This window comes from Plecotus auritus (genome assembly GCF_963455305.1).
Source record: "Plecotus auritus genome assembly, chromosome: X".
Lineage (NCBI taxonomy): Eukaryota > Metazoa > Chordata > Mammalia > Chiroptera > Vespertilionidae > Plecotus > Plecotus auritus.
The window spans coordinates 129,972,104-130,044,192 of NC_137784.1; the positions used below are offsets into that span (position 1 = coordinate 129,972,104).

General features: G+C 43.5%; 1 protein-coding gene and 1 pseudogene across 2 annotated transcripts; one reads left to right on the plus strand and one right to left on the minus strand.

Annotated features, from left to right (window-relative positions):
* The first annotated feature begins 15,472 nt into the window (after nucleotides 1–15,472).
* On the plus strand, nucleotides 15,473–16,382 carry LOC308240278 (melanoma-associated antigen 10-like; annotated as a pseudogene). The gene has a single exon. The product of its transcript is annotated as a melanoma-associated antigen 10-like (transcript).
* Nucleotides 16,383–27,555: 11,173 nt separating this feature from the next.
* Nucleotides 27,556–47,268, minus strand: GABRE (gamma-aminobutyric acid type A receptor subunit epsilon). Its single transcript, XM_080652768.1, has 9 exons — nucleotides 47,137–47,268; nucleotides 42,846–43,066; nucleotides 42,340–42,407; nucleotides 36,705–36,925; nucleotides 35,896–35,978; nucleotides 34,397–34,534; nucleotides 30,014–30,166; nucleotides 29,698–29,897; nucleotides 27,556–29,430 (listed from the first exon to the last, which is right to left on the minus strand). The coding sequence occupies exons 1-9, from the start codon at nucleotides 47,190–47,192 to the stop codon at nucleotides 29,080–29,082; spliced, it is 1,491 nt and encodes a 496-aa protein (XP_080508894.1). The 5' UTR covers nucleotides 47,193–47,268; the 3' UTR covers nucleotides 27,556–29,079.
* Between the last annotated feature and the right edge of the window lie 24,821 nt (nucleotides 47,269–72,089).

Below are 72,089 nucleotides of genomic sequence, written 5' to 3' on the forward strand. Positions count from 1 at the left end.
AAGGGAGAGGTCATGGACAAATTTGGTAAAGTTCTCATTACCTAAAGATTTTGAACCACAAGATCACCTATAGAGGTAGTATGGATGAAAAAGAGAAGGTTAAGGATGGATTCCTGGGACACTTCAACATTTGGAGATCAGGAAGAGGAAGAAGCTTCAGGAATGAGATTCAGAGGGAGCAGCTAAAGTGGAGCAAAAACTGGGTGAGTGTAATTCTAGGTCTAGTCCATAGAAAAGAGTATTTTAAGAATAAAGGAGTGATTAAATGAGTGTCATGAACTTCACAAAAATGTGTCTTTGATGATTTGATAAGAACCATTTAAGTGAACTGATGGGTCATAAGCTGACAGGATTGAGGAGATAATGTGAAACAAAGAAGAGGAGCTAGAGAGTCAAATCTTTGCAGGTGTTTGGTTCTGTATGGGTTAAGAGAAAGGTGGTAGTTGGAGGAATATGAAGCTCAAAATTTTTGGATTTTTTAAAAATATATTTTTTATTTCAGAGAGGAAAGGAGAGGGAGAGAGAAAAAAAAATCAATGATGAGAGAGAATCATTCATCAGCTGCCTTCTGCATCCCCCCTACTGGGGATCAAGCCCACATCCAGGACATGTGTCCTGACTGGGAATCAAACTGTGACCTCCTGGTTCATAGGTCAACATTCAATCACTAAGCCACACTGGCCAGGCAAGATTTAGGTATTTTAAAGATGAGAGATATATGGCATGCTTGCATGTTGATGGAGATGATTTAATAGAGAAGAACAACTTCATGATGCAGATAGAGGAAATTACTAGAGTAGTGTCCTTGAATAGGTGAAAGGGCACCAGGTGAAGGAAACAATGAGTTTATGGACATGTGTGTAAGTAGGTTAATGGATGCGTGTGCAAAGGAGGGGAAGCAAGGCATTGTTTTGAAAAAGATTCATATTTTGGGAGGTGCTCCATATTGAAGTCTTGAGTAAGTATCTGGAAGCCAGGGGATACAATAAAGGTCAAGGTTACAGATGCACTTGAAGGTTACTGGTGAAACCTCTGCTGAGTAAAGGGAAGGAACTTATGCAAAGTTCTACTCAGGCCTGTCTGATTCCAGAGCTTGTGCTCTTTCTCTGTAATGTTCCATCTCTGGGTAGAGGTTGGCTTGTGGATTTCAGTGCCCAACAAACATTATTTCTATACGAATGTTTATAACTACTGGCCATTTGGCCTTGACATAGAGCTGAAATGTGTGTTTGCAGAGGTGGGAGGCTGGCTAGGTGACCTCTGGCCTTTCCCCTGTCGAAGCTCCCTGGCCTGAAAGGTCAGAGCTTGATGCATGTTTTAGCCTCATAAATTGTCCATAAACTCTAATGGCAAGCTACAGATTTGTCACTCCTTAATCTGGCTGTGGCAATAGCTGGCTGACTTCCAGCTCTGGGGAGCAAAGCAGTTAATAACTTTCCCTTTTGTGCAAGAAGAAAAAATAGAAAATTACATTCTTTTCAGATTTCACTTTTGAATGTGCTGGTGCCTCTGTCAAGAGCTCCCTCTTGCAAGCCAAAAAGCAACATGACCCCCAGGGAGCCTGCTTTCTAATAGGCAATATCTCGGTCATCCACAGACAGAGATCAGAGTACAGTGATCAGAGCTTTGTCACATCAGCTCATGGTGTGCTCCTCTTGACAGTAGAGATCTGCTTTATCATTCTGCAAGTTTGGAACTGAGACTCAGAAAAGCTGGGAGTTTACTTAAATCATCTAACTCATTTGGTAGGAGGCAGAGCTGGGCCTCAAAAATGAGATCAATTTCACAGTCCTAAACCTTTTTTAGTATCCCATTTGGCCCTGGGTGTGAGTCAGGACTGGGGAGCTGCCAACCAAAATGGGGAAAAAACTCAACTAAGCAATAAAAGAACAAAATAATAAGTGATAATTATAATGATATAATAATAATCACCTATTCATCGACTCCTCTAGAAATCAGAGAAGGAAGTTATAGATGCAGGGAAATCCCAGTTACACTCATACTTCATACCCTGTGGTCAAGGCCAGATTGAGTAGGCTGGATCCCACTAAATGTCACATTTTCCAGGCCAGCACTTCTTCTCTTCACCTTTTCCTGACCTTTAAGCAGCAGCAGGAAATCCATTCTCCTCCTTTCTTCTGCTTTTCTTCCTGCTCCAAGTCCCTGCCCAATCCACTTCATGGCTGACCTCATCCTGCCTACAGAATCACATTGTACTTCTGCTCAGTGGGGTCAGCCATTGATTTAAACACAGCATATCAAATGTATAACCATAGCCAGCATATAGGTCCTTTCCTCAAGGTTGTGATATTCTTGTGCTTGCCACCAGAAATAAAGCAGAACAGATACAACGGGAACTGGTAGCCATTTTGAACAGTGCTTCCAGAAGCATCTTCCAAGCCAATTGGCTCATGCTCATCTTTGGTCAAATAGGCAAGAGGTGCAGAGGGAAAAGAGCATGCAACTGACTAGTGACTCAGCCCTGAATGTCTGTGTGGGCTCACTAGGGCACATACCCTCTCTGGGCCTTAGTGTCTCCATCTGAGACAAAGGAGTTGAATCAAATGGCCACGGAGGCCTTTAATTTTTATTTTCTAGGATTCATTCACACACTATATCTTTCTCTATTACTCTCTCTGTTTATCTCTCCATTGCTCTTTTGCACGTGCTCTCTCTCTCTCTCTCTCTCACACACACACACACAATCCTTACTCTCTGTCATTTGCGTTGTCTGCCAAACTCCCTATGGCTTACTGTAAAAGTATAACTGGTTTTGTAAAAAGTATTATACACTGTATCCAGCCAGTGCTTGCTCCATAGGACTCCCTTATAGTGGCAATGGCTTATTCCAACAATGCAGAATCATGGCCTTTGTCAGCATTTCTTTTCAGTCACGACCACTAGAACCAGTTAACAAAGTACAAGAGGAACCATATTACTTATTTAAGAAAAATGGGCCTGTTAACATGAGGACCTGTGTAGGGCACTGGTAGGTCAATGAACTTTGATTTGGACTTGGGGTTGGTGTTCAGAACCAGGGCAGAGAATTCAGCAGCCTCACATTCTCATAAAAATGTGTGAGAGGAAAGAATGGAGTTATGCTCTGGCCATCAAGAGTCAGAGCCCATTTTCAAGCACATGATGAGTAGGAAACCTGGGACTAGCTCTTCAGGCATCCAGTCTCAAGTCTAATTAATCCCCATTGCCTTATTCATCTTCCTCAATGAGGGACCCTGTGATACTGGGAGAAAAATTGAATTTCTGTTTTTGTTAACTTCTAATTGACATTTCTCATTTCATTACATTTTGTAGGCAATGAACCATAACAACATTAGTAATACGTTAATCTTTGTCTCCATGAGAAATCACAGATATTTTTATATCACATTATCATTGTATCTACCTCTGGATAGCCTTTGTAGCTGACCTTACTTTGGAATTCCAGTAGTTTTTACACTCACCACTAAGTATTTTATTCTATACATCAATAAGGAAGCATTTATGTTAGTATATCATACAAATTTTCATATAATTTGTCCCCTTTGTAATGTTATGCATTTTAATGCATTTAAAGTATTATTATGACAAGGGTTCAACACCACAACAAAGGTTAACACAGCTGTCTAAGGCAAACTGGGGTCTGTAATGTATGAAGTTTAGAGCCTGATGCAGCTTGTATTCTCACTAGATTCTACTACAGAAACCTACTCTCTCCCCATGTAGGACACCAGCCTGGAAGATACCTATTCATTATCCAACATCAAGTCAGCTTGTTTTCACAAGGGCTGATCTGAGGTCTTATTTTGATCTCACTGTAGTTTGTTTGCCCCCAATATCCACTATTCAATCTAGGCTCTTCTAAAATGCCTGCATCTCATGAACTCTTCCCTCTCCTTCCCTCATTTTCCTTTGCCCTGGGTTTATTATTACCTTCTCTCACACCTGTTTCCCATGGCTGCACTTTTATATCCCTTTTCCCTTTCTCCAAGTCTCACAGCATACTAGTAACCCAAGATGGTCCACAATGCCACACATGCTCTGCCTCTTTTGACAGGACTCCAGGAGTGCTCAAATGGAGCAAGTTGGCTTGGGGCTCCAAGAAGGTGCTAGGGTTGTTGTTGCTGTTACTACTGCTGATAGGGTGGGGCAGCAATGATGATGGCAAGTGGGGAAATAGAAGCAGGCAGGCTCTGAATCAGGGCTTTTTATTCCATGACTTTCCTACCTACTCTAATCCCTCTAGTCAGACCACATCTGTTCAGAATTTTGGCTCCCTGAATAGTCCCTTGAATCCAGGGTTGTTATGGGCATTGAATGAGACACTTCCTATTGGGAGTCCATGGTGGATGTGCCCAGAAGGCAGCATTGGAGTGAGGCAGGCAGGTGGGTTGGCTGCGTTGGAAGGCTACCTGATGTGGAATCACTTACCAATCATATGACCTTGGACAAGTTGCTTAAACTCTCTGCCTCAGTTTCCTTTTTTGTAAAATAGAGGTAATAACACCACCACTCACCTCATGTGATTATTGTGAGGATAAAATGAATTAATTTCCTTAAAGTACGTAGTATGGTGTAGATACATGATAAGATCAATGATAGTATTATTGTCTTTGCTAAGCAGGTCGTGTTTGTGAGAAGTGAACAAAAAGGAATTCTGGGTGTAAGATGCTTCTGGATTGTAAGAAGCACAGGTTGACATCTGCTACCTCTGCCCCTTCCCAAAGTGGTTGCATTGGAATAGAAGGGAGATGACTGTCCAACCTACTCTGATATCCTCACTCAGCCTATGTCTGTTTGGATTCTATGTTTTCTTTAAATTTTATTTTATTGTTTCAAGTCTTACAAATAGTAGTACATATGTCTCCTTCCCCCCCCATTGACCTTCCCCCATCCTCCACTACCCCCCCACACACATGCCATCACCACCCTCATTGTCTTGCATCCATTGGTTATGCTTATATGCATGCATGCAAGTCCTATAATACCGCCCTCCTAGGGATGTCACAGGAATTGAATGAGACATTGCCTATACAAAGGTGGGAACTCCTTGAAAGATGGAGCTGTGCTTCAGACTCTCAGGAATTCACCTTTGAAAATAGATTTTTATGGAGTCTAGATTCATCTGTCCGCAGCTGCTATCTAGTTTCTGAAAAGCCTAATAGATCAGAGTCATTGAGCCTGGATTCTATGGCTCCCCGCCTCCCCAGTAGCCAGCCATATGAGCACCCTGATTCCCTATACAACCCACCCCACTCTTGTTAGAGCCAAACCTCCTGCTCTTGGTTCTAATTCCAATCTGCCTCCTTGTTTTTGTTCCACCATTTCCTGTGCCTTGATCCATAGCTCCCTCCCCTCCACAAAGTCCAGTCATCCCCACCCTCTAAGGTCCAGTGGTAGTCCCATCTTCTCCAGGAAATCTGTGCTGACTAGAGCAATAGATTCTCAGACATCAGAGCTCCAGCTGCCCACTCATTATTCAGCCTTCATTGACTACGCCTCCTTTGGCTTCCTGCAGCACTTAAGACTCATGCCAGACAATTTAGCACTTAATTATAGACTGTCATCAATCGTGCCTCAATTTTTCCCTGTGCATTACAGACTTATCTCCAACTCTATCAACAGCTTTAAGAGGACAGAGAGAAGTAAGACCAATATTTCTTCCTGACACTGATGCAGAAAGATAACTGTTGTGGCATCTATAGAGTTGAAAATGATACATAATTATTATCCTAGATATTCTTTCTGTTCCCAAATCTGGTTGGGAGCCTCCTCTTATGGCACCGGGCAGTGGAAATGAACAATTTGCCCAGCTTGCCAAGGAAAGGTTTTGTGTGCCAAGATACTCAGCAACTCCACCTCCAGGACATCCCCATCCCATATGACCCTGTACCCTGTAGCTGTGGCCAGAGTATTTAAACATTTGAATTCTCCTCCTAAGGGCCTGCTTACTCAGGCTAGTGCCACTTAACACTAAGACCAGTGGTGGAGCCAAGTGTCCTGGGTGCATGGTTGTTACACATGGGAACATGACTCTTCAGGTTGTCTGCAGAAAGGTTTGCTGTGATAGGGCAGTACTTGTTCCAATCTGCCTGGGGCAGACTATTGTGATCTGAAAGAAAGTCTGCCTGGTGGGCTCTTTACACATACAAATTTGGGCACAGACTGTCTCTATGTTACTCATACACGGTGCTTGTTCTACAGTGATACCTCAGCATGCTTTCCCAAACTACCTTGACTGAGCCAGTGATCTGAGGCAACAAAGAAAGGCAAGGGCAGTAGCCAGACAGTTTTTCATGTACTTATTCAAACACATTTATTGAACAGTTATTATGTATCATGTCTGTGTTGAATTCTGGGGTCACAAAGAGAACAAAGAGAGAATCCTTGTGTTCCAGAAGCTCATGGTGTGATGGTAAAGGCAATTTATACAGCCAACTAAATTTTGTGGTGGGGGAGCCACAGAAGCTGTGGGGGCTTCTACAACCAATCCAGTTTCACAAATTAAAACAAAACTCAGTCTTCCCAAGTTCCATACTGATGGTGTCCTCTCCCAACTACCTATCCATTGCCCCACCTAAACTATACTCCTTCCTCCACTGCAGCTGCCAGGGTAGCTCTATACTAAGAGAAATTAATGGGACAGACAGGTAGAGAGGAAAATTCTTGTAAGAGGATGGAGGATGGGGATATTGTGGGTCATAATGTTGCTAAGAGAGTCCCACTGGCTGTATCACTTAAGCTCCAAAGCAAGAATTGAGGGAAGTCCCTAGACCCTGGGAGGTACTTACACAATGGGAGCTATAATTATTATTCTAGTGTGTTTCTTGACTTTATATAGTTTCCACTGATACTACATGGGGCAAATATGTCCAATGGAAAGAAGCCTGCACTTGGGGTCAGGGATTTGCCTTCTAATTCTGGATGAGCCGTTTACTAGCTTTGTAACCTTGGGTAATTTACATGACCTCTTTGCCTCAGTTTCCTCATCTGTCAAATGAGGTTAATGGTATTTTAGTCCAAATAAAATGATTTTTTTGTTTTATTTTTTTTATCTTTCCAGCCTGCCCCTGCCCCTCAGCCCTGGCCTTCACCCCCCTCATTGTCTGTGTCCATTGGTTATGCTTATATGTATGCAAGCCCTTCAATTGATCTCTTATCCCCCAGCCTCCTCCCATCCTCCCTTGCCTTCCCTCTGAGGTTTGACGGTCTGTTCAATGGAGATTATATGTTTTAAAATTCCTTCATGAAGGCTGACATACTAGTACTATGTCATCCACAACTGGTGACTGGTTATTGTTATTAAGAACCATGATCCTCTGCTTCAGCAATAGCAACAGAAGCAGCAGTCAGTAGCATGATTGTACCAATTTATTTCCCCCCCTGTTTCTGGCATTTCGCTTTCTCAGCTAGCTGAGTCCTTGAGCAGGTGGGCAGCAGAGAACCTGACAGTATGAACTGAAATGTCCTCAGGTAAATCCAGGCAGCTTCCTAGCAAAGAATTGACTGTTGCTGCCAGATGGCTTCTAGGATAGAGGTAGGGGAGAAGGCTGAGTTCATGTACTCAGATTACTGCCTCCCTCTGAGGAAGTTAACTTGCTCATTTCATCTGATTGGTGTATTAAAGCAGTAATCACGTCCATGCAGTCTTTTTTTTTTTTTTCTGGGAATTAATGACTGGGGAAACAGTATAGTCCTTTTTGCAGCCATTAGTGCTGGGCTATTACTAATTCCAAGAAGGACCACATTAATGCTCTAATGGGAGTGTGGGGCCAATGTTTTTTTTAGATTGGCTGATTGCCTGTGGGGATGCACTTGGCGCTCTGAGCCTTAATGTCGTCCCCATTAGCAATTCATCTGCCTATACCATTTTATATCTGTCCCATGCTTGTACTAATAATGTTTGTATGTTTGGGAAGATTTTAAACAATGATATGGCCAATGTAATTGTCAGCCACCAAATTAAAGAGTACCTTGCAAGTGGAAGGCACTTAGCTTGGATATAAAACATCATTTGCGAGAGAATGGATGATGGTTTTAGTTGCCTTTGGTTACCTCTCTCCAACCTAAGAGGGTGGGAGTCACCACGTCTGGGTTTTGGTCTCTCTCTCTCTCTCTCTCTTTCTCTCTCTCAAAACAAAACAAAACAAAACATTGAACAGTAGATATATTCTCTCAACAAGTTTTTAAGTGCACAACACCATATTGTTGACTAGGTACTTTGTCATATAGCAAATCTCTAGAAATTATCTTGTAGAACTGTAATTTTAACAATATATATTTTATTTATTTTAGAGAGAGAGGAAGGGAGAGGGAGATAGAGAAACATTAATATGAGAGACATTGATTGGTTGCTTCCTTTATGTACCCCGACTGGGGATCGATAGAATTCACAATCTGGGTATGTGTCATGACCTGGAATCAAACTGGCAACCTTTCAGTGCACAGGACAACCAACGCTCAACCAACTGAGGCACACCAGCCAGGGAAGAACTGTAACTTTATACTCATTGAGCAACAACCCCCCATTTTCCCCTAACACCAATCCTGGCAACCACCATTTGACTTTCCTCTTTTATGAATTTGACTATTTTAGATTCCTCATATAAGTGGAATCATGTTGTATTTGTCCTTCTGTAACTAGCTTATTTTACTTAGCATAATGTCCTAAAGGTTCATCCATGTTGTTACAAATGACAGAATTTCCTTATTTTTTTAAGGCTGGAAAACATATATACATATACATATTTTCTTCTATTAATTCATCTGTTGATGGACATTGGCATTATTTCCATATATGGCTATTGTGAATAGTGCTTCTAAAAGTATTGAAGTGCAGGCATCTCTTTGAGTTCCTAATTTCAATTCTTTTGGATAATGCCAAGAAGTGGGATTGCTAGTTCACACAGTACTACTATCACAGATGTATGCATATTTCCAAACTCATCAAGATGTGTATATTAAATGTGTACAATTTTTATGTATCAATTATATCTCAATAAAGTTTTTAAAAAAGACTTTTCCTTCTCAACTTTGCTGCAGCCATAAAAATCTGCCAACCTTACCTGTCCCCAGAGGCTGCTTTGCCTTACTCCCCCACGCAGGGCCATCAAAGTACCTCCTGGCATTGTTGTTAGCCTCAAGAGCACATGAAACTCGTGGAGGAGGAAGGAAGGAGCCAGAGGCAATTATTTCCATTGTACAGATAAAGAAATAGAGTTTAAGTGACTGATGCATGGTCACCTTGCAAGTCAGTGGCAGAACTAAAATGAATATTAGTTTCTGTCTTAAAGCTCAGAGCCATTTCCTCTCTCTAGTTACACTAGGGAGGTCTATTAGTCTTCTGAAGAAGTGCTACTCAAAGTACTCATTGGTTATAAAATGAGAAGCTTGCTGCAGGATGTAAATCAATGCACTGCTTCATTCATTGAGAAAATCTTGCTAGGAAATAAAATGTCAGTTGTATGAAACAGTGTGTTTAGTTTACATTCTGGCACAGCTTCCATCAAGGATGGGTCTGGGGACCACACTTTGAGTAGTACTGGCCTAGATTATCAGAACTTACAGTTCTGCAGATGGAAGAGACCATTTCTGTCTTAATAAGCATAATAATTAGCCACCATTAATGTATCTGAGCTTTCTTGGTGTCAGATATTGCACCAAGCTATAAACTTTCTCTATAATTTTATAAGGTTGGCACTATTGTCATCACCTTTTTATACATGAGGAAACCGAAGTATGGAAAAGTTAGCTTTTCTATGTTATACATTTTATCAGTGGTGGAGCTGAGTTTCTAAGTCAGTCCACTTGACTTAAGAGAATACACTATTTGCCACATTGTTTCATATCTCCCATGTCACTGTGGTATTCCAAGAGTGAAGTTTAGAAATACTATACATTCTTTGTGGGGATACAAAATGATACACACAGCCACTTGGGAAAATAGTTTGGCAAGTTTTTACCAAAAATTAAATATGTGACTACCATATGATCCATACATTCCTGGACATTTTCCCAGAGAAATTAACACACACACACACACACACACACACACACACACACACACACACCTTATTTTCATCCAGAGCCTGTACATGAACATTCAGAACAGTTTCATTACAAACTATCAAAATTCACAATTAAAAAAAAAATACCAGAAACAATTCAGATGTCCTTCAATAAGGCAATGGTCAAACAAACTGTGGTACCTATATACCATGAAATACTATTCAGCAACAAAACGACATGAACTATTAATATATACAACAATGACCTGGATGAATCTGTAGAAAATAATGTTCAGTAGAAAAAAGCCAATCCCAAATACTTACATACTGTACAAGTCAATTTATATAATATTCTTGAAGTGACAACAGTATATAAATGGAGAACAGATGAATGGTTACCAGGGGTTAAGCGGGGGTAGAGAAAGGAGGAAAGAGGAAGTGTCCCTAAATGGGACACTGAAAGATCCTTGAAATGATGAAATTGTTCTATATCTCCAATATGTCCATATCAACATACCAGTTGTGATATTACACTACTACAGTTTTATAGTATTATTACCATTAAGGGGAGCTGGCTAAAGGGCACAAGGCTCTCTTTGCATTATATCTTACCACTGCATGTGAGTCCTTATTCCAAAATTAAAAGTTTAATAATAAAACAATTAAAACCCTCCCTGGTCGAGTGGCTCAGTTAGTTGGAGCATTGTTGCATAAACCAAAAAGTTATGGGTTCAATTCCCAGTCAGGACACATACCTAGGTTGCTGGGTCTATACACACAATCAGAGCACATACTAGTACTTAAGGCGACGAATTGATGTTTCTTTCTCACATTGATGTTTCTCTCTCTCTCTCTCTCTCTCTCTCTCTCTCTCTCTCTCTCTCTCTTTCTCTCTTTCTCTCTCCCCCTTCCTCTCCCAAAATCAATAAAAATATTATCCTTGGGTGAGGATTAAACATTTTTAAAAATTAAAATCTGAAACAATATATCCATGCCTATGTTCCTTGCAATGCTATTTACAATAGCCAAGATTTGGAAGCAGTCCAAGTGCCCACCATTATATGGATTGATTCAGAAAGTGTGGCACATTTACACAATGGAATACTACTCAGCCATAAAAAATAAAAAAATCTTACCTTTGTGGCAGGATGGATGGATCTAGAAGGTATTAAACTAAGTGAAATAAGCCAGAGAAATACAACTACCATATGCTTTCACTTATGAAATCTAATTAACAAAATATACAAAAACAAAATAGAAACAGACTGATAGATACAGAGAACAGACTGACAGCTCTCAGAGTGGAGGGAGTTTCAGGTGCTGAGTAGTGATTAAGGACAAAAAAATTCATATAGCCACAGACAACAATATGGTGATTACCAGAGGTAAAGGGGGGAGGAGACATGTAGAAGAGGGTAAAGGGGTGATGAACAGTTACTAAAGGTGAATGCACAATACAGTACAATATACAAATGATGTGTTGCAGAGGAGTACACTTGAAATCTATTTAATTTTATTAACCAATGTTGTCCCAATAAATTTAATAAAAATTGTCTGCAAATTATGCTTACACTGGAAGTGAACCACTTATCAATTTTATTTTAATCATCAATATTGGTGTACCCTGTAGGTGTAAAATTTGGCTTCCACACTGTCAGCATTTCTTGGGGGCCAGACTTCAGAGACTTCATGGATAGTTCTGAGGTCTTTGGCCTTGCTCTGAAGTTACTGGCTGCCCAAGTTATCACTCAAGGTGGTGAATTTTTCTACATTGTCTTGGTCTTTTTCTGGAACATTTTTATTCAGTTCCTCATTTAGCCTATGATAATGGCCACATATTGCTGGCTTTATAGCTTTTGTAGGTTTTCTTGAAGGAGTAGGAATTTTGGGGAAGGCTCCTTTCCTTGAACTCCCTTAAAGACATCTTTTCACCCCCGTGGATGTCTTTAGTACTTGGAAGGACAAGGGAGTGAGCGCAGAAGGACATTGGTTTGTGGGGAAATGGCTGGGATGTAAGGGAAAAGTCTTCATGAGGAAAAGTATGGGTTGAGGATGGAATCTGCCAGGCAAGACCTGGGAGTCTTGGGGAGATGCCTCTGAAGAAGAGGAGGAGAAGTTTGGGTGTGGTCCTTTCATCCTGGACACTGGACCTGTGTTAATGGCGCTTCTTCCTTTTACCTTCTTTTGGTGAATGGGGTTGGTTGTTCCATAACTGCGCTAGGAGTTTGTGGTTTCCTGGTCATCTTCACCATGTCAAAACTTCCCAAGGCCCTACCTCAGGCCTCCTGAACATATGCTTTTCTCTAGGACAATGAAGGGCCACACCCCCTAGGCTTTAATTAATCAGGAAGTTTCTCCTCCAGCTAAAGGTAGCTCTGGGAGAGAAACTTAGACATCATAAAGCACCATCCTGGCACTTCCATGGGGAGGGGTGAGGAGGCCAAGATGCTTTGGTAAGAGAAAGGGGGCGTTTCTTTAGCACTCCTAAGCCTTCTCAAACTTATGGACCCCATGTTCAATCTTGATGGGTCACATGGTAGGGAGATGATGCTTCCTCCAAATGTTTCCCTAGGCCACCCATTTCAGTGGTTCATTGTTCTTTCTCATCCTTCACCATTAGCTAGTTTTCATAAGATTTACCTAAAATCTTTTCAAAGTAATGTGGCTGTCTCTGTGGAGATGTGAATCATCCTGCTTCCCAGTACAGGTTGCTCTTATACACCTTGAAAACCATTCACTTCTTGGCTACTATCAGAGAAAATTTCCATCTCACCCCCCTTTTTCCACTGTCCATGTGGCTCTCCCCAGCTTTCTGTTTTCAAGGTTGAAATCATTGCCTTTAGGCTGTCTTTAATGAATAGAGTTGCTCAACTAGTTATCTACGCTTTGTTTAAAATCTTGGGGGTGATCAGAGTAGGTATATTATCTAGATTTGGGGTTTAACAGTATAAGGTGAATGATGCAGGAATTTAAATTCCCAAAGTTGAGCCCTAACCGGTTTGGCTCAGTGGATAGAGCATTGGCCTGAGAACTGAAGAGTCCCAGGTTCGATTCTGGTCAAGGGCATGTACCTTGGGTGTGGGCACATCCCCAGTAGGGGGTGTGCAGGAGGCAGCTGATTGGTGTTTCTCTCTCATCGATGTTTCTAACTCTCTATCCTTCTCCTTTCTTCTCTGTAAAAAATCAATAAAATACATTAAAAAATAATAAATAAATTCCTGAAGTTGGGCTTCCTGTTTGTATGTTGAAAACTGCACCTTCCCCCACCCCACCTCCTCATGGAACTTGGGTAGTCAGACCCTTGGTCTGAGGATTGCAGACTCAGGTTCATAGAGGACAGGAGGCCCAGGCCCTGTCAAAGTATGGATCAGAGGCAGGGCTAAAGGACCCTATGGAATCTATCTTAGCCCCTGCCTTCAGGCTTTGGAATTGCTGGGCTTGGCACCAGATGTGATGTACACTGACTTCCTGTAGAGGACTCAGGGCAATGAGGCCTTGATCTGAGGAGTCTGGCCTTGGGTCAACAAAGGGAGGATCCAAGGACCTTCCAGGGCTCAAGGTGAGGAACATGAGGGGATGGAGGGACCCTGGACCTTAGAACAGAATCATCTCACCCAGGGCGATTTCTGCATCCAGGTCTCAGAGACTCCGGGGCTTTGGTCTAGGCAACGGAACCTCAGATATGCAGAGGACCGGCCCAAGTCCTGCCAGAGTCAAGGTGAGGACCCCGAGGAAACACTAATGGGACTCTGGACACCACAACAGAGGGGAACCCACCAAAACCCTCCCCCGCTGTAAGCCCTGGGCGTCCCCAGGGTGGGATGACCAAAGGCAGCATTTCCTGACTTCTACATCCGTTCTGATAGACTCTGAGGATTCATTTTAAGGAACATGGCCTCAGGTCAGCAGAGGGAGGGCCCATGACCTGCCAGAGTCAACATGAGGATGTAGCGACCCTGGATCCCATAACAGAGGGGATCCCACATCAGCCCACCCTTGCTGTCAGCCCTGGCAGTCTCCAGCGCGGGATGACCACACGCAGTGTTTTCTGACTTCCACATATGAGTCTGAGAGATGCTGGGAACATGGTATCAGGAAAAGGACCTCAGGTCCACAGAGGAGAGGGTCCAGGTCCTGCTGGAGTCAAGGTGAGAATGCAGAGGGAGGACAGAGGAACCCTGGACCCCAGAAGAGAATCAGGCCTGGAAGTCCCAGAGGGCAGAATTACTATACACAGCGTGTCCTGGCTTTTACATTCTAGTCTGAGAGATACTAGGGAATTGGTATAAAGAAAAGGGCCTAGTCTGAGAGATACTGGGGAATTGGTATAAAGAAAAGGGCCTAGCCCTAGCCAGTTTGACTCAGTGGATAGAACATCCGCCTGCAGACTGAAGGGTTTGGGGTTTGATTCTGGTCAAGATCACATACCTAGGTTGCAGGCTCGATCCCTGGCCCTGGTCAGCGTGCAGGCAGGAGGCAGCCAATTGATGTGTCTCTCTCACATTGATGTTTCTCTATCTCTGTCTCTCCCCATCCCTTCCACTCTCTCTAAAAATCAATGGAAAAATATCATCCTCAGGTGAAGTTTAACTAAAATAAATAAATAAAAATTAAAATAATTTTAAAAAGGGCCTAAAAAGAAGAAAAGGGCCTCAGGTTCACAGAGGGGAGGCTCAGGTCCAGCAGGAAGTGAAAGTGTGGATGCAAAGGGAGGATTAAGGCACCTTGGATCCAAGAACACTTACTTCTAGGAGCCCACGGTGGGGGAGGACCACGGTTTCCTGACTTTCCTTTTGGGGTCTGAGAGATTTTGGAAGCTTCATGTAAAGAAATAAAAACAGGGCCTCTGGGTGGCAGTGGAAGGACCTAGGTTGTGCCAGAACAGAAAGGGAAAATGGAGAGAACCTGGACTCTGGAGTAGAGTAAGCCTGGGATGCCTCAGTGCAGGATGACCATAGGGGAATTTCTTAACTTCTGCCTTTTGGGCTAAGCGAGATTGAGGGTTTGATATGACCAGAGAACCTCAGGTCAGTAGAGGAGGGACCAAGGTCCTACTGCGAGTCATGGTGAGAACACAGAGGGAGGACTATGGGACTCTGGACCCCAGAACAAAGGGGATTCCACAGAAACAGTCCCCAGCTGTCAATCCAGGGCCATTTCAGCTGGGGTGGGGGAGGGGCTGAGAATGTGATGTTTCATGACTTCCTGCTTGAGCATCTGAGAAAGGAGAGGTTTAACTATAGAGGGCTATACTCAGAGAGGCAGAGGGAGGAGGCCCAGGCCTTTTGAGGAGTCATGGTAAGGATTGTGAGAGAAGACTGAGTGAACCCACAAGAGAATGTACAAAAGCCTATCCCTTCCTGTCCCTTCTGTCAGCCATGAGAGACCCTTCCTCTTCCTCCTCCTCCTCTTCCTCCTCTTGCTCCTCTTCTTCTCCCCTTTCCTGCAGTCCTCAGACAACAGGAATCATGAAGGTACATGATGCTGCTGCTAGGGCACCACGTCCTCTCCAGCTTCCTCAGAGAGCCTACTTCTCTCCAACTGGCATTGCAGTCACTCCATCAATCAAATCACATCAGGGTTCCAGCAGCCAGGAAAAGGAGGGGCCAAGCACTTCGAAGGCTCTGCTAGACACTGGGTCTTTGCTTAGAGATGCCATAGAAGATAAGGTGGCTGATCTGGTGGAGTTCCTGCTCCTCAAGTATAGAACAAAGGAACCAATCACAAAAGCAGAAGTGTTGAGTAGTGTCATCAAAGAGTACAAGGACCATTTCCCTGTGATCTTTGACCAAGTATCAGAGTGCATGCAGCTGGTCTTTGGCATTGATGTGAAGGAAGTGGATCCTACCAGCCACTCCTATGTCCTGATCAACACCTTGGGCCTCACCTGCAATGGGATGTTGAATGATGATCAGAGTGTGCCCAAGACTGGCTTCTTGATAAATATTCTGGGTGTGATCTTCATGAATGGCAACTGTGCTCCTGAGGAGGTCATCTGAAAAATGCTGAGTGTTATGGGGTTGTATGATGGGATGGAGCACTTCATCTATGGGGAGCCTAGGAAGCTCCTCACCAAAGTTTGGGTGCAAGAACAGTACCTGGTGTACCAGCAGGTGCCCAACAGCCATCCGGCACAGTACGAGTTCCTGTGGGGTCCCAGGGCCCATGCTAAGACCACCAAGTTGAAAGTCCTCAAGTTTTTTGACCAAGATCAATGATACTATCCCTATGGCCTTCCCTCACTGCTATGAGGAGGCTTTAAAAGATGAGGAAGAGAGATCCCAAGCCAGAGTTGTTGTCAGTGAGATTGGGGCAGCCAGGACCACGGTCTGGGCCTATTCTAGAGCCACATCCAGCAGCTTCTCTTGCCCTCAGTGAAATCTGAGACAGATTTTTCACTCTGGTTTTGAAGTGAGCAGTCAAAATGTTCAAAGTAATGGATAGGCTGAATAGGGATTGGGGGACTCAGTATATGACATCTTTGTGTTCCTGTTCTATAAGGATGGTTTGGAAATATTTTGTTTTTGGAATTTTTCTGATGTTATTCTTATTTATTTTTATTTAACAAATCTTTATTGTTCAAATTATTACAATTGTTCCTCTTTCCCCCCCCATAGCTCCCCTCCACCTGGTTCCCACCCCACCCTCTGTCCTTCCCCCCCACCGCCACTGTCCTCATCCATAGGTGTATGATTTTTTGTCCAGTCTCTTCCCGCACCCCCCACACCCCTTTCCCCCCGATAATTGTCAGTCTACTCCTTTTCTATGCCCCTGATTCTATTATATTCACCAGTTTATTCTGTTCATGAGACTTTTTATTCACTTGATTTTTAGATTCACTTGTTGATAGATATGTATTTGTTATTCATAATTTTTATATTTACCTTTTTCTTCTTCTTCCTCTTCTTAAAGAATACCTTTCAGCATTTCATATAATACTGGTTTGGCAGTGATGAACTCCTTTAGCTTTTTCTTATCTGTGAAGCTCTTTATCTGCCCTTCAATTCTGAATGATAGCTTTGCTGGGTAGAGTACTCTTGGTTGTAGGTTCCTGCTATTCATCACTTTGAATATTTCTTGCCACTCCCATCTGGCCTGCATAGTTTCTGTTGAGAAATCAGCTGACAGTCGTATGGGTGCACCTTTGTAGGTAACTAACTGTTTTTCTCTTGCTGCTTTTAATATTCTCTCTTTGTCTTTTGCACTTGGCATTTTAATTATGATGTGTCTTGGTGTGGTCCTCTTTGTATTCCTTTTGTTTGGGGTTCTCTGCACTTCCTGGACTTGTAAGTCTATTTCTTTCACTAGGTGGGGGAAGTTTTCTGTCATTATTTCTTCAAATAGGTTTTCAGTATCTTGCTCTCTCTCTTCTTCTGGCACCCCCATAATCTGGATGTTGGTATGCTTAAAGTTGTCCCTGAGGCTCCTTACACTATCTTCATATTTTTGTATTCTTTTTTCTTTTTGCTTTTCCGGTTGGGTGTTTTTTGCTTTTTTGTATTTCAAATCTTTGACTTGATTCTTGTGATCCTCTAGTCTGTGTTGGATCTCTGTATATTATTTTTATTTCAGTCAGTGTATGCTTAATTTCTAGTTGGTCCTTTTTCATATCCTCAAGGGTCTTGCTAAATTTATCGGCCTTTTCTAGAAAATTCTTGAAAAACCTTATAACTGTGGTTTTGAACTCTATATCCAGTCATTTGCTTTCCTCCATTTCTTTCATTTGTGACCTGTTTCTTTGTCTCCGCATTTTGGCTGCTTCCCTGAGTTGGTAGAGTGGCTTTGTGTGCTAGGTGTCCTATAGGGCCCAGTGGCTCAGCCTCCCCAGTTACCTGAGGTGGAAACTCTTGGTGCACCCCTTTGTGGGCTATGTGCACAGTCTTGTTGTAGTTAAGCCTTGATTTTTGTTGGTATCACTGGGAGGAATTGACCTCCAGGCCAATTAGCTGTGAGGATCAGCTGTGTCTATGCTGGGAGAACTTCTGTGCTGGAGACACCCTTATGAGACAAGACTTGCAAAAGCCTCTGTGCTCAGCTTGGTTGGGGCGGATTCTCAGGGTGGAGCAGACAGCATTGGCTTCTCGTCAGCCCTGCCTTATGAGGCCCCTGGGTCTCAGTGTCTCGTGGTAATTGCTGCAAGCACCTCTGAGAGCAAGCTGCCCTCGAGTTTTGTCCGCTGCCAGACAGTCCAGTTTCTCCCCGAATGAGTCTGGGTCCCCAGAGTCTCGCCCGGAACTGGAGTTCAGAGCAGTCAGGAGCTTTTGTCTCCCACCCGCTTGAGAAAGCCAGCCGTGTACTCAGTTGCCAGCCCTCTCCACGTGCGCGTCTCTGTACCTCTGCCTTCTGCAGCTCCTCTGAGTCTCAGTGTGCTTTTCTCTTTCATTCTAGTTGTAGAATTTCCACTCAGCCAGCCTTCCTGTGGTTCTGGATGATGTCCGTTTTGTCTTTTAGTTGTAGTTTTGAAATTGTTGTGCGAGGCAGCAGTTTAGGTGTTTACCTATGCCGCCATCTTGGTTTCTCCTGATGTTGTTCTTATTAATGGAAAGTTTAATTAAATCAAAGTTCTAAGTTTACAAATGACATTGGTCAAAAATGTGTTGCAGTTTATCCAGTTTAAGTGTTTTGCCTATTTTGTATTTATAGTCATTCACTACTGTTGTCTTTTAACTTTCATACTAGCTTTATAAGTTATCAATCTACTACCTTTACTGTATATTTACCTTTAACACTGAGATTTATACTTTCATATGTTTTCTTGTCACTAATGGACACAATTACTTTTAAGTTTAAAAGAAGTTCTTTTAATATTTCTTGTAAGGCCAGTTTAGTGGTAATGGACTCCTTTAGCTTTTGCTTGTCTTGATATCATGATCTCTTCACAAATTCTGAATAACTTTTCTGGGAAGAGTATTCAAGGTTGAATCTTTCAGCACTTTGAATATATTGTGTCACACCCTTCTGGCCTGCAAAGATTCTGCTGAAAAATCTGCTGATAGTCTTATGGGACTGGGTGGGGGGTTCATTTGTATATAGTAAGTTGTTTTTCTCTTGCTGCTTTTAAGATTTCCTGCATTTTAGTATTTTGTAAAACAACTTGGGAAACATTCCATCTTATTTTCTGATCTGGAACAAGATAGCATGGCTTTGCAAAAAAAGTTTCCTTGGAAATGTGAAAGAAGTCAGCAGTAAAATTGACGGGGTCAAGAAATACAGGAAAAGTTTTAAAATATTGATTCTGGTTTATCCCTTTTATCATATCCTATATAATAAAGATGTAATATGCAAATTGACCCTCACACTCTCACACAAGATGGCCACCCCCATGTGGTCAAAGATGGCCACCACAAGATGGCCAGCAGGGGAGGGCAGTTGGGGGTGACCAGGCCGGCAGGGGAGGGCAGTTGAGGGTGACCGGGCTGGCAGGAGAGGGCTGTTGTGGGGGACCAGGCCTGCAGGGGAGGGAAGTTGGGGGGGGACAAGGCTGGCAGGGGAGGGCAGTTGGGGGCAAATAGGCTGGCAGGGGAGGGCAGTTGGGGGTGACCAGGCTGGCAGGGGAAGGCAGTTGAGGGTGACCGGGCCGGTAGGGGAGGACAGTTAGGGGTGACCAGGCTGGCTGGCGAGGGCAGTTGGGGGCGACCAGACATGTAGGGGAGGGCAGTTGGGGGTGATCGGGTCAGCAGGGGAGGGCAGTTGGGGGCAATCAGGCCAGCAGGGGAGCAGTTAGGCATCGATCAGGCTGGGAGGGGAGTGGTTAGGGGGTGATCAGGCTGGCAGGCAAGTGAGCGGTTAGGAGCCAGCAGTCCCAGATTGTGCGAAGGATGTCTGACTGCTGTTTAGGCCCGATCCCACAGGGGTCCCAGATAGGAGAGGGTGCAGGCTGGGCTGAGGGATACCACCCCAGTGCACAAATTTCATACACTGGGCCTCTAGTTGTTCTATAAATTTAAAAGATGTATACCTGGATATGTGTGGCTTATATAAAAATGTAGGAGAAATTAAATATGATTAAATAAGACCCCTACTCACTGGCTGATTTTTTCTACAATCATTAATTAAACATTGGCTCTCAGGAAGGCCCTGTGTTAGTAGTGGGGGCACTAGTATAAGCAGGACACACCCACCCATAGAATGATAGTCTAGAAACCACAGTCATATGAGGAAGGGAATGAGGTGATTCATAAGACCTACAGAACAAGTAAAAGAAGGGGAGAAGTGGTGGGGCTCCAGGGAACAGCACTCAAGTGTAAATAGCCAAAGCCAAGACATTTGGGGCTTTGGGGAACTGTGATTCCCTTAGTAGGAGTTGACTGTAAGGAAGCTGGGTTGTGGCCACTGCCAGACTCACAGACAGCATGTGTTGGGGGATGAGAGAAAAGCCCAGAATGGAAAACTGCACTTAGAAGTTATTTTTGGGATAGTGGATAATCCAGAGCAGTATGCACTTAGGACAGGTAGAGAAGGTATCCTACACTTTGTCCCAATACACTTGAATACATTATACAAAGTATATGTTTTATACCCATCATCCACAAGGATTTCTGGAAAATCCAGTGATATTCCTTTGAGGTGGTACCCAGAAGCCTCTAAGACTGACACTCTTTTCTCTGGCCATGGAATACCAGATCCACTCTATTAAATAAAATATTTTAATTAGATGATCTTGAGTGTAATTTGCACAGCTCTAAACAAAGGCTTGATATTTGGTAAGTTTAAAATGAATGAAAATTATGGTTTGGTTGTAAGAGCAGCTGGGAGGGAGGGAAGAAGTTGCTCTTTGACTCATATTCTAGGAGGTTTGAGTTGCTTCTAGGGAAAGCTGGGGAAGACCCTCCACCCCCAAATTAAGGAATTCACCCTTGCCCAGCCAGTGTGGCTCAGTGATATAGCATTGACCCATGAACCAGAAAGTCATGGTTCCATTCCCGGTCAGGGTATATGCCCTGATGTGGGCACAATCCCCAGCAGGGTATCTGCAGGAGTCAGCCAATCAATTATTCTCTCTCATCATTGATGTTTCTATCCCTCTCTCCATTTCCTTTTCTCACCCTGAAATAAATAAAAACCAATTTAAAATAATAATTGACCCTCTAGGAAGGAAATTGTACTGAGTTTTATGTATAAGGCAGTATTTTTGGCTAACTTAATATTCTCTGTCCTATTGTATTTCATATTCATATATAAAAAACAAGTATATAAATAACTCAACAAAAGGAAGACAAACAATCCATTTAAAAGTGGGCAAAAGACCTGAATATACACTTCTCCAAAGAGAGCACACAGATGGCCAATAAACATATGAAAAAATGCTCAATGTCACTAATCATGAGAGAGATACAAATTAAAATGACAATAAGGTATCACCTCACACCTGCCAGAATTGCAACCATCTATAAATCAACAAACAGCAAGTGCTGGTGAGGATGTGGGGAAAAGGGAACCCTAGTACACTGCTGGTGAGAATGCAGACTGGTGCAGACACTGTGGAGAACAGTATGGAATTTCCTTAAAATATTAAAAATAGAACTGCCATTTGACTCTACAATCCTACTTCTAGGAATGTATCCTAAGAATCCTTAACACCAATCAGAAAGAACATATGTACTCCTATGTTATTAGCAGCACAATTTACAACAGCTAAGATTTTGAAACAGCCCAAGTGTCTATCAGTAGATGAGTGGATAAGAAAACTGTAGTACATTTAGAACATGAAATAAGACCTGGCTGTAAAAAAAAGGGGGGGGGGTCCCTTACCCTTTGAAACAGCATGGAGGGACCTGGAGGATATTATGCTAAGTGAAATAAACCAGTCAGAAAGAGACAAATATCACAAGATCTCACTTATATGTGCAATCTAATGAACAAAAGAAACTGATAAACAAATGGGTCCAGAGACATGGAAGCACGGAACACATGGACAGATCTCAGAGGGAAGGGAGAGGGGTGGTGGGAAGAGATTAACAAAATAATTTGAATGCATATATGCATAACCCATGAACACAGACAATACTGCAGTGAAGCCTGGGGTAAGGTGGGAGCCAGGTAGATGGGGTCAAAATGGGGGGAAATGGGTTCATCTGTAATACCCTCAACAATAAAAATAAATTTTAAAAAACCCACAAATTTTCCAGAATATAGAGATAATATAATATTAAAAATAACTGGCATTCATCACAGTCCCAATCTCCGTCAGGCACTGCGGGAGGTGCTTTACAAACACTCAGTACATTCCTGCAGTCCTATGAGGCAGGGCTTATCAAACACACCTACTTCACAGATGAAGAACCTGAGGCTCTTAGGGCCAGCTAATATCCCCAGGATCACATAGCTAGTAAATGACAGGCAGAGATTGGATCCCTGGTCTGAATTCCATCTAAAGTCCATGCTGTTCACACCCATCCCAGACTGTGCCTGACCTTCTGACTCATAAATCATTTTTCTTCTCAGTACTGCATGATGTCTCTCAGGCAATGAAAAGAGGGACCCTGGGGCCAAGGCACTAAAATCAGGCCTAAGGAAGGGAGGTGACAGTGCGAATCAAACACAATCTGGGTACTGTCTGTGGCCTTTATTTACCAAGGTTCCTCCTGCCCAAGTCCCAGGGTCCCTTGAGAGCTGAGATGTTGGCATTTCTGTCCAGTCCATGCATTTCTCCACATGACAGCACCCTTCCCCTGGGCTTCCCCTGTGTGCCCTCTTGTTCATCCCTGGATCCTGGCCCGCTGACCAGCTTCTCATGCTGCCTCCTCTGAAGGCTGCGGCCACTCACAGAGGAACAGCCCCGAATCTCCTACCCCCCTACCCCCCCACACCACCCCGCCCCCAGCTTAGAACATTTCTACTCCCTGCTGAAGTACTGGTCATCCATCCCTCACCCTGGAAGCGCTCTGACGGAAAAATCTCTTTGAATTTGAACAGTGACTTTAGATACTCAAACATCCTGGGGATGTCTTCAGCACATTCTTTTTTTTTTTTTTTAAATATATTTTATTGATTTTTTACAGAGAGGAAGGGAGCGGGATAGAGAGTTAGAAACATCGATGAGAGAGAAACATCGATCAGCTGCCTCCTGCACACTCCCTACTGGGGATGTGCCCGCAACCAAGGTACATGCCCTTGACTGGAATCGAACCTGGGACCCTTCAGTCCCCAGGCCGATGCTCTATCCACTGAGCCAAACCGGTTTTGGCTCTTCAGCACATTCTTAAAATTCTTTCCAAATGAATCAATGAGTACAGTATGATTGGGGCCATAATCTACCAATTTGGGGATGTAACCCTGAAGTTAGAGAGAAGGTTTGTTAGAATACCTGCTGTTTATAGCAGGAGTTTAATGGGGTGTCTTATTTGAAACTGGCCACCAAACACATGCACGGATGAATCAGCTTACCTAGGTGGTCAAATCCCAGTGCCTCCTTCATAAGTGGTAGATGCAGAAAGACCATGGAAATCACTGTGGAGCAAACATCTACAGAGGCTAAATTCCCCCAAACTTGAAGCCCCCTTGTAGGTGAAAAATGGTTTCTATGTAGATATGCTCATCCTAATTACAAATGAAAAAAACAATTATCTTTTTCCCACACTGTTCGATGTCTGTGTGTCTGTACCCCAGGAAAAGAATAAAGAAAAAAATAATTATATTTCCCCCCCACTGTTTCATGTCTCTGTGTCTGTACCCCAGGAAAAGAATCATTTTCAGTGTACCTGATGGCACCTGAATAGGTGTCCAGGTATGTTCAGTCATGTAGAGGGTAGCAGAAACTCACAAGATTTTGGTCATGCATCAAAAAGAAAGAGAAAATTCTCAGCCAACTGAGATTATATAGGTTATCTCAAAGGGAAGTGTAGAAAAATGTTATTGAATGAAGATGACAAACCCACTCAACTGATATTTACAGGATCCTATGAAAATTACATGTGATCCTGTATTTGAAATTACCTGTCACATATTAGTCATCTGTCACATATTAGTCATTGAAAAAGTTGGGGAACTTAAGGCAAATTTGACTTTCTCAGAAATTCCTCCAAGAAGTGAAGGTTATTGTTATTGGCATAGAAGCTCTTGTTTTTCCAGCTGCTAAGATTGTTGGAGAATGATAGTTGAGGGGTTCTCCACACATACACAAGTTTTTGTCCCTTCTAAGTTCACACTGGCATTCAGTGACTGGTCAGTGCAAGAGTATACCAGCCCAGCCCCTTTTCCCTGATTTATAAAATTCAGAAGGCCCAACCCAACCTCAGAACTCCCTATGTGTTCAGATGAGGCCCTTATTCTGAATGCATTGCAGGCCAATCTCTTCTCCCATGGCATTGACCCTAAGAGAACTCCCCAGTCAATCCCCTGAATGCTAATCTCAGTCTCAGAGACTGCTGCAGAGAAAAACTAACCAGTGACAGTATGTTTTTCTATACATTATTTTTTTGCTTTTATTATTCACTAGGGGCCCAGTGCATGAAATTCGTGCACTGGGGATGGGGGGTCCCTCAGCCCAACCTGCCCCCTCTCACATACGGGGAGCCCTCAAGGGATGTCCTACTGACGGCTTAGGCACGCTCCCCATGGGGAGTGGGCCTAAGCCGCACGCAGTCTGGCCTCCCTTTGTGGGAGGCGACCAGGCTGATCAGGGGAAGGCACCAACCCTATCACCCTGCTGCTGTAGCCACTGCCAGTCACCACAGCCACCAAGGTGTTTTCATCAACATGGACTCCAGTCCCTTCACCATGAAAAAATGACAACTTTCTTTAGGCATTTTCAAGATGTGTCTTTCATAAGATATGACATTTCTTTCTTTCTTTTTTTTTTTTTTTCCTCACCTGAGGATATGTTTCCATTGACTTTTAGAGAATGTGGAAGAGAAAGAGAAAGACAGAGAGAAACATCAAAATGAGAGGAACACTTTGATTGGTTGCCTCCTGCATGAGCCCTGACCTGGGCCCTGGCCAGGGAGGAGCCTGCAACCTAGGTACATGCCCTTGATCAGAATCGAACCTGGACCCTGCAGTCGGCAGGCCCAGGCATTATCCACTGAGCCAAACCAGCTAGGGCAGGATATGACATTTCTTAGCCCTCCAGCAGTGGACCTTCGTTTTTTTCTCCAGAAGTGTGTGGAAAAACCCTAGATCACCTTTTTGGATTCTTATTACCCAAGTTACTAAGAATATTACCAGTGGCATACACGGAGCTTAGCCAATGAGCAGTCAGAAAAGGTGTTTCCTTTGTAGTTCACACCAATCGCCAGCTGGGCCCTGCCTGAGCCTAAAGCCTCTGGCCGAAGCTTTTGGCCTGGGCACCGGCCCCCAGCTCCCTCCGATCTCTGGGTCCGCCCCTGCCCCCTCAGCTCTGATCGCAGGCTTGGCCCTGCCCAGGAGGCCCCTGGCTCAGGCCCTTCCCAGGCTGCTCAGGGCCCACGCAGGGCTTACCTCAGAGTGACCTGGGTGCCAGGATGTTCCCAGGACCCAGGTGCTGGGCGCCTATGTATGCAAATTAACTTCCATCTTTGTTGGGTTAATTTGCATACTCACTCTGATTGGCTATGGGCAAAGTGGAGGTACGGTCAATTTACATGTTTGTCTATTATTAGGTAAGATTCTTAAAAGGGACAAAATTTTCAATATTTGTATAGCTTCTGGTGTTTTATTTTCCATCCCCAAAATACAAACATTTTCACTTATATTGTCTTATGGTTTTCTTTAGAAGTTTGTAAGTCTTTAATTGATCTGTAATTCTGATGTAAAGTGAGTAGAGATAATCTTTATATTGTTTCTTTACATGATTAACTAGCTCTCTCTACACTATTTATTTTTAAAATTAATCTTCCCCAAAACTTTTCTAAGGTGTAATCTGCTTTTATCATTTTTTCCAATTTCTACTTAACTCCAAGTTAATACTTAACTCATTTTTCTTCCATTGTGTTTAGTAATTGAAATGCTTAAATTATTAATTTTCTCTAAGTGCAGTGTTAGCTGCATCTGATGTGTTTTAATATTTAGATTTTAAAATTAATTTTAGATATTATGCCCCCAATTATGTTTTTAATTCCTTTATTTTTTAAAATTTATCTTTATTGTTGAGAATAATACAGATGTCCCCCATCTTTTCCTTCATTGTCCCCATCCACTGGGGTCATGCCCCACCCCAGGCCTTCACCACCCTATTGTCTGTATCCATGGGCTATGCATACAAGTTATTTGGTTAATCTCTCCCAGCCACCCCCTTTCCTCTGTGATCTGTCCTCTGTTCCATGCTTCCATGTCTCTGGACTTATTTGTTAATATCTTCATTAAAAAAATTCTATTGAATTTATTGGGGTGACATTGGTTAATAATGTTTTTTCTTGATAACTTTTTTTCTTTATTGATTAAGGTATTACATATGTGTCCTTATCCCCCCATTGGCCCCCTACCTCCTCGCTCATGCCCTCACCCCCCCCCCCGTGTCTGTGTTCATTGGTTGATCTCTCCCCCTTAATCCCACCTCCCCTGCCTTCCCTCTGAGGTTTGACGGTCTGATTGATGCTTCTCTGTCTCTGGATCTGTTTTTGTTCATCCGTTTGTTGTTCATTATATTCCACAAGTGAGTGAGATCATGTGATCTTTATCTTTCTCCATTTCTTCATTTTTAAATAACTGTTTGCATGAGCTTTTTAAAATTCTACAAATGGTGGGAATTTTCTTTGTTCTTAGCTTTATTGCGGTGTGACTAAGGTATCCCATTTGTATTAATTCTCTGTTTCAAAATGCATTTAAATATGAGTGCTCACAGATTTGCATGTCTTCATTGCTCAAGAGCCAAGCTAACTTTTGTTTTCCCCCAGCTTCATTGTAATGTAAGTAAAAATGAAGAGCTATTTACCTTCTTCTAAATTGTTACTTATAAGTTGCCATGGGTTAGGACATCCACAGTAGGACATGTGGAATTCTTATAGGGAAGGTGTTTCAGCATTATTTCACAAACTTTATGGCAAAAATATTGGGTGTTTAGGTGCCATTTGTCTCTTCATTTCTCATTATTGTTTCTGAGTTTCCTTAGAGCTGGATGTGTCACAGGATACTAGGACTAACACTTCCTAACATACCTTTAGAGACATTTCATTTGAAGTATGTATCAACCAAAATCTCCAGGCTTACTCACAGCCAAGACAGGGTATTGGGATTTCTGGGGTCTCGTCCCTCTCCATTACTCACTGGTTGTATGACTATAGACACTCCTCTCTGTGCCTCGGCATCTCCCTCTTCACATGGTGGGGAAAATGTTCTGAGTTTGATTGTGGAAAAATTCTAGGTGAGGCTAGAATGATGGGCGAAACAAAATGGACATGGAGAGGTATAAGGCTTCTATGCAGAGGTATAGAAGTAAGTAAGGAGATCAATAAAAGGGGCCATCTATTTAGTCTCTCTCACTCTTGCACTGAGAGCAGGTTCATATGCATGCTTTGTAGGTCTGTAGATCATGGATGGGAGAGTGAAACAGTCAAAAGGTTGGATCATTACTCTAAGATTTAAAACCTGAGCTGAGAACAAACTTGAGTGCTTGAGAAACCAGTCACACGTTGTATGCTTTGCTGATATATTTATTGATATATTTCCCCTTTTCAGGTGATGGTGACAAAAAGCAGATGGAACCCCTTCCCTATCCCCCCCCAATAAAATACAGACACAGATTTCATTCAGCATATACAAGCATTGGGGCATGTCCAAATTTGACCTCACTGGGTTGTCAGAGCCAGGAGAGGTTGGATCTTGGGGGCAGTCTGAGCACCTGAGGCCCAGGAATTGAGCAGACCAAAGCTGAAGAGAGGCTGCTACTCTGGGCCCTGCCACTGGGGTGCCAGCAGAGGCTATAGAATTGAATCATGGTGAACACAGATGCCTAGCCCTGTCATGTAGTCTAGAAACTGACAGTGGGCTCCTGGGTAGTTTCCAGTGAGATCCACAGTCCCATAGAAATCTGTGCCTCAGGGTTCTCATCTGCAAAATGGGGATAAGAATCCTGCCCCGAATCTTTCACAGGGCTATAATAAGGCTATAATAGAATAATTTTTCAAAAGTGTTTTTGCAAAAGATAAAGTGCTGTATAAATTTAAGGGAATTCAATTGATTGATTGTGATTGTGAGAGTGCCCCAGGGATAAGAGTGGACTGGCTCATGGATCCAGGGGCCAAGGAAGTGGCAGAACTTCTATGCTGTGCCTTAGAGGGCACCGATCAATGCAAGCAACGCCCACTGCAAAGCAGAGTTCCCTTCATTTCTTGGCCCTGGGAAGTCACCATGGCCTAGCACCTGGGTCGGGGCTGGGAAAGTCACTGGGGTAGTTACATTAAGAGTCACAGGGGTCAAGGAGGAGGGAGAAGGAGGCATATAAAGCAGGGGGTTATTACTATTATCACACAAAAATATAAACCCACTGTATGAAAGGCATTGAATTGGTAGTGCAGATGAATGACAGAGGCAGGGGTTGGGGAGGGAGAGGGAGGCATCACAGCAGCAGAGGGAGGATACTGTCCCAAAGAAGTTCAAGTGTTGGCTCTCCTTTTAAAGGGATAAAGTCAGTTTCTGTCTATCTGCAGGGAAAGGGTGGGCAGGGAAATAGAACCAATAATATAATAATCTCACCTAAGGATAGGAGATATACACACACCTTATTACACTGCTGCCCAGCATCTTAAGGAAGTGTCAAAAACAGGCAAGCAGGTGGTCTGTGCACTTTGAGGTTGAGGCCAGATCTGGGCCTGGAGCACCACAAAGGCAGTATTAGGATTCTTGAAAAAAGCAGTGTTTGTCAACACTGTTGGGAGATAGCTAATCTGCTCATACATGGGCATAGCCTTAAGGAGCTGGTCACTGACAGCCTATAATTTTTAAGCCTGAACATCAACAACAATGCCCCTTAAGGAATAGAGAGATGAGCCATTTTACTCTAAACGGGCTGCCATGGAGATTCAGTGAATGGGCCAGGGGTGGGGGGAGGAAAGACACATTCTAATTGCTCCTGCTGCTGCTTTCCCCCAACTCCCTTGGCAAGGGGTCAGGGACCTCCTGGGGAACTTGGGAGGTTGCCCCATAGGGTACCAGCTGGTATCTACAGGTTAAAGCAAATAACCCAGTAGAGCACATTGAAAAAGATGAAGGTCACTGGGAAAATAACTCGTGAGTAGTTATCCAGGCGGTAAATGTGGATGAAGAGCCGGCCCTGCTGCCAAAAACTGCCATCACAACTGCGGACCACGCACAAGTACTTGCAGATCCTGCAGCAGCTGCGACGGCGCTGGGTGAGACTTGGGTTGAGGGACTGCTGAGCTGGGCAAGATGGGCCATCCTCTTCATCACTCTCCTCACCAGATTCCTCGAAGTCATACACAAAAATATCTTCCTGCTGCTGTTGTTTGGCATGGGTACGGGGTGGGGTAAGGTCACGGGCACGGGTAGGAGGCTGAAATGACCAAGGAAGGGGAAATAGTAAAGAAAAGATGAACCAAGCTTCAGGGGTTTCTAGAGATTCTGTCCTGGGCACACTTTTTTTGCCCCCTCCCCAAATTCCCACCATCACATTAGAAAGTTTATTCAACTCCCCATAACACTTCAGGTTACCCCCCACTACTCAGTGAGCTGGCTACTCATGTGCCATGAATTCTAGTGCCCTTACTTGCATGCTTCAATACTCCCAAACCATGCTACCACTCCCATACCCAGCTCATACATAGCGAAGTCTCGGAGAAGCACGGGGTCTCGTGTGGTTGTGGATCAGGAAGTTAAGCACAGCAAACTCCACCAGAGCACAAAAGCAAAAGAGGAAGCAAATAGCAATGTAGACATCCAAGGCTGTCATATAGGATTCACGTGGGAAATTCTTCCGGGTACAGGAACCCAATGTGGTTATGGTCAGTACAGAGGTGATACCTGTTAAAGCACAGGAGTGGAGGTAGGCTTAGCTACATATCCATATATCACACTGCTGAAAGGATCTCTGAGAAGGCAATTCTGTGCCCAGGTGGATGCCCACCTTACCCACTTACCTAAAGAGGTCCTGGCTGGAGCAGATTCTTTCTTGATCCAAAAGGAAATCCAAGACATGACCGTGGTCATAGAAGAAGGGACATAGTTTTGAACAGCAGTGAAGCCAAATCGCCTGCTTACATTGAAGAAAAGCGTGATGACCATGAAATCACCTGGAAAACATAAAAAATACCACTTCATTACAGCAATGACATAAGGGTCTTCCCCAGGCAGGACAATCATATTAAAGGTCCCATTGTTCAGCCCATGGGATCCCCACCACAGTCCTAGGATAGAGGCATATTATTCCAGTGCCACCTACAGAGAATCAGAAGCCCAGAAAAGAGACACCCTGCAAGAGCCATGGTCAGTTAAGAGCTAAGCCAGGAGAAGAACCTTAATTGCTTCTCTCTCAGTTCACTGTTCCACACCCTACATCTGCCTTTCCAGGATGGCAGAAGAGTCAGATGAAAGTGAAAAATCAGCTAGCTCTCTAGATATTAGGACCACACAGCTAATGTCCAGATGTCTGTCTGAGGCCTTTACATCCACTGAGTTGCCACATCTACTCTGCAGAATCACAGCTTTACACATGCACTACTGGCCCTTACTATATTCATTCTCAGCAAAAGAGCCATGGGTGGTCTGTGAGGTGGTGGGGGAAGCACAGAATCCATTAGGCCTCCTTCCCGTACATTCATATGCTGGAGAAATACCTTAGCACTGTTCCATCGATGGCCAAAAGAAATCACTAGCATAATCCCAAACCTCTGGTGGTTCCCTGCTCCAGAAGAGCTACAGAATCAAGTTTACACTATGTACCTGACACCTAAGTCTTACCACGGACTGACTCTAACTGACATCTTACACGCATATGCACACATCACCATACCCTAAGCTAATCCTATCTATTCTCAGATTCCCTGCAATAGCTTGTATATTTATACCAATATTCGAACCCTGGACTCCCTGTTCTTAATCTAGTACCATAACCCAAATTGAGTGTTTTGGAAAAACAGAAGAATTAGCTGAAAGCAAAAATTTTATTTAGTCCTCTAGATGTCAAGTATGTAGAGTATACACCCACAGGCTGCTGAGGTCTTGACATTTAGTTGGGCATCATGTCCTTGATGTTGGCTCTCTCCCTAGATGGTTGATGACTTCAATAGGACCTAATGACAACCTACTTCTCCAATTGGTATCTTCTATTGTACCTTTCATGCTGCCCTCTACTATGATACATTCATCTCAAACACTGCATGCCCACCATGACTCCAGAAATTTGGGGGCTTTTCTGAACCCAAAACATCCCTTTTCTTTGTCAACATCACATTGGATGTATAATAGCTCAATTGTTGGCTCCTTAGTGAAGCTAAGCTCCAAACCCCCACCTCAGTGATACTATAGAATTCCTTGGCCTTGAAACCCCTTTCAAACCCTTTCAGAGTACCCCTGTGGCCTGGATCCTGCCCATCATCTAAGCCTGGCACAGTCTGCAACCTAGCACACACTCAGCAAGTCTTGCTGCTGCCTCACAATGCCTCGTGCAGCAGACCAGAGCACTAACTTGGTCATGTGTCCTCCAATTTTGAAAAGTAGATCACCTGTCCAGTCTGAGTGTGTTGGAGCTGAGTGAGAACAACAGCCTTTCCTACTCACCTTGGCAGCACTGACAATGGACAAGATTTCACAGAATATTCTGAAAAAAGGCAAGGACATGTCCTGGGGTTAGTGGAATACTTGTGTCCGGAATAGTAGCTTTGGGGATAGAACTCCAGGGTTGTTGCAGGGACCACTCACACTTGTCTCTGGCCAGAATGTATTTATCAAGTTCCTAGTTCTGTTGTCCTGGGGTCTTGACTAAAATTTAGCACAACCCTATTTAGCTCCAACCACTCACACAAAAGTTTGCTGAGTGTATATATTCTTATTGCAAGAAGACTTATTATCTTATTGGCTTTTGCTCTTTTTATTTTATTTATTCCAGCCAAAGACAAACCTCCACTTGTCAACAGAAATTTATCTTTGAAGCCTGATAGAAAGATACGAACACACATCACTTTGTTATTTCTGAGGAATGAGGGAGCATGAGTAAGGGGAAAATGGGATGGAAATACCTGGGGCCAAGGAGCCAAAAAAAAAAAAAAAGGTAGAAGATGTTTTCTGCTCTTATCTGCTTTGGTCAGACCCCCAGTTGGTCACTGCACTGTCAGGGGAGCACAATTAAAAAGATGGTGTCCAGAGGACTGGGACTAGAAGGATGAGTGGACCCAAAACTTTTAGTAACAAGGGAAGAAAAAGGAACTAGTGTTCTACAGCCCATACAAGAATATGACCCAGGGCTGCAACCATAATATTGGCCCTTTAATCTTGATCTTGTGGGAAAGTGACTGGACTTACTGTAAGCTCAATAATTTTAGGGGGAAAGAACTAGATCCAATGGGTGGAAGTTCCAGAGACTCTAATTTCAGATGAACAGAGTTTTTTGATGGACAGGATTGTCTAGAGAAGGAAGAAACTCTTTCAAGAAAGTGAGGTCCTAGGACAGGGGTGGGTAGGTGGGTAGGGGGAGATTAACTGGGAAACTTATATGAATATATACCTAGCCCACGGACACAGACAATAGTGTGGTGAAGGCCTAGGAGGGGTGGGTGCCTGGTGGAGGAACTCAATGGGGAAAAAACAAAAACAAAGGAGACATCTGTAATACTATCAACAATAAAGACAAATTTAAAAAAAGAAAAGAAAGCAAAGCCCTAATCATAGGTAAAATTCCATCAGAGTCTCAACAGTAACTAGTGAAGGCTGGCTTACTCACTGGAGTCAAGGCTGGGGTCTCTGAGAACCTTCTGGCTCTACACCAAAGGTAGCCAGAGTAGCAAGCTACCACTGCTTTCTGAATCTTTAGGAGCTTAGTACTTAAGTTTACTACTTATGGAGAGACTGCCCTTGAGGCGACTGGAAGTGGAAGAGTTTGGGATCAGTCCCAAAGATAACTGTGATCTGGAGAAACCATGATTCCAGATCAACTAGTCTCTAGCAGAAGAAAAATAAGCCCTCTTTTTTTTTCTCCCTAAGAACCCATATCTCTCCCAGGGAAGGCTGGTGCTTACCTATTGCCATTGCTTTAGTGATGATGCTGGCTCTGGGGCTTTGTAGTCACTAGGGTACCATTTTGAAACAATGCACAACTATCTACTAAACGGAACCACTAGTGACTTGAAAGCCCCTGGGCCTTGTCTCCTCTGCCACTTTTGATGATGGGTCCTACCTGTTTGGGGAAACTGAGATGCAGAAAGGCAAGAGGCAAGCCCATGGTTAGCTGACAGAAGATCAAGGATTCCAAGTGAAAAGTAGTAAAACTGCTTACCCAGAATTCCCAAGAAAAAGGAAAGCATTTATAAGGCAGACCTCTCCCCCTACCTAGTATTGTGCAAGCAAAGCTCTAGCCAGATGAGCATGAGCTATCCCTCACCCAGTGACTCAACAAGTAAAGCAAAAGCAGATTTCCTGCCTAGCCTCATGGACACAAAGCAAGATGCCTCCATGGCAAATGGTTGGTTTGGTGAATGGCTTCATCCGCATTCTGGAGACGATGAGGGCAGTGCCTCCACTGCCCTGACTTGGTCAGTATGTGTGAAGAGGATTTCCAGGGCTGCTCTGGGAGCAACCCTGAGGAGGTCCCTTGGCTCCTTATTCAGATCACCTAGGAACACAAGCAAAGATGCTCACACCTCGTTGGAAGCTGAAGTATGAGACCCAGGACCCTCCCATCTGGTCCTTTTTAGGAACAAGATCAGAAAACCAGTGGTTACCACATACCCATGTTGAATTTACCATGAAGTCTTTGACAGGAATCTGTGCTTGTCAGAGCTACTCCTTTAAAATAAATGTTGATGCAGGAGCCATTGTAGCTGCTGAAACTTCCTCCATACTACCCCAGACCTCACCTGGTTGACATTAGAACTCTAGCTTCTATCTCCTATTAGGAAAGTCTTTGATTCTCACTCAGCTGGCTTGGATTGGTTCTGGGTATGGAGAACTCACATGAGCTATATTCCCCATAGTCATTCAAGTAGGACAGTTGTAACAAAGACTTGAAACTGAAGGATCTGCATGACAAAGCTAGTTGCAAATTCTGACAATATAACTTTACCTACTTACCCTGTGCGGGGCTTGGCAAAGCACTTACTTCTTTGCAGATGAGACTGAGATGTAGTTACAAAGTCTCAGTTTCCTCTGCAAACAGTTGTAAGTGCTTAGCATTAACAAGACAGGAGCCATGTTCTACAATATTTCCATGGTATGATTACATAGCATTTATATGTAGGATGGCTACCTCCACTCATCCCTACCACCCTCCTGGGACTCTGCTTAGCCCTGGTTCCAATGGGAGCACTTACCGGCCACGGTTGAGATAATTTTGGTTTCATTGCTCACTCCTGTAAAATCAAACTGTAAGAGCTTCCAGGAATTATTTTCATTGATTTCAAGCTTGAAATCTTTCCACTTGTACATTATCTCATTCTCAGGATAGGAAACTGTAAAGCAATGTGGGAAGGAGGGTCATGTGAGACTGGGAAGCCTTGTCGAGGTCTCCATCAGCATGGAGTCTGAACAATGCTTTGGAGTCTTGACTCTGGCCTCACCAGTGTGGCACCTTGCCTCTCTTACCTCATTGTTGAAGTCCATTCAATAAGTGCATTTACTGAGCATTCCTCAGTACCAGGCTTTGTTCTGGAAATGCATAGATGAATAAGGCAGGAACCCTGCCCCTCAAGCATTCGCATCGTATTGAGTGAGTCGGACAGTGAGTATACATCTGTAATTCTTAAAATTGTTCTGAGAAACCTCTGCCTTTGGACAGTAGGGAGACAGAGGAGGAAAGATCATTTGGGGATATATCCAGAAAAGACTTCTTAGAGTAGGTAACATTCCCAATAAGTCTTTAAAGTTGAGTCAATTTTCTTTATATGTATGAGGCTGAAAGGGTGAGGAGGGTGTTCTATGCACAGAGAGACAAATTATCTGATGTATTAGGAAATGCTAAAAGTTCAGGATAGATAGCTAACAGATGTTAAATGAAGTATACAGGGGTAGGTATCAGGGGCCAATTTGTGATGGGCCTTAAGGAACATTATAATGATTTGGAATTGGTACATGAGAGATAAGGAAGGATTTGAAACTAAGAAATGACCTGTTCTAAATGATTCTTTAGCTAGGTCACTCTGGTCATAATATGAAGATAGCTTGTTGACAGGGATACCAGTTATGGGAGGCCAGTGCAGTAATCCAGGCATAATAAAATGAATGAAGGCAGGATTCAAAGCTGTGGCAGTGAAAATGTAGAGGGACAGGCAGGATCAATAGTGATTTGGAAGAGAATATCAACACGATGCAATTGATTAGATGTAGCAGGTGAAGGAGAAAGAAGCATCAAAGTTCTTGGCTTGAACAACTTAGTTGGTGATGATGCCTTTCAATGAGATAGGTGAGAACACAGAAGAAGCACATTTGTTTTGGGGGTAGAGGTTGGGAGTAGGCTATATATTTAGTTTTGGACATCTTCAGCTTCAAAGTGAAGATGTTGCAAAAGTCCAAGTGGAAGATGACAAAGACCTATCCAAGTCAGTGACAGTGGAGATGGAAAGGAACAGACATACATGAGATACACTTCAGTGGTGGATAACAGACTTGAGATGGAGTGAAAGGGAGAGAAAGGAACCCAACATGAGGCACAGGTTGAGCAACACAGTATTGTCAGCAGGAAAGGAGATGAGCATGGATTGGGTGGTCCTGGGCAATCCTGGCACCAACTTAGGAGAAATATAAAGGGCAAAGATGAGAAAAAGGAGGATCCCAGTATGACTCTGGGGCCCCAGAAACCTAAGAAGGTACTCACAGCTAGAAAAAGACAGAGGGCAAGAGTGAGAATCCATTGGAAATTTGAGCATGTGGAATGAACATCCAGCATCAATGGTCATCCTGGAAGGGAGAAAGAAGCCTCATTAGGCTGGCTCTGAATACTTACATATACACTCAGCTTGGGCCCAAGGACCACCACCAATGAATGGCAACAGTGGGATTTGAGTCAAAAAGCTCAAAGGAAAGACAAAAAGACAGGAAGAACAGCTTGAAAGTATCTGGCTACTCTGGTCTCCATCATCAGAAAACTAAGTACTGAGGTAGATGGGCTTTTGTTTCTTGCTCATCCCAGCTTCCAGAAACTGCCAACACTTTCCCATTCTCTATCACTGCTCCACCCCCTACACCAACATTCCCCTGCCAGGCATTCAGGTACCTAACCTGGTCTTTACTATCTTTCTGACCACTGTGTTACTGCTCCACCTAGACAATTCCACCACTATGAATGTGTCTTTACATCCAGTGCCCTCTCTGGATGGAATTGTCCAGGCAATGCAGTCATACTGATACATTCTAGTAGGAGAGCTCTGGACTTGGAGCCTAGTAAATGTGTACCAGTTCCAGCTCTTCCAGACACTTGGTGTGGCCTTAAGTACCATCTTTCTATTTTGAAGCCTTAGTGTCTGTGTCTATACATGAGGGGGTTGAGCTCGTGGTCTCAGAAAGTTTGGAAAGGCCCTTAGAAGTATCATCGAGGATAAAACCTCAGTCTATGTTTCTTTGGCAAAAAAGTCTCAGAAGGGGAGGAAGAGTCCCAAGGGATGAGATTCCAGAGGTTTGACATACCTATCTGTGTACAACACTTTGCCATCCTTGTGGATGCGGACCACCTGGCTGTGCATAGTGATCGAATATACACGGATCTTCTTAGAATTCATAAAAAAGGTGTCTGGGATCCATAACTGGCTCACCATGTTGCCATTCAGAACAAAGCTCTCAAAGCTGCCATTGTAACGGAGGCGTTCATCATACCAGGTCTGGTATAAGGTGATGTCAATGGAGTACTCCTGGTGGAAAAGATAAAATAAAGCCCATGGCATCCTGTGACAAGCTTATTAAGCAGATAGAAACCCACTTAGGTTTGCATAGAGCAGGGATGGGGAACCTTTTTTTCTGCCAAAGGCCATTTGGATATTTATAACATCATTGACGGGTCATACAAAATTATCAACTTAAAAATTAGTCTGCTATATTTGGTCAAGCATTATTTTATTAACTCACCCCTAATGCCTTGGCAGGGCCAGAACAAATGATTTCTCGGGCCTTTTATGGCCTATGGGCAGGATGTTCCCCACCACTGGCATTAGAGGAAAACAGCATGAGTTTGGCTGTAGGAGTTTTCTATTTCCAGGTATTCCAAAAGGAAAGAAATATTCCCAAATGGATAACAGTCTGGGAAGATACATTTCATCTAGAAACAGACAGGCAACAGTGGCTTAATTTCATGGGCTGGACTCATCACATCACCACTCCCTTATAAGACTGTTGTGCTACTCCAGCCAGGTCAACACTCTCTCAGCCCCCATTGTTTCATAGCAAACCAAAGATCTCAGCTCAAAATCATTTCAAACATTCACAAACATTATATACAGCAAAGTTTTGTCTTTCGGCTTTTATTTGGGGGACACAAATTTTAATTAACCTAAATCCTTCATCCTCCAGAATTACATTAAAAATGAAGTTCTTTGAGTCACAAGAGAAATGTCTACTTAATTGAATGTTTTTTGAATAATTTTGTTTTGTTTTGTTTTTCTTCTTAAACATGAGCACCTAACCTCTGAATGGGTGTGCATGAAGAAGCATGAGCAAACGGAAATTTGTACCACTGGTACTGAAGGGAGAAAAAGCAAATTGTAATAGAACTGCAAGCAGCTTAAATAATAAGTACCAGAACTAAGCCAAGGCAGAACCTTGAGGGCTAGCTCAACTGCCTTTACTTTACAGGTATGGAAACTGAGGCTCAGAAAGGAAGGAGCCTGTCCAAAGTCACACAAATAGTTAACAACAGCACATTAGAGCTGATGCTCAGAGTACCATTACCATAGCCTTGTCCTGGGACAAGCTTCACTGATTTCCCTCTCCAGTGTTTATTTCACTTGCATCAACAATCTCGTTGGGTACTGAGATCCAATTTCCCTCTGCAGAATACATAGGTCTTTACCCTGAGTTATCCTGCATCAAACAATGAACACCAACCAGCCACTCATAACCCTGGACACCAGTAGAGCCTGCAGTGGGGAAGGTCAAGATAATCTCTGCTTGCCTTTGCTGCCTACCCCAAAAGGTGGTGAGAACTGCTGGGATCCAGCCTCCCAGACTGAGAATATTCCATGCAGTAGTCCAGAGAAGCAGACAGAAAAAAAGATGACAGAGCCTGGATACCATTCACGTGGGTGCCCTCAGCCCTGACCCGGCAGGCTCCTCCATCCAGCCCTCACAAGTGGCTTTCAGAGTTTCTTCAGTCCCAAGTGGCTGGCAGCTCCAACTTGATTTGCACAGCCTCCTTCGTTCTCAGGCCATATGAAGTGCTTGGTAATGAGGAGGAGCATTTCCCTCCACAATCCATACAGTGCTCTTGCTCAATGTTATGGTGTTTCAAATGAGCATTTAGTTTATATTTAACAAGCTACCAAATGTAAGTTCACTACACATCAACTAATAGCTAACAGTTCCATTTTCCATCACTTTGACAAGGGAGCTTAGGCTGTATATCTCTTAGCTCAGCTGAAACTCTAGAAATTCAGTGTCATGGAGTTTGCTTAATTAGAATTGCTTATGATAATTACCACAGCAAGAAGCAGCCTTAGCAACTTTTGGTGCTGTGATTGGAAGTCATTCCCAGACTGGTCACTGTCTTCTAAGCTCAAGGCAGGAGGCTAGTAGAAATATTTTATTTAAATCCATATGCTGTGGGCTCAGATTTCTCTCTCTGGGGACAATTTCTGTCCTCCACATAACATCTGACTGAAGGGTGTTGGAACTCAAAAAACACTCAAACAACAACTTCCACTGTGGGGACTCACAACCTTGCTAAGATACTTAGTTGCCTTAAACATAAAGTGGGGATTACAGTGGCAGCTTTGCCTGCCATAGAATATGTCACGAGGATCCAAGTGCTGTGAAAGCCACAGCAACCGTAGGACTCTATAGTGTCACCAGGGAAAAGTAGGCTGTACAAGAACTGGTAACTCCCACAGCTTAAAGAACAATGTGGAACTATGTAAAAGGACAAACTTCTCAGGAACTTTAATACCACAGAAGTGCTTAGAATCTTCTAAAGTAACTTGACTAAAGCACCACCTTACTGGCCAAAGAAAATCAAGTTGACTCCTCTTTGGACCAGTTCTGTGTTGGATGTCAGATTCGATGACTACTGAGTTATTAGACTGCATCACTTAGGATTGTCAGGTATCAGTGCTTCCTGGCACCTCAGGTAAGGCCAATGCTACCAACATTAATAGGGGCAGAGCAAGCAGAGATGGAGAATTCAGCTACTATGAGTAGGGCTACTGTTTTGCTGCCACAAGGTATCTTATAGATGATAGAAATTGTCTTCCCAAAATTGTATCTTACACAGATAGCAAAGAGGTTGTGGCCACAAATTGTCCACTATTCTTCAGGCCACTTTCTCCATCCCCACACTAATAACCTGAAAGATCCATTTTCTATTAAGAGTCAATAGTGGTCATGATAGTGGGACCACAAGACCTCAACCTCTGGGTCTTGCTCAGAACCCAGTGTTTCTTAGTATATCAACAATTTAAATCAAATTAATTGCTAAAATCACTCAGTTAATGGTAAGCACATTGATAATAGCAAAAAGTAAACCTGACATGAAGGGAAGAGAAAATACTTTAAACTCTCTACAGAAACTCAAAAAGATATGTCTGCTCTCATGCTTCTCTTCTTCCTTGTTATTCCCCAGCATACCATTTTAATTGTTACAGGCCTTTACTTGATCATGGTCATGTGTATTAAGCAGGCTCTAAGAAGGCCCTCAATAATCTTCACTTCCTGGTGTTCATGCCCTCATGTAATCCTCTCCACTGATCTGGGGCTAGACCTAATGACTTGTTTCTAATGAACAGAATACCACAGAAGCTATGGGATGCCACTCCCAAAATTAGATTACATGTTTGTGAATATTTTTTCTCATGTTCTTGCTCACTCTGAGGGAAATCAGCTGCATGTTGGGAGCTACACTGTGTAGAGGCCTACATGGCAAGGACTGTGGGAGACTTCCAGCTAATAGCCAGCATGAAATAAAATCTGCCAACAAACATGTGAAGGCTTAGAAGTAGATCTTTCCTCAGTTGAGCCTTCAGATGAGATGTCTCCCTCAATTGACACCTTAACTACAACCTTGTAAGAGACCCTGAAATAGAGGACTCAGCTAAATCATGTCAGGATTCCTAGCCCACATGATCTGTGAGCTAATGACTATTTGTTGTTTTAAAATTCTGTGTTTTGGGGTAGTTTGTTACATAGTAATACACAAGTACACAATGCCTCAAGAACCTGGTAGCCAAAGCATCCTAAGGGGGAATCTCATTCTTCCACTCAGCTTATATAAACATCTTGATCTTCCATGAATGTTTATTTACCTCTGAGTGTCTATTTGCAAATTTCATCTCAAAGCCTAGACTCTGAGCTCACTCAATGATGCTTGTAGGATACCAGACACACTAAAACTGTGTGTTGCCTGAGCCAGGCCAAGGCTATGGCTATAATGGAGTTGGTTACCACAGCCTTTCTCATTATCAGGCTGGGTAGATTAAAGTGAGTTGTGCAGAATATCTTTCATAATTCACTTGTTCAGCTAACACAGTGGTCAGCAAACTTATTAGTCAACAGAGCCAAATATCAACAGTACAACGATTGAAATTTCTTTTGAGAGCCAAAATCTGACTTCTGCGCATGGACCACTAAGTTTCAATCACACTGTACGTGCGCACCCGCACGTGGTATTTTGTGGAAGAGCCACACTCAAGGGGCCAAAGAGCCGCATGTGGCTCGCGAGCCGCAATTTGCCGACCACTGAGCTAACATATACTGAGTCCTTGACATTAAGAAGCACATAGCTGAGGGAGCAAGGCAGACATAGAGCACATAATTATAATATAACTAGTAGCCCATTGGGCAATATTGCACACAGTAGGCTGCCCACCGCTTCTGTGGGAGCCAGTGGGAACTGCAGTGCGCCGCTGGAGCTGCACTGCTTCCATGGGAGCCTCGCTGCTTCCATGGGAGGTGGGCCTGTTTTCTCCTCTCTGGGCCTGCGCTCAGCCATGGAGGCTGTGGGGTGCCCCCCCCCAACCCCGTTCCCCAGAGGCTCTCCGCAGCTGGGGTGTCACCATGGTGATAAAGCAAGCATTCCACCAGGCCGCTCACACTGCCTGCTCTCAACGGCAGTCCCCCCAGGACTGGGGGACTCCAGTGAGGCTGAGGGGACTGGGTGCCGCCATCTGTGGCTATGGGCACTGCCATCTTTGTGATGGAGTGGTGGTTAATTTGCATATTACCATTTTATTAGCTAGGATGAGTAGGGAAGGTCAAGTAAACAACTGGGATATAAGCAAGAAAGATCTGCGTGTTAAAGAAAAGGCTATGCATAAAAAGGGAGCAATAAGTAGCTGTGGAGGTCAGGAATAATGCCATGAAAGGATGTTATTTGAGCTAGACCCTGAAAGATAAGGCTCATGCCAAACAGAAAATTGGAGCAATGGCATACCTTGAACAATGACTCAGAGGCACAAGATAGTTTGTGAACACACATAGTCTACTGTGAGTAGAGGGGCTAAAAGAAACAAAACCAGAGTCCTGAGTTGGCTCCAGCCATGGAGGACTCTGACTGCTGGAGTATGGGTTTAAACTTCATGCTTTAAGCAGGGTCAGAACTGTAGGAGATACATGACTCAGGAGGGCAGGTTGGTATGTGAACTGGGGTAGGCAGAAACCTTGAATTTTGTGTTCTTCAAGTGGGAGATAATGAAGGCTAACTGGGGACAGAACCAACACTAGAATGATAGCAGTAGAAAAGGAAAGAAGGAACCAGGGAAAAATTAGAGAAACAATCTTAGAGCGAGAGTTACTAACTATAGTCTTAAGTCCATAAAAATCATTATCAGAAGAAAAAAAGCCATTCCGTTGTGGTATTTAAAGTTGCTTTATTATTTTTGTTTTGAATGAAAGAGTGGAAGATGTAGTCAGGATTCTGAAGGTCCTCTTCAGGCAGTGAGGGACTTACTTACCTTTTCCAGATTCCTTTTCAAGTCAGTGTTGGTTAAAATCTCTACCCTCAAACCCCCTGCCACCCTAAACTTGCGTTACAGACACAAAGAGCAGAAAAAAGAAGTATGTGAAAGGCCTCATGGATCAACTCCTTAACTTAGGAGATACTGTATCAAAGCTCAGTACTCACCATGTCTGGGATAGAGATAGGACCAAGGGTGTTGACAGAGAGCTCAACAGTGACCACAGTGGGTTTCTCTGTAAAGGAAGCAGAAGTAGCAGAGGTAAGTTTCCTACAGGGGCATGTGACAGGGAAGGGTGTGGTCTGAGGGGAGAAAAAGGGAGAAGAATCAAGGTTAAACTAAATGGTTTCAACATCCAATCCTTTTTTTTTGTTCTTTCATGGCAAGAACCAATTCATAGACTGTTAAGAGTTATACATACCTCAAAGATCATATCACCTAGTTCAGGCATCTCATTTTATAGCTGGAAAAACGGGATGAGAGAAGGAAAAAGTCTAGACCAAGATAAATGGCATTGCTGAGCTATAGTTGACCTCTCTTACCTGAGAGGTGAGCAACAGATGTTCCTGCCCACATGCTTGGCACCCTCACCAACACCCCAGGCTTATTCTCTATACTTATGCCTTCAAACTCACTCCCCTCTGGAAGGGAAGAACTAAGTTCTATTACTTACCACCAATGCCGGGGCGCAGTTTGTAATCAGAGTTATTCAGGATACTGTCCAGTATTTGAGTGGCTGCTGGCAATTTTCCAAGGTCACGGTGGGTATCAATAGCAGTGGGCTTTATTTCTTCAGAGGGGAGTTTCTTTTTGGGATACTGGGGCTTGGGGCCATAGACATCATCATGATGAGCACATGGTCCCATCTCTGATTCAACATTAGTTTCTTCAATCCTAGAATACACAAACAAAAAATGAAGCTCTGTCCTTCAATCTGTAGGTGCCCCAATAGGTACCTCTCTGGACAGAAGCAAACCAAAATAATCTGCAACCTAAGGCATAGTTAAAGAGTGACTAGCAACAGTAAATTATGAGCCAATAACAGATTATACTTATTTATTTCTTCTAAATCTTGCTGCTCTTTGGAAATTTTCCATGCTATCCCTTTTTTTATGATCATCCTTTATTTTTTTTAAAAAAATCAATATCAAAACCGAGCTCAATATTTTAAAATAATTTTTCAATGTAAAATGGTGAAGGCACTGATGTATGAGCTCTAGCCAATCAGCTGCAGTTGCTAGGCTTGGTCTCCAGTTTGCCTGACCAGCACCTTCCAGGAGCAAATGGGCAGGCAGAGGGCCAGGACTGCTGAGGAATGCTCAAAAAAGCCAGAGAAACCTCTCCCAGAGAGGGTTGGAACACTGTGGGAGTAGTGTGCATTTCTTTGCTTTCGTGATACTCATTGCATTGGAGTTGGAGGCTGGGGGTTGGGGGAAACTCTAAGCATTGAGAAAGGGCAGAAGTCCTTCACCCAAAGACTGTCATCCAAGAAATAGATGGCCAGCAGAAATCTACCCTGAGAGCTACAGCCATGCACCATAGCCAAGAAACTAAGGAGAAGAATAAATTAAAATGAAAATTTTAAAAGCCACCTGCCAATATATTTACTTAGTCAAGATTGTGTTACCTTGCTAAGGGGCAGTGAGGAAGGGGTTACCAAGGGTCTTCTGAGGTCCTGATCATGTTCTAGTTCCTAATGTGGGTGTCTTGATATCAGTATGGCAATTTTTGGACAACTCATGGGCTGTACACTTATGATTTGAGCACTTTTGTGAATACACGTTCTAATGCAATAAGAAGTTTTGAAAAATAAAAATGCTAATAAAATTGTTAATTTATGGACCTTATTCAGACCCTGATTTTAAAAGGCAAACTAAAAAACAAAACAAAAATTATGACAAAATAGGGGCTATCTGAACACATAGTTTCTTCAGCATGAAGAAATTCTTCTAAAATTTTTGATGTAATCGTGGTATTTTATTATGTTTTTGAGGGCCTTATGACTAGAAATACATACTAAAATTATTACATATAAAATGATATAATGACTTAGAATATTTGTTTTAAAATAATTTAAGCTGAAAGTGGAGAGTTTGTTGGGTACAGAGAAAATAAGAGTGGCCATGAGTTGATAATTAATGAGGCCGATGATGGGTACAAGGAGATTCCCTCTACTTTTACATATCTTTGAAAAAATATATAATAAAAAGCTTTTTGATAAGCTATGAGGAAAACTGATCTGTGATACTAGAAAACAGGATAGTGGTTTCATTTGGGAGGAGTGGACTGGTGGGGGGGCATGTAGTGAGGGCTGTAGGGGGAGGGGGTGAAAGTGACTGGAATAGTCTATTCCCTGGTTTAGTGGGGGTTACAATGGCATGTTTACTTTGTGAATATGCACTGAGCTGTTTGCTCAGATTTCTATATTTTTATATTTGTATATTACACCTTCAAAATTATTTTATTTTTTAAAAAGCCATAAGGAAACTTGTTTCCTAAAATAAGGGGTTAACAGGGCAGAAGATGTGGGCATGGCCTCTCTACTGCAGACCAAGGGACTGCCAATTTGAACAGCAAAATGCATTTTCTTATACTATTTCAAGCTCTTAAAATGGCTTAACTGGTGTACAGATGTGCCACATCTATACCATTTCTCATGAACGAAGTGGCTAATTCCCATTGTGGGCAACGGGAGAACTGGGCTTAGGAAAAACAGTTTCCGTTTCTAAATACCACATCCAGAGATGTCCCCTTTCCCTGAGGTTTTCCCTTAGTCCACCAAATAGATAATACCAATCACTTTGGGAGGGGAGGAGGGAGAACAGGGGCTTGAGACCCCCTAAAATAAGTGACGTGGCCAGGAATATAGCACAATCAGGATTCGCACTGCCAGCCAAGACTATCCAAGAACCTGCAGCAGCCCCTCCCTGATGTCTGAAGCCAAAAACAAAGAATCTGAGGTTCAAGAGGCAAATAAGCAAAAGCCAGGGATCACCAAAACCCCCCTGCTCATACACTAGTCTGCAATGAAAATGATAACTGAGGAAGTTGATGTTGTTGATGTTGCTGTAATTCTACAATTATATTTAGCAGTAAACAAACAAACAAAAACACTCTGATCCTGGGATCCTTGGGGTTAAGGAGCTGCTGACAAGGCATACCTTTCCTCAGGCATTAAACCCATTTTCAGGGCAAGGAAAAAACAAAAACTTGAAAAACACTCATGCACTGGACTAGTGGAATCATTCCATGGGGCTTTTCACATCCTTTTTTTTTTTTTTAGACGTGATGGTCCAAGATGGAGCTGAATTTCTGCAACCCCTGCCCCCACTGAGGATGTTCATTCAACTAGCTGGGAGGAGGAAAGGGAATAGGAGAAGGGCCACCGGTGTTTTTTTGTGTTTTTTTTTTCAAAAATCAGCCCTCTTTTTTCACCTTACAGATGGAGAAACTGAGGCTCAGATGAGGGAAGGGCTGTGCCTAAAGTCACACAATTAATTTGAGGCTTAGCCTGGACCAGAGCAAGTATTCCTGGTTTGATGTGGCCCTTGCCAGCATACCCCTCTGCCCCCTCCCCAGCTCTTTCTTGACGTCATGGGTTGCCATGTTGACAAGGTTTGAACATCAGTTACTGCAGCCCTTCCCCCAGGATAGAAAGGTAGTTTCCATCTCAATAGCCCACCCTCCTGCTTGTTTCCCACTCTACGCCCCCTCCCTCTTTCTTCCCTGCTCCCACCCCTCTTTTGCCCTAGCCAGTCATCACATCAGCTCTCCCAACCAGTCTATTTCACATTTGGATGGACGTGGATAACTGGAAATTCCTAGCACGAATTCAGAAATATTTTCCAAGCCTCTGCTGCCCTCACCCCCAAGTGAGGGCACCAGTGAGCCATACAGCCAGCCCCTCCCTCGAGGAACTAAAGCATTCTAAGGTGAGAAAAGAAGCCATCTTCAATCTCCCCAACACAGACAATCAAGACACAAGCCCAGTGCCATGAAGAATTCGAGAATGCTAGGCAGATCGGGAAGCTTAGGAAAACTTGACAGTTCACAGTCAGCAAGAAACCCTCTCAAAAATATGAAGCAGTTATCTTCCACCCTAAAAAGCCAGCAATTCAGGGAACATTCCTAGCAAAGTCCCAGGGCCAGAAGGTGCGAGAGAAACTGGCTGCTCAAGGGAAACCTGCTGACAGCCTTTAGAAAAGTGAGGAGAGACTGAAATCCAGGACCCAAACCATAGACCTCAGAGAATAGCATTCCTTGATCTCTGGCTCCAGTCTGCCCAAGGACCAGCAGGGTGTGTGTGTGTGTGTGTGTGTGTGTGTGTGTGTGTGTGTGTGTGTGTGTGTTTTGGGGGAAGAGGAATAAGAAAGAAGGGGAGACTAGCGGTAGAAAGGGTGGGGTGGATAGCTGGGGTGGGACCCTGAGACTAAACGGCTAGTGCAGAAGCAAGTAAAGTCAGAGTTCTATAGCACCATGCTTGGTACTCTATGGGAGCTCAGGGGAAAAAAAAAAAGATCCAGAAGGCAGACTAGCCAACACTCAAACACTTCCCGCACAGTTTTGCTTCCCCAGCGGCGCGCGTTTTTAGGTGCTATCTTCCCAAAGCCTCCCCCCACAATCCCAGTTCCATTGCCAAGAAGCGAGAGCCTGCCCTAACTGGTCGCCCCACGGGCGCTCGCCTCTTCCCACCGAAGACTCTGAGAGAGAGGGCGTGCTGGTTCTTAACCGCCGCACTGGTTTGGAGAGGGGGAGTCCAGCGACAGCAGCTGAGTGGGGACAGGCATCCTGCCTTCGTTCCCAGAAGCGCCCTTTCAGGGGTCCAGAGCGCCTGTCCTGGAGGAAGCTGTGTGGAGGGTGGCTGCACAAGCGCTGGGGGCAAGGTGTGCGCGGCTCCCCAGAGCCGCTCCCAGGGAGAGGGAGCTGGGCGCGAAAGGCTCCTGGATTCCGGGATGGAGACTCACCTAGACGGCAGGATTATGGGCAAGCCCAGGAGGATCAGGAGAACTTTGGTCAACATCTTGCCAGAGACCGGAGCGACCACCTGTGCGGAGGTCGCTGCGCACGGTCTTGCCGCACCAAGCGCAGTGTGGATGGTTTTGTTGGGCTCCAACTTTCACTCCCCACCCCCGCCCTGCCTTGGCCCCGCCTCTTGGGCCCCGCTGGAAATCTCCGACGACGTGTTCGCTGCCGCAGCAGGGAGTGGAGGGGGGCGGTCTGCGAGGGCTGCAGGAGGAGGAGGAGAGAGGGGGGGCGGGAGCCCTGTCGCCTAGGGCCCCCGCTCCCCTCTGCCGTCACCACTGCGGCGCAGCCAGACAGCCAGGGGCGGGGACGGAAGAGGGAGGATGCTGGCGAGCTGGTAATACGCGGGGCCCCAGGCAGAAGAAACCAGCGGTCCGAGGCTGCGGCTGCGAAGACAGCCGCAGACTGGGCCTGGCAAGGGCAACATGGGTAGGCTGGGTGGGCTTCTCCTTCTTCCATGACCCCCTCCAGCCCACTGACGCATTGCAGGCTGGAACTATGCCCTCCAGTCCTTGGCTTCTTACCACCACCTGTTGCACCACATTGTTTTCAAAAGTAGCCTCGCTTCTGATATTTCCCACACCCTCACTCCACACCTTCCAGTCTTTCAGAGCACATCTCTTGGCATCCGAAGGGCAACTAGGTTATTTAGCACCTTCCTTGACACAGGGGAAGGAGACTTGGGAATTTCCCTAACAAGCTCTAGTATGAGCTATACAGACCAGTTTCCTAGGCCTTTGGGGGACTAAGAGGCCTTTAAAACAGAAGACCAGGATCAGGCATTCACTGGAGGACTTTTGCAACACTCCACAGAGACACTGACACAACTAGCTTCTGGTTTAACCTGGAAGCCTGGGTGTGAGATGGACCACCTGGAGTGGAGGGACCTTGGAAATCCCCTCTGCAAGATCAGCTGGTCAAATCTTTCTGGAGACTTGGCTCTAGGTGATGCCAGAAAAAGTGAGAGGGCACTGGCATTGGGGATGGGGGTCAATGTTCCCATTCAGGGGGGACATCTCAAGAGTCATAAGTATCCTTGGATTTATTTTTCTTGCCTAGATCCTCATGATTCACTTCAGAGGGGAAAGAATTGCAGAGATTTGGGCATCAAGCTGATGCGGAACACTAGCAGCATCCTTACCTGTTGCTCTAGAATGGGCTGTGTGCATCCCAGTTAACCTGGTGGCTCATTGGAGAGGCTTTGCTGTATTACCCTAGTCTAATACACCCTTTCTATCTCCCACCTCCAGCCCATCACTCTGCTTGTCATCTTCACAACACTGCTCACTAATAATTTTCTTGGGCAATTCTTTGTGAGCTTGTTTACACTGGATTTCCCCTACTGGAGTAAGCTCAGTGACAAATACAAAACAAAACAAAACAAAATAAAGCAAAACAAAACAAATCTGTCTGTCTGATTTTTCTACCACGTATCTGAAACTTAGATGAGTTCTGGGTACACAGTAGGCACTCAACAAATATTTGGTATGTCCTTTGTGCAGCTGTGCATCCTAGTGCCACTAAGTTCACTGTGATCTGGACTCCCTTCAGACTCTGTGCAAGAGAGAAGACTGCAGGGAACATTCAGACCTCCTGTGTGTATGCTTCCTAGCCCTGTGACAGGTCCAGTTTCATGGGTGTGAGACCTGTGCAATTCTACAGGCTCTGCACATAGAAGGGTCCTATGCTTTGTTTAATGCTTTGCTGTTGCCCTTTCGAAATTCTTAATATTTTTTGAACAAGTGGTCCTGCATTTTTATTTTTCCCTGTGCCCTGTAAATTATGTATCCACTCTTGCCCTAGGGAGACATGCTGCAGATCAAAGAACAGGCAAACACAGAATATTCCTGAGCCTCCAGACAAAGAAAACTGTCTGGCCATCTGCCTGCCTTTCTGTCCAGCACCAGACTGCTACAGAGAGGTACTTACTATAGCTAACCTTGCACTTGAAGTGTCTTATATACATGTCTGTTCCTCCACGGACATTGGAGCTCCAGAAGATAATGGTTTGTCTAATTTACCTGTCTTCTCCTGGGTTGAGTTCAAAACCAGTGTTAGTTATATTTGCTGAATGAGTGACTGAATCCCAGGCAGCCAAGAAGCAAGTGGTTACAACTTCTTAATCAGAGGACCCACCCAGGATACCTTTCTCTTAAGGGTTGAGATTATTCACACTTTCCAGTTCTCCAGGTATTTCACATGTTCTTGTCTGTGGTAGGCCCTGGAATTGGTGATGGAAGAATATACAGCAAGGCCTCAGACATGAAATTGGCTCCCACATATGTGGTGCAAGAGAGGAGAGTGAGCTTCTTTCAAAAAGTATTAACACAAAATAGAAAGTTATGATTGCCCTGCCATTCCCAGAAAGATAGGACTGCCTCTAGCTGGCCAGTTCTGGAATCTGCATACAGGCTGGAGAAGGTTGTACTTCACATGGACTTGAGCTTGGCAGCAATAGGTAGGTTTCACAGGCAGAGTTTCAGAGATGGACATTCTAAGCAGAGAGCCAGCCAAGGCATTGAAATCAGAAATGTGTGGTGCTTGATAGAGAGCAAGGAGGAGTTTGCAGGGAGCACTTGTGTGAAGAGGTACTATCTTTATATATTATATATATATATATATATATATATATATATATGCCTAATATGCTAAGCATCCCTCTGACCGTTTGACAGACCAGTTGCTATGACGCACACTGACCACCAGGGGGCAGATGTTCCAACCAGTAGGTTAACTTTCTGCTGGGGTCTGGCCAATTAGGACTGGGCAAGATGGGCCAGACATGCCCTGGAGCCCTCCCTGAGTCCTTCCCTGGCCCCGATCATACACCGGTGGGGTCCCTTGGCCTGGCCTGCACCCTCTCATAATCTGGGACCCCTCTGGGGATGTCAGAGAGCCAGTTTTGGCCCAATCCCTGAAGGCCAGGCTGAGGGACTCCATCGATGCATGAATAATCCATGCACCAGGCTCTAGTGGGAAATAAAGCTGGAGTGGGAGGATGGACAGGCCAGTGCTGGGCCTTCAATGGCAGTCAAGAACTTGCACTTTATTCTGTAGGCAAAGGAGAAGTCACATAAGAGTGTTTAACAAGGACATTGCATGTCAGAACTGTTTTGTTTTTTTCTGTTTTTTTCAGAAGACCCCTCTAGTGGAGGCAGGGAAGAATGCTTGCAGGAAGGACAGACTACAGCCTCTTTTCTCCCAGAGAAGAAGTTATACCAATCTGAATGAGAGCAGAGCCACAGTGATAGTTGGAAAGGAGGGAGCAATCTGGGGGAGGTTTAATTGATGGCTCATTACATGGAGTGGGGGAGGAGGCAAAGGAAAAAGCTTTGCTGCCAGGGTGGCAGAACAGAAATATGGAAGGCAGGATGAGAGGGGAGAGTTTTAGTCACAGTTAATAGAATGGTATCCTGCATTTTACACTTCACTTCTTAATGTTCCAAGAACCTTCACATTTATTGTCTAGATGTGTGTGTGTGTGTGTGTGTGTGTGTGTGTGTGTGTGTGCACTTCTCAATCCTGGGCTATTTGTACTTCAAATATGTCTTTCTTCAATTTGATATTCAAACTGTATATAAGGGTAAGCCAGAGCTGAAGTGAATGGGGACAGCCAGGCTTCAGAACAGACAGACACACAGTGGAGGCCTAGGCAGCCAGCACAGTAAAGTGATTGGGCCTTTGTGCTCCACTACAGGCAAGGCTGAGTTTGAATTACAGATCCTGCACTAGATACTAGCAAAATGGCCATGAGAAAGTTAGTTAAAGTCCCCTGAGTACCACGTTTCTCGTGTGTAGAATGGGAGTTATAATGCTTTTTCACATGGCATTTGTGATGATTCAGTGGCATAGTGTATGTAAAGCATTTAGCACAATGTCTAGCACATGCTCAATATGTAACAAAACCTATGTGCCCTTCTAAGCATTACTTTTATTCAATAACTGATAAATAGCAGTGCTTGCACACCTGACATCCCTGAGATCTTGAATAGCACCTAGGAAGTATCTGACCAAGGAGCAAGAGCCCAGCTCCAGATTTACACTGTAGAGCAAGGTTTCTATCCCAAGAAGGTGGAAATGGAGTGGACAAAACAGGACTCTTGACCACAGTGAACTAACCACGAAGCGAGCACCCCAGGTTGGTGGTACTCAGGTCCAGTCTACAAGGGAGAAGAGAGTCATGGCCAGGGATGGAGATTGAGAATCACCAGCACATGGGTGATATTCAAATCCATGAAACTGGATATGGTCACCCAGGGAGAAAGAACAGTCCTGAGAGAGCTGTCACAACAACCAATAGAAGAGAGAGACTTTTCTATTAGGATAGCAGGATTAATCAACAACATTCCATTGAGATGAGAATTAAATGGTGCCCACTGGGCTTATCAACAAGGAGGTCATTGATGAGCTTGATACCAGCTGTTAAAGTGGAGAGGTGGGTTGGGGGACCAGTTCACAGAAGGTTGAGGAGTGCAAGTGCTGGATATTGGGTGCCATTTAGCACCGGTGGTCTTGATCCAGCATCTAGAAGGGTTCTGGAAACCTGGAGAAGGGGCTGTGGGTAAATTAATAAAGAGTCCAGAGATGAAACATAATTTTGAAAGGCATATTGGCCGGGAGGCAGAGGAGCTTGGCTGAAGAAACCAAGTTCTCCTTGTCTCAGGACCCCTTGCTTTTTATTAACATAATTTGTCCTAAGGCAAGGTAGAGATATACACATCAAAGGCCAGGGTTAGTCTACAGAGTCCATTGTCAGATTAGGGAATTGCCTTTGGCTGTTCAGGTGTTTGGCCAACAGGAGGCAATAACATGTAGATTAAGATGCCCTGAGCTGTCTGGCAGCAATCACTCATCCTTTTCAGGTTTGGGGAAATGCCTTTAGCCATTCCCAGCAGGCGATAACATATGTGACAGCCCTTGTTGAGTCCCCAAGTTCCATCAACCTTTCGATGAAACTCTTGCAATTATGACATGCTGGAACTGGCTTCCGTCATGCAAGAGAAGAGCAGTGAGATAAAGGAGACTCTGAATGTAGACAGCTTATCTGAGAAGTCTGGCTGGAAAGCAAGAAGAACTGTCATTGTCTCCCAGACCAAGTGTGGAGATGGGGGCTTAATGCAGGAGCCATGTCTGATTCTTATCTGGGAAGTTGGAGGTAGTATACACCAAGAGGTGGGAAGGTGGAGGAATCTGTCTCAGAGCAATGTGCCAGTGGGTTAGTGGAAGGTTTTGAAGATGTGGAGGCGATGCCAGAGTGGTGGGATTCAATGGAAGTTGCAGAAGCACAGAGTAGTGCAGGTATGGGTGTGCTAGAGAGCAATGAACACAAAAGCTTACAGAACAGGACTGGGGTTTGGAGTATGGTGGGTCTTGTTGGGGTTTGAGGGAAATGATTACATGCAACCCTATCTCCTCTCCTCAAAGTTCAGAGTAATATAAAAATAAGATCCAGGGGTCAGCTACTTTCCCACATTCCCTAACAAAGGGACAGAGGATCCAAATTGTTGTCCAGAAATGCTACTCCATCCCTCACTCCTGCCTCAAATTTAACAGAGAACAGGCAGCTGCCAAAGGTAGATGACCCTCCTGGGTACCACAGAAGCCTGGCACAGATAAAACAAGAAACCAGGATCACTGCATTTTCTTTGCTCTGTCTTACCAAATGGGCAAGCCACCACTTTTCCTCAGGGAGGAGTAAGACAAGGAGCATAAGTGTTTCTCTCATAGGGCAAGCAACAGATGTTTCCTATTATATGAGCAAAGTGGAGACATTAAATAGAAGAAGAATAATTTATCTTACAATCTCCAGGTTTCTATCCCTTTTAACTCCTTAATCTATTAATTAAGTCTGAGATTAACCAGTGATAAGACTGTGATCCTCATGTGTATAGCAGGGGCTGGTGGAAATAAGTCAGTATATCTGAAAGTCCCTGGTTACAGAGATCTGTTCTGCACTTCATGAGACCCTTCTGCATTACTACCCTTTACCCCCTTGGTGTAGAGAAGGGATAACACTTCCAGCCTTCCATTTTCTTTCTCACAAATGCTGTTCTGGGTGCTAGGAATACAGTGACAAGTGATACCAAGTCCCTGCCTACATGCAGCTTATATTCTTATACAAGGAAATAGGCAATAAACAGATAAAAAATTAAATCTGATATTTTCCAGTATGAAATGCCATGAAACAGTTAAAGTTGGTAATGTAGCTAAGAATGACAATAGGAGAAGGACATGGGACTGTTAATCTGGCCAGGGTAGAGAGAATGTCCTGGGTTCCTCCTGGGCTTTCTGATCAGCTTGCAAACTCAGAGCAATAAGCTCTGAAAACACTTTTGTCATCTCTAATTCTAATGTGGAATAAAGGGAGCAGGATGTAGGTAAAATGACAAGGCTATTAATATACAAGAGGCTGCCAAGCCATTATCATTTATTTCAAGTGGTAGTAAAAGCAGATGACTCATCCTTCAGAGCTTCAGAACTTAGCACCAAATACTCTGGTTTGCCTATTTTCCTGAGCCTGAAGTTCAGGACACAGGGTTTTTGAGCATGAATAACCCTGAGGACCTGCATTTCTCCACCCAATCTCTAAGAAAGACTTTCCCAACTGTCAAAGGTCCCAAGGGAATAAACACAGGCTTCAATAATGACTGTGAGCAGGGTGGTTTCCTGGTAGAGATGGAGCAAAGCAGCTAGATTGAAGAGTCTGTGTTTTCTTCGCACTCCTTCAGTGGACACACACTCCTTTACCTTGTGTAAGTTAAGAAGAAAAAGAGGGAGTCTCTTGTTGGAATTTTCAGGAGGAACGTCTTTTCCCTGGTGCTCTGGGCAAGTTTAATAGCCTATATAATGAAACACATTTCTCCTCCCAAAGTTGTGGAAAACCAATTGGCAAGTTCATAATGCCTGATGGGCCCATTTGCCAATCATTTGTTACAATTGGGATATTGAATTTGGTCAAGTGTTCCAAGAGGCTCCTTGGTTGGAAGCTCTGTCATCTACTCTGCATTGTGAAGCAGCCTATTCTACAAAAGACATTTGTTCTAACAGATTGGTAGGTCGATTGATCAAGGAAATAGGTAGTCTTTTAAAGTGAAAACTTCTTTGTAAAGAACAGGTGTTCTCTCTTTTTTTTTTTTTTGATGCATCATCAATAATATCATTGCTTGGGCCTAAGTTCCAATTTTTTAGTACTAGAGCTCTTCTATGAAACATAAAGGGCTTTGTTATGGACTAAATACATTTGAGACATCCTATTTCTATAGACAACCTTGATAGGAAAAAAAAGAATATGTGTTCATGTCTAAGAGCCTAGTATGATGGGCTATAGGAGGAATCAGGACTTAAAAGGGACTGTAAAGGATTCTATGTAACTGATCCTAACTTCCTCCTGAAATAGGAATCTCTTTTATACTCTCCCTCACAAATGGGACATTCAGCCTTATATTGAACCAGGGATGGGGAATCCGGGGCAGCCTGTGTCACTTTTAGCATAGCTCTACAGCAAAGAAGTCCTTTGACATGATAAGAATTTCTTGAGAAAAGATAGATAGGCCAATTTGACTCCCGTTGCTTTTCGACTCTAAGTTGGCCAGGAAAAACATTTAAAATAGAACTTAGAGAACCTGTCCCTACCACTCTTTTGCCCTGCCCACATAGGCAGGGATGGTATGGCTTCCCCTCTATAGGCATCCACTCTGTGACATTCAGATGATTTGACTTTTGGTGGTGGGCACAGAATACAATTACAGATGATGTATCAAATAAATGTACACTTGAAACCTATATAACAATATTAAATAATGTCATCCCAATAAATTTAAAAATAAATAAGTGGTACATTATCTTAATATTTTTTGGTATTGTATGGATCAAAGATTAGCCAAGAATATAAGACATTACACTCATTTGGACATCCTAAAGTCAACACTAAGGATTCTGCTATTTCTTCATAGATAAGCCCTTATGACTTTCACTCAGAACCTATTTATACTTAGTCTACATATAGTTCTAAATATCCTACTAAAGTCTGGGTACCCATTCCATAGCAACTTAACAATTACTAGAAGGGAACAGGGCTTATTTACCTGATAATCAAGGCTGCAAATAGTTTTATGTATTGCCATAATAATGCAATTAGCCATGGCATTTTCAGTGTGTTCTTGAGGACATTACTTTTCTTCTCTGAGCCTCAGTTTCTATTTTTGTTTGTTTGTTTGACTGATGTGAGAAAGATGATAGCTCCCTATCCATACTTCACAGACCTGTGTTTTTCTCAAGTCAGATATTGTACTGGATCATTTACAGTGCTTTTACCTGAAAGTAATGAAAAATCTTACTTAGATTGACTCAGACAATAAAAACATTTATAACAGGAAGTCCAGAGGTATGTGGGCTGCTGGGTTGCTTAGTGCAGCAGCTCAACAATGTCATTGAGGACCATTTCAAAGACAACAAAATATAGTTGGCTTTTTTCTTTAGTGGCAGAACTAAAACAACAACTGGACCTAAAGTCATCTAATAGTTAATTCAATTGTCTACTGCCTGTGCTCTCTTAGAACTGTGGATATTCCAAACACAGCAGGTGCTTTCTGTATGAGGCCATATTGGGAAAAAAAGCAAACATCACTGGAACTTGAAGAAAGCTATGTTAGGGGAGTTCTTGCTGTTCAACTGACTTTGAAGTCCCAAAAATCCAGGAAGAATCTAATTTCATGATATGGTTCAAAGTATCCTATCTAATAAAAGAGTAATATGCTTATTAACCATCACTCTGCTACACCCACAAGCCACACCCACTAGCCACACCCACCAGTCAATCAGGAGTGAATATGCAAATAAACCCAACCAAGATGGCTACGGCCACAGAGAGCAGGAGGGAGCCTTGGGTTTCCCCGGCAATGGAGGAAGCCAAGCTTTCCATCTGCCCTTGCCAGCCTAGGCCTCCACTCAAGGCTACAAAGTTTCAATGATAGAAGATAAATATAGCCCAACAGTAATGGCTGCAGCCACAGAGCTGGAAAGAGCAGGAGGCTAGGGTTGCCCCTGGTGATGGAGGAAGCCAAGCTTTCTGCACACCCTGGCCAGCCCAGGCCTCCGCTTAAGGCTACAAAGTTTCAATTATAGAAGATACATAAATCCCCCCAAAAATGGCTGCTGTCACGGAGCAAGCAGAAGGCTTGGCTCTGCTCCAGGCTACAAAGTTTCAATTGTAGAAGATAAATAAATCCCAGATACCAGGGCCTCTGCTTGGGTCACCAGGGGGCATGGCTGGCCTGCAAACCACCACAGGCCCCTCGCCCAGGCCACTCCACACCCCAAGGGAACCCCCACCCTGATCCGGGACACCCTTCAGGGCAAACCAGCTGGCCCCAACCCGTGCACCAGGCCTCTATCCTATCTAATAAAAGAGTAATATGCAGATTGACCATCACTCCAACACACAAGATGGCTGCCCCCATGTGGACACAAGATGGCCACCACAAGATGGCCAGCAAGGGAGGGCAGTTGGGAGGGACCAGGCCTGCAAGGGAGGGCAGTTGGGGGCAATCAAGCCTGCAGGGAAAGGCAGTTGGGAGAGACCCAGGCCTGCAGGGGAAAGCAGTTCAGGGGGACCAGGCTTGCAGGGGAGGACAGTTAGGAGTGACCAGGCCTGCAGGGGAGAGCAGTTGGGGGGGGGACCCAGACCTGCAGGGGAGAGCAGTTGGGGGGGGACCAGGCCTGCAGGGGAGGGCAGTTAGGGGCAAACAGGCTGGCAGGGGAGCAGTTAGGCATCAATCAGGCTGGCAGGGGAGTGGTTAGGGGGTGATCAGGCTGGCAGGCAGAAGCGGTTAGGGGCAATCAGGAAGGCAGGCTGGAGAGCAGTTGGGAGCCAGCAGTCCTGGATTGTGAGAGGGATATCCGACTGCAGTCAGACATCCCTCAAGGGGTCCCAGATTGGAGAGAGTACAGGCTGGGCTGAGGGACACCCCCCCCCCCCGTGCACGAATTTCGTGCACCTGGCCTCTAGTATCAGAATGAAAAAGGGTCAAGAAAGTTGGAGAGGACATAATCTGTTTAAGATGCTTCTGGTTAGGAGTGCTAAGAGTATTGGATACTTAGAGAGATAGGGTGGGAAATGAAACTGGTATGTATCCCTAGTGCCAAGGTGCTAACATTGGGTTTTCTCTTTTAAAGGACATTGCATGATTTAAGTAGAGGAGTTTGACATGGTAAGATTTATGTTTTTGAAAGACTAGAATGACCGTTATGCTAAGCATGGATTTGAGCAGGTAGGGTGTGAGACCAGAGGTAGCTGGTTTCTTAAGATACTGTTGCAATATTCCAGGAAATAAATACTGAGAATATGACCTAGGTCAGGGCAGAGGAGATAGAGAAGAGGGGTTTGGTGTCCTTCAGATATTAGTCTCATCCTGGTAATTAGTGACAGATTGGATGTGGGTGGTCAGGGAGTGTTCAGTCTGTGGGGATCTTCAAGTTTCAGGCGTGGCTCCCTAGTGCCTCTAGTGCCCTTCACTCTACAGGAGAAACAGGATGCTGTGATAGAAGTTAAGATTTTCATAGTTTGAGATGTGTTGACTCAGAATTACCTGTGGATATACAACTGGAAATTTCCAGGAGCAAGTTAAATATATTAGGATGGAGCTTAAGACAGAATTTTAGGTTAGAGATGGACTTATTAATATTATGAATGATACTAGAGGCCTGGTGCATGGGATTCATGCACCGGTGGGGGGCGTGGCCTTTGGGGATTGGCCTGCTGTGGGAGTGCCGCTCATCCCAGTCAGTTGAGCAGCTGTGGCCCCGCCCTCTGAGTGGCTTCTCCCTGGTCCAGCATCTTCTGTGGAGCCAGAGCACTCACTTCTCCAGGGGACCTAGTCGGGTTGGGGCCAGGCCCAGGGACAATAGCACTGAGAGGCGGTGGAGTAGGCCTCAGTACCACAGCAGCCACAAACCTGCCTTCCAGCCTCTGGGGTCAGCTCTGCGATTCTGGTGGTGGCAGAGCTTCGCGGCCTGTGGGCATCTGGAGGAAGCAGCAGGGAGCGAGAAGGAGGAGCCTGGGGCGAGGAAGTGACAATAACAGTGGTTCCTGCCCATCAGCCTGGGGTTTGCAGCAGGAGCAGCAGCTCATTCTGGTCAGCCCAGCAGTGCTCCCACTGTGGTAGCGCACTGACCACCAGGGGGGCAACTCCTGCATTGAGTATCTTCCCCCTGGTAGTCAGTGCGCATCATAGCGACTGGTTGACTGGTCATTCTGGTCGTTCTGCCATTCGGTTGCTGGGCTTTTATTACAAATGATTGTATAGCCCTTAGTGTTTTACAAAGCATCTTCACCTTCATGATTTTAATCCTTACCTCAATTCTGTGAGATAGACATTATTTTTCCTATTTCCCAGCTGAGGCAACTGAGTCCCAGGTAAATTAGATGACCTGCCTAAGATCAGACACTCTGGAAGTAACAGGGCTGGGCTATAATGCAGGTCCCCTAATGCTGAATCCCATGTTTCCCACTGTTCTTTAAATAGCAAAGTCAGTTTCACAGAGATTGTGGGAGAAGCCATGGGAATTGCTGAGGTCCCTCAGAAAGCTTATGGAGATTAAGAAGATAGTTGGAATGGTAAATGAGATTTATTTTTTAGTTTCTCTTTCTGAACGTTCATTATTAGTGTATAAAAATGACACCACCACTTTCTAGGTGTTGATTTTGTATCCTTCTACCTTGCTGAATTCATTTATTAAGTCTAGTAGTTTCCTGGTGGACTTTAGAGTTTTCTATATACAATATCATGCCATCTTTGAATAATGACAGTTTTACTTTCCCTTTGCCAATTTGAATTCCTTTTATCTCTTCTTCTAGTCTGATTGCTGTAGCTAGGACTTCTAGTACTATGTTGAATAAGAGTGGTGAAAGAGGACATCCTTGTTTTGTTCTGTTCTTAAAGTAAATGCTTTTAGTTTTTTCCCCATTGAATATTATGTTGACTGTAGTTTTGTCATATATATATATAGCCTTTATTATGTTGAGGTATGATCCCTCTATTCCCAATTTATTGAGTTTTTAACCAAGGAGGTAAAAGACATGTACTTGGAAAATTATAGGACATTAAAAAAAGAAATAGAGGGAGATATAAACAAATGGAAATGTATACAATGTTCATGGATTGGAAGAATTAACATCATTAAAATGTCTAAACTACCCAAGCAATTGATAGATTCAACACAAACCCTATTAAAATACCAATAACTTACTTCACAGAACTAGAACAAATAATCCAAAAATTTATATGGAACCATAAAAGACCCAGAATAGTTGCAGCAATCTTGAGAAAGAAGAAGAAGAAAGTTGGAAGGATCATAATACTGGATATCAAACAATGCTACAAAGCCATTATAACCAAAGCAGCCTGATACTGGCACAAAAACAGGCATCTAGACCAATAGATCAGAAAAGAGACTCCAGATATTGACCCACACCATTACAGTAAATTAATATTTGACAAAGGAGGCAAGAACAGACAATGGAGTAAAGAGAGTCTCTTCAACAAATGGTGTTGGGAAAACTGGACAGATACATACAAAAAGAGCTGAAACTAGACCACCAGCTTACACATCACACAAGAATAAACTCAGGATAGATAAAAGACTTAAATGTAAGGCATGAAACCATAAAAATCTTTGAAGAAACATAGGCAGTAAAATCTCAGACATCCCATGCAGCAGAATTTTTTGCCAATACATCTCCTGGGGCAAAGAAAACTAAGTAGAAAATAAACAAATGGTACTTCATCAAAATTAAAAGCTTCTGCACAGCAAAAGAAACCACCATCAAAATGAAAAGGGAACCTACTGTATGGGAGAACATATTTACCAATAATAAGGTGGTAATATCCAAAAATATATAAAGTACTCAGACAACTCAACAAAAGAGGGACAAACACTCCAATTGCAAAATGGGCAGATAACTTGAATAGACATTTCTCCAAAGAGGACATACAAATGGCCAAGAGACATATGAAAAAATTCTCAAAGTCACTAATCATCTGAGAGATGCAATAAGGTATCACCTCACACCTGTCAGATGGCCATCACCAACAATTCAACAAACAACAAGTGTTGGCAAGGATGTGGAGAAAAATGAACACTAGCTCACTGCTGGTAGGAATGCAGACTGGTGCAGCCACTATAGAAAACATTATGGAGTTTCCTCAAAAAATCAAATATGGAACTTCCGTTTAACCCAGCAATCCCACTTCTGGGAATACATCCTAACAACCCCAAAACACAAATCAGAAAGAATATGTGTACCCCTGTGTTCATAGCAGCATTATTCACAATAGCTAAGATTTGGAAACAGGACAAATACCCATTAGTAGATGAATAGATAAAAAAGCTGTGGTACATCTACACAATGGAATACTATGCTGCTGTAAAAAAGAAAGAACTCTTACCATTTGAAACAGCATGGATGCACCTGGAGAGCATTATGCTAAGTGAAATAAGCCAGTTAGAGAAAGATAAATATCACATGATCTCACTCATTTGTGAAATATAATGAACAAAATAAATTGATGAACAAAAATAGATCCAGAAACATAGAAGCATAGAAAAGACTTTCAAACCTCAGAGGGAAGGCAGGGGAGAGTGGCAGGGGGGAAGGGTAAGAGATCAACCAAAGGACTTGTATTCATACATATGAGAATAACCAATGGACACAGACAATAGGCGAGTAGGGGCATTGCTGGGGGGCAGGAGTGGGCAGGGAGAGGTCAATGTGGGGGGGGGCGGGGAAAGGAGACTTATGTAAAACTTCCTACAATAAAGAATTTTTTAAAAAGCTGTGGGACATTTACACAATGGAATACTATGCAGCTGTAAAAAAGAGGGATCTTTTACCCTTTGAAAAAGTATGGATGGACCTGGAGAATATTATACTAAGTGAATAAGCCAATCTGAGAAAGAAAAATATCACATGGTCTCATTTATTTGTGAAATTTAATGAAAAAAATGAATTGACCAACAAAATAGGGCCTGAAGCATGGAGGCATGGAACAGACTGACATACCTCAATGTGGGGATGGAGGGACGAGAAGAGATAAATCAAAGAACTTATATACTTATATACATAGCACATGGACACAGGCAATAGAGTGGTGAAGAACTGGGGTGGGTGGGTAAGGGCTGGAAAGAAGGGGGTAAAGTGGGGGGAGAGATGGGAGACATCTGTAATACTATCAACAATTTTATATATATATATATATATATATATATATATATATATATATATATATATATATATATAATAGTCACAGGGATGTAAAGTACAATATAGGGAATATAGTCAATAATATTGTAATAACTACATATGGTGCAATGTGGGTACTGTAAATATTACGGGAGATACTTTGTAAAGTATATGATTATCTAACCACTATGCTGTACACCTGAAAATAATAATCTATAATAATAAAAGAGTAATATGCAAATCAACCAAATGACCAAACAACAGAATGACTGTACAGATGACCTTCCAGACAACCACGCTATGACACCCATTGGCACCAGGCCAGCCAAAGCGGGTGTGATGAGATTGGTCGGGGGCCTGGCCATCACCCCATGATTGCCCTGCAGAGGGAGGCCCAGGCCACCGATAGGCAGCTGTGGTTGGTGGGTGGGGCCTCCCTCTGGGCTGGTGATGGATCACAGGGCTCCTGGACTGTGAGAGGGCACAGGCCAGGCTGAGGGACCCCCCACCGAGTGCATGAATTTCCTGCACTGAGCCTTTAGCACAAAATAATACAGAATGTAAACTATAATTGAAAAATAAAATTCACACATATTTTGCTTATAAAAAAGGAAGAAATTTGGGAAGAAGATAGAATCCTGCAGTTTTCATGGAAATAGACATGAGCTGCCTGCAGCTGGACCTGCAGAATTCTGATCAATGGGATGTTATGATTCCACTTCCTTTTGGACCTTGCCTGGGTTCTCTGCCCTAGAGATGCTGCCATTTTGCCTTCTCAGCTTTCCTCCCATACCCACTCTAGCCCACTCCTCCCTGTGCTTCTACTAAAGTTACTCCATTTGCAGTTTGGATCTTGGCTCTGTTAACAATGCCTTGAGATTCTGAACCCTGGCTGCATCCTTAGATTGTTGACTCATGGGACATACCCTAGGCCTCCCTCTTTGGTCTTGGACTTTGTCCAGGGCTTATGCTGGCTGGGTTTCAGGTTCTAGCTGCCAAGACTCAGCAAGTGTTGCGGGAATGAATTCAAACATGTTTCTTCATCCCCTCTCAGGCTTGTTTCTTTCTCTTTTTTTCCCCAGTAGGTCATAGAGGAATGGCTGTGATTTGCTTGATTGGCAAACAATCTCCAGTGAAGGTTCACATGGCATGTTAGTCAGCAATGAGGGCTTTGTAAACGGAGGGCAAGCATTAACTTGGGAGTGAGTTGGGGGAGTAGGGGTGGCAAGGAAGACAAGGCAAGCTCTCATTCCTGTCTTCAGGGAAACTGGAGGTAATTTATTTCTGTCCTCAGATCAGGAGAAACTAAACAGCAAAAGAGTTATTTTAAACCACATATTAGGAGGGAACCCCCCGCCCCCGCCACACACACACAAAATTACCTGAAGAATGGCACATTTTTCTACTTTAGCAAAATGAAGCACACAAGGTGTATATATAACCTCTTCCTAATTACTCCTGGTTCTTATTGTGAACTTCACATCATGTCCTTCCTTGGCCATGACAATTTTTTTCTTGGTTGCTATTTGGGTGTAGTCACTTTACTTCTATGGAAAATGGCTCCAGATGGATGTGCTTTTTGAGTCAGTGCATCTCTCTCTCTCTCTCTCTCTCTCTCTCTCTCTCTCTCTCTCTCTCAAAAATCAATAAAACATATATTTGAGTGAGGATGAGAGAGAGAGAGAGAGAGAGAGAGAGAGAGAGAGAGAGAGAAGAGAGAAACATCAATCAGTTTCCTTCTGCATGTACCCTGACCAGGGATCAAACCTGTAACCTAGATATGTGCCCTGACCTGGAATTGAACCCACAACCTTTTGGTGTATGGGATGATGCTCCAACCAATTGAGCCACCTGGCCAGGGCCAGTGTATCTCATTTTACAGGGTTTATTTTCTTCCTTCACTGTCAATATGTCAACTGCCACTTTTCATGATCGTCAGCAAACCTACTTCTTGCATGAAATCACTTTTTCCTACTATTCTCATTTGCTTGACATTAGAATTTAGATTCATATGCTTCATAGAAATTTATATGAACTAAAGTTTCTGGGCTCTGACTACATTCTTGAGCCTTTCAGCACCCCTCCCTGAGAAAAGTATGACACTTGGGCTTTGTGATGGCCATTTCAATTGCTCTGAGTCTTTCCTTTTTCCATCCTCTCAGTTGTGATCTTATTAAGCAAAGCTTATTCATTCTTTTAGATAATATTTTATGTAATATTTTCTGACATATCTCTACCATATGTCAGAGATTCTTTTAGAGGCTTGGGATATAGAAGTAAGCAAAATATAAAAGGTCCCTGGTCTCATGAGGCTTTCATTTTATGGACTAAGTACAGTACATAATATTAGAAGATTAAGAACACTATGAAGAGAAATCAAGCAGGGGTGGGGAAATGATGTAAATGATGTAGTGCTGAGGGTGCAGTTCATTATTTTAAACTAGGGGTCCAGTGCACGAATTTGTGCACCTTGGAAGGAACTGTGGGCCACGAGGCTGCTGTGGGCACAGGGGTGGGTCTCGGCCCATCCTCCACACCCCTGCCCAGCCCCTCCCACCATGGCTTCCAGTCCCCTCTCTGCCAGCAACCCCACTCCTGCTGCTGCCACTGACAGCGCCAGAACTGCTGCTTGCACCCACTGCCAGCACACGGCACCGGTCCCAATTGCATGGTGGCATCAGCAGGTGTGAGCAGTGGCTGCTTCCCCCATCGCCCTTCAGGAGCAGGGGGAGGTGGAGAAGCCCTCAGGGGCAATCAGGGCTGGCAGCTGCCGCTCACACCCGCTGACAGCGCCAAGCAATTGGGACTGGCGCCGGGTGCTGGCAGCGGGTGTGAGCAGCGGCTCTGGCACCAGCTGCGGGTGTGAGTGAGGCTGGTGCCAGCAGTGGGTGTGAGTGGGGCCATCGCTGGAAGCAGGTGGGGGAGGTGGCTGCTGGCCGTGATTGCCCCTCAGGAGCAGGGGGAGGTGGAGAAACCCTGAGGGGCGATTGGGGCCAGCAGCCGCCACTTACAACTGCTGATGGCGCAGAGTGATTGGGGCCAGAGCCAGGCACCAGTAGTGGGTGCAAGCAGTGGCTCTGCCTTGGTCAGGTGCTCCCCGCTCACCTGCTCCACCATCCTGCCCCTGGTGGTCAGTGCACGTCATAGCGACCAGTTCCGTTGTTCTACCATTTGGCCTATTTGAATATTACCTTTTATTATATAGGATAAGATGCTGTGATTGAGAAGGGGGTTGAATGGAGGGACTGAACCATGTGAATGTCTAAGAGGAAAGCATTCCCGATAGAGGGAGACCTGCCCCTGTGCCCACTGCAGCCTCGCCGCACACAGCTCCTTTCAAGTTGCACATAAGTGGAATCATACCACATGGATTCTTTTAAGAATGCCTTCTTCCACTAAGTCTATGTCTATGAAATTCATCCATGTTTCATGTAGCAGTAGTTCATTTATTTTTAATACTGAGTAGTATTCCACTGTACAGATACAACTCAGTTTGTATATTCATTCACTTGTTGATAGATACTCATTTCATATCATTTTCAGTTTGGGGCAAAAATGAATATATATGCTATGAAAACTTGGGTATAATTTTTGTGGCCATTATTTTCAATTTCTCTAGGTAAAAATCATATGGCAAAGTAAACACTTTCATACTACCACCTAGATTCTACCCTTGTTTTATTTTATTTGCTTTACCACACATGTCCATTCCTCTATTGGTCCATTAATCTCTCTTATTTTTGTGTATATTTAAAAGTAAATTAGATACCATAGTTATTTTTTTATATTTCACTAGGCACTTAATTAACTAGAATTCAATGTTTGTTTACAGTTTTTCTTTAAATTTAAAATTTACACAAAATGAAATGCACAAATTTAAAGATATCACCTGAGTTTTTGACAAAGTCTACACCTGAGTAAGTCAAATCCTCAGAAAAATGTAGAACATTTATCATTACTATTACCTCACACTCCTTCCCAGTAAATCCTTGTCTGAACCATCTTCTGAAAGCAACTACTGTTCTAACATCTTTCCAGGATGAATACTTTGCCATTTCTAGAACTTCATACAAATGGAGTCATATAGCATGTACTCTGATGTGAAAATCTCCTTTTGCTTGGGCTGATTTTGCTCTTCTTTGTTCTATTTTTAAAATATATTTTTATTGATTTCAGAGAGGAAGGGGGAGAGAGAGAGAGAGAGAGAGAGAGAGAGAGAGAGAGAGAGAGAGAGAGAGAGAGAGAGAGAAACATCAATGATGAGAGAGAATCATTGATCAGCTTCCTCCTGCATTCCCCACACTGGGAATCGAGCCCACAATCTGGGCATGTGCCCTTGACTGGAATCAAATCAGGGACCCTTCAATCCGCAGGCCAACACTCTATCCACTGAGCCAAACCGGGTAAGGCCTTTGTTCTATTTTTGAGGCTCATTAATGTGTTTGTATGCATCAATAGTGCTTTTCTTTTTATTCTTCCATTGTATTTTGTTTATCCATTCTCCTGTTGATAAACGTTTGTTTTCATTTCCATTTCTGTCTATTATTAATGAAGTTGCTATGAACATTCTTGTACAAGTCTTTTTGTGAACACATGTTTTCATTTCTCTTGGGTAAATACTTAGGAGTAGAATGGCTGGTCATATTGCAGGAATATGTTTAGTTATAAAAAAAAAAACACTTCAAGACATTTTTCCAAAGTGGCTTATATTCCAAACAGAAATATATAGTAGCACCAGTTTCTCCTGTAGTCTTTTCAAATTTTAGCCATTCTGATGTGTGTGTAGTGTTATTTTCTTTTGGTTTAATTTTGTATCTCCCTAGTATTTACTGATGTTGAATACTTTTTCATGTGTTTTTTTGACATTTAAGTATTTTGTCTTGCAAAGTGTGTTTAAGCATTTTTCCTACTTTAAAGTCAGGGTTTTTTTTGTTATTTTCTTATTGAGTTATAATTGAATTTTGCTTTATAGTATACTAGGAGCCTAGTGCACAAATTCGTGCAACTTGAAAGGAACTGTGTGCGGCGAGGCTGCAGTGGGCACAGGGGTGGGTCTCGGCCCATCCTCCATGCCCCCACCTGGCATCTCCTGCTGTGGACCCCCGGTCCCCTGTCTGCCTGCAGTCCCACTCCCGCCACCTCTGCTCCCACATGCTGATGGTGCCAGCCCTGCTCACACCCACTTACAGCACAGAGTGATTGGAGCTGGCACCAGCAGCGGGTGCAAGTGGCTGCTGCTGCCCTAATCACCCCTCAGGAGCAGGGAGAGGTGGAGAAGCCTTCAGGGGTGATCGTGGCAGGCAGCTGCCGCTCACACCCATAGAAGCCATCATTATATTCTCCGCTTCTGTGATTTTGACTATTTAAGATTATACATATAAGTAAGGTTATACAGTATCATTCTTTCTGTGTCTGGCTTATTTGCCCTCCAGGTCTATCTATGTTGTCATAAATGGCAGGATTTCATTTTTCTTAAAAAAAAACACACCAAATCTTTATTATTGTATTTCAGATATCCCCCTTTTCACCCCCATTAACCCCCTCCACCCTGCTCCTGTCCCCTCCCCAGGCCTTCCCGACTATTGTCTATGGGGTATGCATATCTATAATAATAAAAGCATAATATGCTAATTAGACCAGACGTCCTTCCAAATGAAGCCAGGGCTGAGAGGGAAGCCCAGGTCCCAGGTGCTGGAGGGAAGCCAGTGCCAGCAGCCAGAGGAAGGAAGGCCTACTCTTGCACAAATTTCATGCATCGGGCCTCTAGTATGCATATAAGCTCATTGGTTAATCTCTTCCCACACCCTCCTTTCCCTCTGAAATACATCAGTCTGTTGCATGCTTCAATGTCTCTGGCTGAGTAATATTACATGGCATGTACATACCACATTTTTTAATCCATTCATCCATCATGGACATTTAGGTTGTTTTCATATCTTGGCCATAGTGAATAATGCTGCAATGAACATGAGAGTACAGCATTCTCTTTGAGATCCTAATTTCAATTCCTTTGGATAATATATGCTCAGAATTGGGATTACTGTATCCTCTTACAGTTCTATTTTTAATTTTTGAGGAACCTCCACACTGTTTTTTTTTTTTTTTATAATGCCTATACCCATTTACATTCCTGCCAACAGAGGTTCCCTTTTTCCATATCCTCACCAACACTTGTTACCATAAATAAACATTGTTAAAATGGCAATACTACCAAAAGCCATCTATAGATTTAATGCAATCCCTATAAAAATTACAGTGACATTTTTCACAGAAAAAGAATTTTAAAAAATCCTAAAATTAATACAAACCCACAAAAGACACCAAATAGCTAAAGCAATCTTGAGCAAGAAGAACAAGACTGGAGGCATCACATTTCCTGATTTCAAATTATACTACAAAGCTATGGTAATCAAAAGAGAATGGCACTGGCACAAAAACAGACATATAGTCCAGTGGAACAACATAGAAATCCCAGAAATAAATTCACCCATATACAAAAAAATCTGTTTTTCAACAAGGGTGCCAAGAATGTACAATGGGAAAAGGATAGTCTCTTTAATAAAGGATGATGGAAAAACTGAATACCCAATGCATAAGAATAAAATTGAACTCTTACCTTACACAATACACACCAAAAAATAATTTCAAAATGGATTAAAGACTTAAACGTAAGACCTGAACCATAGGCCTCTTAGAAGAAACATAAGGGAAAATCTCCATGACATTAGTCTTAATAATGATTTTTTGGATAGGACACCAAAAGCAATAGTAAACAAGAGGGACAAGGGATACAACAAATAAAAAAGCTTCTGCACATCAAAAGAAACAGTCAACATAATGAAAAGGCAACTTACAGAATGGGAGAAAATTCTTTCAGAGCATATATCTGATAAGAGGTTAATATCCAAAATACATAAGTAACACATAAAACTCAATAGCCAAAAACACAACTAAAAATTATAAAAATGGGCAAAGGGGCACTCACATCCTCCCACAACCACATCAAAATTACAATTAAACCACAGAACTGACTGAAATCTGGCTGAACAGAAGTCTTACAACTAGAGAATTAAAGAAGAAGCCAGCCCTAACCGGTTTGGCTCAATGGATAGAGTGTCGGCCTGCAGACTGAAAGGTCCCAGGTTCAATTCTGGTCAACGGCATGTACCTAGGTTGCGGGCATATCCTCAGTAGGAGGTGTGCAAGAGGCAGCTGATTGATGTTTCTCTCTCATCAATGTTTCTAACTCTCTTTCCCTCTCCCTTCCTCTCTGTGAAAACTCAATAAAATATATTTAAAAAATAAATAAAGAATAAGCCACATTGAGACTGGTAGGAGTGAAGGAGGTGCAGAACAGGCTGGTCCTATACCCACATGTGTTGTTGTTGTTGTTGTTGTTGTTGTTGTTGTTGTTATTGCTGTTGTTTTTAATCTGGAGGGATATCTTGGCTGTGGAGATCTATGTGAGGAGCAAGACCTCCTTAGCCCAGGGTTCCAGTGCTGGGAAGAGAAGTCCCCATAACTTTGGGCTTTAAAAACCAAAGGGAGTTGTGGCTGAGTGACACTGAGGCTGCTGGAGTGCCAGGTGTTTCCATTAAAGGGCCAGCACAAGGACTTACACAGACTCACTCCCTCTGAGCTCCAGCTCTGGGGCAGCAGCTTGAAAGGATCAGGAACATACAGGGAGGAACTAAATTGTCTGATAATAAGAGCACGAACTGGGGAACAGCTTTCTCCCAGACAAAAGTGCTGGGGGAGGTCATTGTTCCTATGCTGAGACCTTCCTTGCCCCAGAGCTCACTGGCAGGCGCCATATCTGAGTTTCCATCAACGTGGCTCACACTGTTTGCCTGCCCCTGATGACTCCCTGAGACCCCACTCCATCCTAATTGTAGGCCCACCTAAGCTGTTTGCAATGGTCTTTTCATATGAATAGCCAGTAATGGCTCAGGCTTCAGACTTTTCTAAAATCTCTCAAACAAGAAGCAGCTGGCCTCAGCAAGCCCCATGCCTCTCAATAACAGGCCCCATACCAAGCATGAGCAGCAGCCTGCCTTGGTTCACAGCTTGGCCTCTCCTGGGCAACCCCCAAGCCCAACACAAGTAGCAGCCATCTGTAGATCTCTCTGTAGCTTGTGCCGGGTGGACTCAGGCAGGGTACAGACAGTAGTTGACTTTGCATCTCCTGAGAGGCCCCAAAGCCAGTGAACCTAATAGTCAGCTTCAGACTATACCAGATTACAACCCTATCACATCCACGAGTGACACACACAAGGGACAGACTCAGAGACCACCAAAGCCCCACTGATGCAAGTCCTGCTACATAGGGGTGTCTCCTGCACAGCAGTTCTTAGTCACAGCTGCTCTGCACAGCCAATTGGCCTGGAGGTCAAACCCTCCCAGTGATACCAACATCAAGCATGGCTTAACCACAACAGGACAGTGCACACAGCCCACACAGTGTGCACTTAGAGTGCCCAGCTCAGGTGACTGGGGAGGCATATTCACTGGGTCCTGTTGGACAACTAATACAAAATATCACTCTACCAGTTCCAAGAGACATAGCAGCTCTACCTAATACATAGAAACACACAGGGAAACAGCCAAAGCTCAGAAATGGAAAAAAAAATGTCACAAATGAAAGTACAGAAAAAATCTTCAGAAAAAGAACTAAATGAAATGGAAGAAAGCAAACTACCAGACACAGAGTTCAAAACAATGGTTACTCAAGGTTGCTCAAGTAACTTAATGAGAACTTCAAGGAACTTAGTGAGAATTTCAAGGAAATTAGTGAGAACATCAACAGCATAAAAAAAGACCAGTCATAAATAAAACATACACTACCTGAAATAGAGAATAATTTATAGGGGATTAACAGTATAGTAAAGTATGCTGAGAATCAAATAAAGATTTTGGAATATAAGGAAGCAAAAAGCACCCAATCAGAAAAGCAAAAAGAAAAAGAATTAAAAAAAATATGGAGATAGTGTAAGGGCCTCTGGGACAACTTCATACATACCAACATTCACATCATATGGATGTGGGCAGGAGAAGAGAGGAAGGAAGAAATTGAAAACCTATTTTAAAAAATAATGACAGAAAACTTCCCTTACCTGGTGAAAGAAATAGACATTAAAGTCTAGGAAGCATAGAGTCCCAAACAAGAGTAACTCAAAGAAGCCCACACCAAGACACATCATAATTAAAATGTTAAAGGTTAAAGACAAAGAGAGAATCTTAAAAGCAGCAAGAGAAAAACAGTTAGTTACCTACAAGGGAGTGCCCATATGACTGTCAACTGATTCCTCAACAGAAACTTTGCAGGCCAGAAAGAAATGGAAAGAAATATTCAAAGTGATGAAAAACAAGGACCTACAACCAAGATTACTCTACCCAGCAAAGTTATCATTTGGAATTGAAGATCAGATAAAGAGCTTCCTAGACAAGAAAAAGCTAAATGACTTCATCACCATTAAACCACTATTGCATGAAATATTAAAGGGTCTTTCAGAAGAAGAAGAAGAAGAAGAAGAAGAAGAAGAAGAAGAAGAAGAAGAAGAAGAAGAAGAAGAAGAAGGAGGAGGAGGAGGAGGAGGAGGAGGAGGAGGAGGAGGAGGAGGAGGAGGAGGAGGAGGAGGAGAAGGAGGAGGAGGAGGAGGAGGAGGAGAAGAAGAAAGAGGAAGAGGAGAAGAAAGAGGAAGAGGAGGAGGAGGAGGAGGAGGATAGTAAATATGAACAATAAATACATACCTATCAACAATTGAATCTAAAAATCAAAATAAATGAATAAGGAATCTAATGAACAAAAGAAACTAATGAATAAAATAGAGGCATGGAAACACAGTACAGACTTAATCTTAGAGGGAAGGGGGAAGGAGGAGAGGGAAAAGATTAACCAAATAACTTATATGCGTATATGCATAACCCATGGACACAGGCTATAGACTGGTGAAGGCCTGGGGTGAGGCATGATCTGGTTGGAGGGGAATAATGGGGGGAAAGTGGGGCATTTGCAATACTCTCAACAATAAAGATTTTAAAAAGCAATAAATAAAAATGGGCAAAGGACTGAATAGACAAGTCTCCAAAGGAAACATACAACTGGCCAACAAATATATAAAAGATGCTCAACATCACAATCATCAGGTAAATATAAATCAAAACCACATCACACTTATAAGGGATATCCACATGGACCCCTGAGGCACTATATTTTATGCAGATCCATCTTCTGTAGCACTCTGCCCTTCAGATTCCAGCCACTTCAGATACCCTTACCTCTGTATTCTGCCTTCTCACTCCACGAGAATGCCTTGCTTTACTTTGCTTTGACTCTTGTCATTACACTGTGATTGGAAAACTTTCTCCAGGATGAGAGTTAGGTGACTTCAGGATTACATTGTGAGTTTACTTTGTCTTCGTTTTCTGAGTCATGTGCTTCCTATTACCTAGTGTTTGAAAACAGTTGCCTCATACACTTCTTATAGTTTTATGATAGTTATCTGCTGGAAAGCTTGTCTACTATACACAAATTGTGCTTATGGTATAAAATTTATAACATATCAAAAGGTATGGAGAAAATAAAATTATCACAATACCATCACTCAGGGAAAAACACTCTTGCAGTTTGGACTCTTTTCTTTTCATGCATTTTCC

What these genes read in the sequence shown, in the direction of transcription:
- GABRE (XM_080652768.1), bottom strand. Translation starts at nt 47,192, where the DNA reads ATGTTGACCAAAGTTCTCCTGATCCTCCTGGGCTTGCCCATAATCCTG. An exon ending in AATTATCTCAACCGTGGCCG is followed by an intron (nt 30,167 to 34,396) that starts GTAAGTGCTCCC and finishes TATGTTTTCCAG; the next exon opens with GTGATTTCATGGTCATCACG. An exon ending in CTTCTCCGAGACTTCGCTAT is followed by an intron (nt 29,431 to 29,697) that starts GTATGAGCTGGG and finishes TGGTCATTTCAG; the next exon opens with CCTCCTACCCGTGCCCGTGA.